This window comes from Balaenoptera acutorostrata, chromosome 4 (genome assembly GCF_949987535.1).
Source record: "Balaenoptera acutorostrata chromosome 4, mBalAcu1.1, whole genome shotgun sequence".
Lineage (NCBI taxonomy): Eukaryota > Metazoa > Chordata > Mammalia > Artiodactyla > Balaenopteridae > Balaenoptera > Balaenoptera acutorostrata.
Window position 1 is genome coordinate 31,429,000 of NC_080067.1, and position 72,089 is coordinate 31,501,088.

A 72,089-nucleotide genomic window follows, 5' to 3' on the forward strand; every position below is an offset into this window, starting at 1 on the left:
TAAATGACTCTTTCTTTACTCTGAAAGACCCAAGAGAAAAGCATACAGTTAAAAATATTACTCTTTGGGCTAAGTGACTATTGTAATATGTTCAACAGGCCAGGACTCAAGTATGTCAACAAATTGGAGAAAGCAACTTACTTGAAGGAGGGTAATTTTATTAACAGAGGTTGTATTCCCTGAGGAAGCATAAAAGAGGGTGAAATAGTAATAGTGCCAGCATCACTTGAAGAAATTACTTTTTAAATGTGAGGTATTTTTCCAAGGCTTTGTCAAAGATGTCTGTACCAGTTTCAATTCAATATTTATTTAGTGCATCTCTGTTAGGATACATAAGCAGAATTCTTAAAATCTGAAATCTATAAACTGGTTGGGAAGATGAAGTCTACAAATACAAAATAATAAGGAACATTAGAAAATAATATATTTTCAAGTGTTAATTGAGGTGAGGAGATATATAATGCTATAATAAGTCCATACTGGAATGAGTCATTGTTATCTGGAAATATTAGTTCATTGAATACATTAAAACAAGACTTAAATTCTTATTGTCAATCATCTACACAGGGGCTTCCCTGGTGGCGCAGTGGTTGAGAATCTGCCTGCTAATGCAGGGGACACGGGTTCGAGCCCTGGTCTGGGAAGATCCCACATGCCGCGGAGCAACTAGGCCCGTGAGCCACAACTACTGAGCCTGCGTGTCTGGAGCCTGTGCTCCGCAACAAGAGAGGCCACGATAGTGAGAGGCCCGTGCACCGCGATGAAGAGTGGCCCCCGCTTGCCACAACTAGAGAAAGCCCTCGCACAGAAACAAAGACCCAACACAGCCAAAAATAAATAAATAAATAAGTAAATTAAAAAAAAAAATAGGTATCACCTCAGAATGGCCTTATTAAAAAAAAAAAATCATCTACACAAACTGATCTCTACATTATCCCTGCCAAGATTACATCTATCTTGAAAAAACGAATTTCAGTGTGTATCAGGGAATTCACAAACCATTATGGACTAGCTCAGAAGATTCTTAGACTGAGTTGAAATCTGCTTCCCCATGGCTCTCAGCCGTATATACAGTCAAACAGAAAATAGTATATAATCTTGCTTTTTTTTAAAAAATTATTTTTAAATGTTTATTTTTTATTATAATTTTTACATTGAACACTTCAGGAAAGAAAATAATTACAATAATTCAAATGCATGAATGATGCAAATTCAAAATGCAATCCCTGGATTCAATAATTATCCTTTATAATTATGCCCAATCAATATTAGAAATGTATGTAGGCACTAAGTCAGCTAACAAAATAAGTAAAATAACTATATAAAGTATAAATCTCAGGACTGGGGAACATACATGATCAGTTAAGTCACTTGGCCACTGTCGGTGTTTTTTTAAAAAACATAATTCACATCTGCTTCAATCACATACACATTCATTGCAAGTGTTTGTTTTTTTTTTTTCTGGCCGCACTGTATGGTATGTGGGATCTTGGTTCCCTGACCAGGGATCGAACCCATGCCCCCTGCATTGGAAGCACAGAGTCTTAACCATTGGACCACCAGGGAAGTCCTGCAAGTGTTAAATTAGACCATTGATGCTAACAACTTAAAATCATGATCTTAAAAGAAAATTCAGTTTAATACAAAGAAACTCAAGAGGAAAATTTCAGGACCCTTGATCAGAAGCTTTTGATGCCTGTCATACTACTCTGGTGTACACAAAGGTTCAAGTAAGGCTGATAAAGAAGAGTTGTTTCCTTTTCCCTTTGAAGACATGATCCAAGAAATAGGGGAACTGCACATTCTATAGCAACTAGCCATCCATCCATACACTGCCAATAAAGGACTCCTTACGTTAGTAACTAACCACATTTTAAAAGCCTTGGCCAATGTTACAAAAACAAAACATTTAGAGTAATATTTACAAATACAAGCATAATTGTTTTTTTGCCTTCTATAAATAATAATCTTTGAAATGTTAAAAGTGAGTTCCAGCTGTGGTTCTTTTCTGGTGTGGGAAGCTGCAGGTGCACATGGGATGGTCTACTGATTTACCTTCTCAAAGTATTCTTTGGAAGCAGTCGGATGGGGCTTGATTGTAGGAGAATCTGGTGTCCAGTTGGCTGGGCAGACTTCTCCATGGGTTTCTACAAACTGGAATGCCTTCACCAAGCGGAGGGTCTCTTCCACGCTTCGGCCCACTGGGAGATCATTGACGCTCAAATGCTTGATGACTCCGTTGGGGTCAATTATGAAGAGACCTCGTAGTGCAAGGCCGGGACCTTCTAACAGCACACCGTAGTCTCGGGAAATCTGTTTAGTCAAATCTGACAAGAGTGTGATGTGCATGTGGCCCAAACCACCATTCTTCCTTGGTGTGTTTATCCAGGCCAGGTGGGTGAAGTGGGAATCCACTGACACTGCAACGACTTCACAGTTCACATCGTGAAATTCATTGGCTTTGTCACTGAAAGCAATAATTTCTGTAGGACACACAAAGGTGAAATCCAAAGGATAGAAGAAGAGCACCAAATATTTCCCCTTAAAGTCATCAAGGCTTATTTCTTTGAACTCTCCGTTGACAACAGCTGTACCCTTAAAATAGGGCGTATGCTGGGTGAGGGCAGGGGCATGGCATGAGGAACTGGTGCTAAAGGCGAATTTTGCTTGAGCAGAACCAGACCACAATGCATTTGTCAAGCACGTTCTTCGAGAAGCAGCAGGCCTAAGGGCTGCAGAGGCAGAAATGCCCCAAGGAATGGCACTCACATGTCGGACAAGTGAAGTCCAGAGCAACCTTCCCGCCACGGCCGCCATCTTCAGGGTGCACGGCACCCACGGGGCAGATGGAGAAGCAGAGTATAATCTTGCTTTTTATATGATAGTCTTCAAATGCTTGAAGACTTCCTACCCCAAGAGTCTTCTAATCTCCAGGATAAACATTTGGTCTGTAACCATGTGATCTTGATTTGCATTCCCTCTTCACCTAGTCACTCTCCTTTCCTAGTGTTTTAAGTCTTTCTGTACCTGACCATGTTGGGATTCCTTTTGTTGTAATAAATAGAAGGAAACCTAAGTTTTATAACCAAAGATTATTTATGGGGGGAGGGGAGAGTAGTTAGAAGAATGCAAGGGAATCATATTGATGCCACGGTGGGGAATTCATCTTATCCACAGATTAGAAGGAGGACCAGAAGCCATCATGAGCCAGGGCTCTCCACCTCTCATGTCACTTTACCCCTGTGTATCAATTTTCTTCTTCCTCATTCTCCTCCTTTTTAAAATCTTTGCTCGCTAATTTGTTCTGTTGCCTAATTTTAATGTTAGAATAGAGATTCTCACAGCTCCAAGTCTCGATATTATGGATCCAGCCCCACAGGACTTTTTCATGTAGTCTTCCCTGAAAAGGTTTCTGATACGGTACAGTTTGGATGTGAGGGGCAACCTCTTTTCTCCTAATCCAGAACTCTGGTTCTAAGGGTTGGGGGCTGGGGAGGTGGATTTGTGTTGTTCAAAATGGCTGCTTAAAGGCCCAACCTGGGACTTGGGTACAAGTAAGAGAATCATGACAAGTTGGGCAGATGGCTTGAAAGGTGAAACTCACAGCTAAAACATAAAACTCCAGGACTGATCTAGTCAACATCACAATGGCGTAACGTCATGTCAGACATGAAATTACTGTAATTCATCTTCCAAATTAAGAAACTGAGATAAAGAGAAATTGAGTCTTAAAGTTGTGTAGTTAGTTTTGTGGCTGAATAAGGATGGCAATACATTTCTTCTGAATCCCACTATATCCCTCCTGAAGGGTCTTCATAGAGAGATTTCTCTAACAAAATATTTCTCCCACTAAAATCTGAGAAAAGAATGGCTATTAGACCTAATGACGTAAAGGAAGGCAAGAGAAAATAGTCAAAATCCTCGTATGAATATTATTTCATAGCGAAATATTACTGCAAGGACTCCTATTTGCATATAAAATGTCAGGAACATAAAAACTTGCCTAACATAAACACAGACAAATTCTAAATTATTTTAATATTTAGAATTAGGTAATTTACCTTCTTTGTTATAGGCATCCTAAATAAGTTACCTAAGTGAGAACATCCAATAATTTTCAAAAGATACAAGGTTAAAATGGTTTTAACCCATTATTCTCTATTTCACTTTTGAATCTGATTTTCAATCTTGTACTGTCTATATTCTTATTTTCTGTATTCCTGACGCTCTGGAATTTGGGGCCTAGATTTTGGAGGGACTGCCCCTCCTAGAGCTACCTGATTCTCAGAGATAGCAAACTACTCCCCTGTGTGTATGTCTTTGATATACCAACCAACCAATCTAGAGCTCACATCCTCAATTATCTCCTTTATCAAACCCTCCCACACCAAGCCAGTATTCCCCTTGCCTTAAATCACCCCAGGGCAGGTACTAGACAACTAAGGACTACCTCTATAGCATCCACTGAAATTATTCAAACTAGCCAATCCTGAACTTAGCATACCTAGCTTGATTCATCCATTCCTTCTTGCAAAACTTCAATAAAGGCTCTGGGCTATGTTTTCCCTCCCTCTTTTCCACCTCCTGACCCTGGTCCTTCCCTGTGTGAACCCCTGTGGCATGGTGTTTCTCCTGTTTCTTGGAATCTGTGAAAATAAACTTCTTCCTTCATGACAATTATTTCTATATCTTCTGTTGTACCATAACTGATTGAAATAAATCCCAGGCATGTTTTAGAAAACCTCTTAACCTTAAAGATTCGGAATGAAGAAATGGTAAAACCAAAGTATTCAAAAATGGTAGATATTGATCTGAAAATATATTTTTTTCTGGCTTACAATTGAAAAACTCCCAAACACATTTTTTAAAATTCTATTCAAGTTCCTAGGATCTCTAGAAAAGAAATTGCAACTCCTTTCAATGTATTTTGAGTTTATTGACCCCTCTCTCAGGCAGTGCACATTTACAGTTATTCTAAATCCTTCAATCTTCTACTTAAGATCTGTGTGATTGGTTTTATCATCTCCTTCAGGCTAGAAGGAGTTAGTTTTCACCATGAGTTCTCTGATGGGGAGGAAAAAAAGAGAAGCCATAACCTTCCCCTCTTTTGTTCTCCTGAGGAGTTAGTTTGAGGCTTGTGCTTTAGGGAGACTGAGTTCCTGGATGCTGATAAAAGAATCCAGCTACTCTTTCAAACAAATCATCTGAGTCCTTCGCTTCCATTACGTAAAGGCCAGCATGGCCAGTGTGTGCAGTTCTACCTAGAAATTGTGACAGGGAACAGCTGTTCTTCTCTCACTCTAACACCTGGACACATCAGAGACGTGTCAGTAGGATGTGTCACTTGAGTGTTTACTTGTCTAATAGAGCTACAACACAATTCCAGTTAAACGTGAAGAGAAAGATAATCACACAGATTATGACAGATTATTCCACTCTAGTAAAATCATATTTGCTCTATAAGATGTGCTTTGACCACCCATTTGATATTTAATGTTTCACTTTTACATTTTGAGAATTTTAATTTTTATGCATGCTTTAAATAATTAGAAGGAACATTTAAAGTTACTTTTAGTTATTTAATTTTTTAATTAAAATGTAATTTAGGTATATTTAAGAAATAGTGTAGTAATTTTTCTGAGCTGAAGGCTTCCTGAAAATGCGTGTAAAATTACTTTTGTTATTCTAATATCAAGCTATGAGCGTCACCCTCATAGAGTGTCCAATCCAGTAAGTGATGTGGCAAGGTATGTGCAGGGTGCCGTAGCAACACACAGTAGTGGTACTTAACCCAATCTAGGAGGGGCCAGGGAAGACTTTGCTAAGAAATGGCATTGAAGCTGAGATCTGAACACTGAATATCTATTGGCATGGGGATGAGAAAATAGAGGAAAAAGATATAGGCATAGCGAAAGGCCAAGAAGCAAAAGAGAATGAGTGGCAGATGATTGTACTAATAATTCCAATTTTTCAAGTCTTTCCATAGCCATATCCTTTGATATTGCCCTTCCACTCTGACCTTGGACTTGGCCATGTGACTTACGTTGGCCAATGGGATAGCAACAAACTAGGTGCAAGCAAAAAAAAAACATGTGTGCATTTTTGCTTTCTTTCTTGAATTCCTGTGATCACCATAAGAGCAGGTTCAGGTTATCCTGTTGGAAGATGAGGCATGTGGAGTCAGACAAAGTCATCTTAAATGAGTCAATAGCATGAAAATTGCCCGACTTGTGAGTGAATCCCAACCAACACCAGAACTACTCAGCCTGGCCAGTATTCACAGGCAGAATTGCCCAGTTGTCCAGGAGACTTGGAGAACTAATACATACTTGATTTCTTAAATTACTAGGTTTTGAGTAGTTCGTTATAAAAATTATTGAGACAATAGGTACATAATAGAAAAGATAACACAGATTGGCAGGCTAAAAAAAAAATAGCATTTCATATTCTTTATGTTTAATTAACATTCTGCAGAGGCTGAGTCCTCTTTCAAATGGTAATCCCAATTATGTTGCCTCTTTGGGGATGCACCTCTTTGTGTTCTTCATTTTGTTTTTCTTTGCTTCTTCATTTGTTAACATGTATTTGCCCCACCCCATTTCTTTGAAACTAAATAGTCCTCTTGAGAGTCTTGCTAAAGTAGATTGGGTACCTAGAGCTACTGTCATGGTTCCATACTCTAGAGCTATCTTGCTCTGGCTTTTCTCCCACGTATATGACCTTTTGCTGTTACTTTTTATAGTTTAATGACCTTCCCCAAGTTTGAGCCTCTTCTGTGCTCCCTTCATTTTATCTTCCCGGAAACCTACACTTTCCAGGAAGGAACATAATCACTGCCGACTCCCTTGCCTCCACAAAGCCCATTTGGCCAATCTCCCTTTCAGACTCCTCAGTCCCCTTAACCATTTTTTAATCATATTTTAATTTGGTTTATACTTATGTTGATGTCAGGAAAAAAGTTCATAACTTAATCAATCTTCTTTGAGTTCGAAGGGTTTTTTCCCCCAAGGTTTTAAGCTTAGAAAGCCCAATGTTAATAGACGGTATCATTCACTTTTCATACAAAAGTAAAATTTCTAATTTTTAAAATAATTTTGGGCTCAGTAATACTGCTGCTGGTGATTTGGTGGTTGAATGCCAAAACTTTGGCTAATCTATAAATAACCTAAATGTCCATTTTTTTTTTAAACTTTTGGGGATTTATTTATTTATTTATTTATTTATTTATGGCTGTGTTGGGTCTTCGTTTCTGTGCGAGGGCTTTCTCTAGTTGCGGCAAGTGGGGGCCACTCCTCACCGCGGTGCGCAGGCCTCTCACTATCGCGGCCTCTCCTGTTGCGGAGCACAGGCTCCAGAGGCGCATGCTCAGTAGTTGTGGCTCACGGGCCTAGTTGCTCCGCGGCATGTGGGATCTTCCCGGACCAGGGCTCGAACCCATGTCCCCTACATTGGCAGGCAGACTCTCAACCACTGCACCACCAGGGAAGCCCCTAAATGTCCATTTTTAAGTCAGTATTTCAACAAATTACGTTGTATGTGACAAAAAGCTACTATGCAGCTTATCAAAATATGATATGGATCATCATTCACTGTTAGGAAATAATCACTATATTAGAAGTACAGACAATATGAGTACAATGACTTCATGAATATAAAAAATACACATAGTATGCGATTATTTATATAACATATAATTACCTTTCATACATATTTTGTTACATGTTTATGTTTTTCAAGAGGGCTTCAGAAAAAAAATAACAGTAGCGACCTTCAGAGAAAGCCATTTGAGAGGGATAGAAGTGGGAAAAGGAGGGGGCGTTTGTGTTTACTAATTATTTTGTACTTTCTTGTGAAGACTGAATTTTGTACTAACGACATGTAATTTTTTTTATTATTTTTAAATTGGATTTTAAAAGTCTTTCTATTTTGCAGACATTTTATATTTACTTTTGTTTTCTTCCAGGTTATTTACAAAGCTTGATTCCTTCTTTCAATGTAAAGTGTTGCATTTAGGATTCCCAAGTAGAAAATAAAAAGTAACATCACAACTTACTAAAATCTACAAAAACACATAATTTAAAAATATTTTTAAGACGATTCCAAAATTTAAATAACATTTTCAATAACATAGTAACAGATCACTTAACCAAATTAAGGCTAGGTCTAATCAGGAGATTATGACAAAATAAAATGGAGCCCACAGACTTCTTACTTCATTCCTTCTAGACACTGGCATCCTGAGAAGTCCTGGACTCTAATCTGACTGGTAAATCTTTCCCATCAGATTCTTCCTCACACTGTCACATACACACCTATCCTCCCCACATACACAGACAAAAGCAAAACAATTATCAACTTGTGAGACTAGTGTTTTGTTGAAAACAGTTTGGAGAAGCTGCATTAAAGTCTCTGCGTGAACTTTTCTAAAAGAAGAATCAAAGGTTGTAAATAGTGCTGTAATGAAAGCAACATAAATGTCCATTGACAGAGGCATGGATAAAAAAGATGTGGTACATATACACAATGGAATATTACTCAGCCATAAAAAAGAACAAAATAATGTCATTTGCAGCAACATGCATGGGCCTAGAGATTGTCATACTGAGTGAAGCAAGCCAGACAGAGAAAGACAAATATATGATATCGCTTATATGAGGAATCAAAAAGATGGTACAAATGAACTTATTTACAAAAGGAATAATGTCACAGATGTAGAAAACAAAGTTATGGTTACTGGGGGGAATGGGGGAGAAGAGGGATAATTTGGGAGACTGGGATTGAGATATACACATTACTATATATAAAATAGATAACTAATAAGGACTTACTGTATAGCACATGGAACTCTACTCAATACTCTATAATGACCAATATGGAAAAATAATCTAAAAAAGAGTAGATATATGTATATGTATAACTGATTCACTTTGCTGTATACCTTAAATTAACACAACATTGTAAATCAACTACACTCCAATAAAAAGTTCTTTAAAAAAAGAGAAGAATCAAAAATTAGTTCTAGAAGCCAATCATGATAACTCCTGACTCTTTCTTAAGCCTAGGTATCAGATTTCACCTCAGCTCCTCCAAGCCCACACCATAGCTCTAAAGCATAGCCAGTGAGCTGAAGAAATGTTTATCTGCTTCCAGCTAGAGCCTAACCTCAATTTGCTGAGGCTAAATCATTTGCCTGATATTCTTTACCTGGTGGCCCTCCCTTTCCAAAGCTATCATGGAGTGAGACCTAACCTCACCAGCAAGTTGTTCTCTGTTCTCTTCCCCAATGCTCTGTCCATTCTTGATCTATCTTTCTAGGTAACATACAAATCTGCAGAAGAACCCGATGGTTAAGAAAATAGACTTTGGATCTGGATTGGCTCGATTTGATTCCTTACTACCACTTACTACCTTGATCAATTCACCAAATTTCTCTATAGTCTCACTGTCTTCATTTTTAAAACAGGGTGAGGGGACTTCCCTGGTGGTGCAGTGGTTAAGAATCCGCCTGCCAATGCAGGGGACATGGATTCGATCCCTGGTCTGAGAAGATCCCACGTGCCGCGGAGCACCTAAACCCATGCACCACAACTACTGAGCCTGTGCTCTAGAGCCCGCAAGCCACAACTACTGAGCCCACGTGCTGTAACTACTGAAGCCCACATGCTTAGAACCCGTGCTCTGCAACAAGAGAAGCCACCGCAGCGAGAAGCCCGTGCACGGCAACAAAGAGTAGCCCCCGCTCGCCGCAACTAAAGAAGACCTGTGCACAGCAACGAAGACCCAACGCAGCCAAAAATAAATAAATAAAATAAATAAATTTTTAAAAATTTAAAAATACAAAAATAAAAAACAGGGTGAAATCTCCAAAACATGGTTTCTGAAATATCTAAATGAGATAATATATGTAAAGAATTATTTAGGGTCCTGTTCCCGTCAGAGTAGACCCAGTGAATATTGACATCTGCCTGAGTTGAATTTGACACAAACTGTCTAGAGATGGAATTTGAATTTTGAACTTGGAAGATAGAGAAGGGGACAGGGGCACCATGTATCCTCAAGGCTCATTTACTCTCCTCAGCCACAGATTCACACAGAGTGGCCAGTTACAGATTTTTTCCAAATTGCTCCTCCACATCACCAGTGGAAATGTTAGCATACCTCTGAACTAGTCACTCTTAGTTAAAATCAACAGTAATATACTTGACCATTTGAATTTTGCCAGGGTTTTGACATATCAATTTAGAAGTAAACAAACCTTTATTTGATGATAACCGCTGTGCCAAACTTGTTACTTACAGCAACCTTCTGAGTTCTGGATTATTACTGATATTTTACAGGTGAAGAAACCAAGATTTAAAGACGTTTCTAAAACTAAATAAGGTCAGAGAATAAGTGAGTATTAGGAATTAGCAAAGGCTTGCCAGATTTGAAAGTTTGAAACATTTCTTTTCCTATTAACATCATGCTGAATTCCTAAGTGGGAAAAGAAAAAGACTTGCTGTTCACAGTGGGAAAAGCAACAGTCCTAACCAACTGCTTGGGCTCTGAAAATTTAAGGCACTTCCACTCCCTGAGCCATAGCAGCGGACGTGGAAACCACAGAAACCCTCAGACAGAAAGACCCATCAAATTGGTTCAGTCTCCTTTATCCCCTGGTAAATGCAGAATCAAGCACTTCTCAGATATTACACACCTCACAGTCATCTGCAAAGGGTGGGATTCTCCATCAATTCGACTAGTCCTCAATCTCTAGAGCTGGCAAAACACATTTAGTGGTGGGACTCAGAGCAGAGATGCTGTCCTGACATATTTTATTTCTTCTCCCAGGACAGAAGAAGTAACCATATGAGACATATCATCACAGCCATTTGTTATTTTTGTTGTTTTAAATACTTAGGCTTACAATTGTACATGTTTCTTCCTAATTTTATCAAAACATAACAAGCAAGTAAGCATTAGTTTTGAACAACAGAAATTTTAGAAAGTAATTTGGATATATTAAATATTTTTCTTCCTTAATGCAAAATGTGGTCCATCTCTAAGGAAGTGCAAGAGAATTTACCTAATAATAGTAGAAAGTGTTAGTTTCATTTAAAAATATTTCCTCAAGAAGGAATAGCAATACAATGTCAGGAGATCTTGAGCTCCATCTACAGGATATTCAAGAATGTCTTCTGAAAAAAGAGGGAAGAGTCAGAAACACTATCAAAAGCGAGTGGAGGGAAAGAAAGGATTCTGGGAAGATGGCAGAGTAGGAAATACCAGGAATCTGTCTTCCCACTTAGATAACAATTGCACTGGCAGAATCTGTCTGATGGAACTATTTTGGAACTCTGGAGTTTATTGAACGTTTGCAACTTCCAGGGAAGGTTTGGACAGTAAATTGTGGTTAATTTCAGTCAATCTAATCTCTTAGCACAGTAGAAGCTACTCAGTCCCCTTCTTCCCAGCCCTGTGGCAGGTGGTTCTGCACTTGTTCCTGGAACAGCCTGCATACAACAGAAGGAAGCCAAGGTGGGCAAAAAGCACCCAGTCTTTCAAATACCGGGGACGTGTGCTCTGATCGCTGATCGCTGTTTCTGGTCAGGGAGGTGCAAAGAGGTGGGTAGACACCCCACAGTGTTGGATGCGCTGCCCCCTCTGGTTAATGACTTCCTAGGGCTTTAAAGAGATGGCATCCTTTTATGCCCCCACTTAATTTTTCTTTTTCTCCTTTTGTAGATGAGACATTAAAAACTAGGACATTGAAAAAGCAACTGCAAATATGGAGAAAAGTAGACAGTGACTGTGTATGCCCAGAGAAAAACTCAGGCTCAAAAAAGACCTGAGGAGACATGAAGTTTACACCTCAGGCTGACCCTGGGCACAGAAACAACCTAAAACTATCAAAACAAATAAAAGAAAAACAATAGCAAATCAACTAAAACAAAACAATTTTTAAAAATTGAAATCTTGATAGAATTTGGATTATATCGGTGTATGCATTTGTCAAAACTCAGCAAGTGTCATGTCATTGTTATATAAGTTTTACCTCAAAAGAAAAATCTATCAAATATTGAACTCTCATTAGTGATATGCATGCTGAATTATAAAGAGAGAAACATACTAATGTCTGCAATTACTTTCAAATGAATAAAAAAAAATTAAGGTGACTTGATGGATGGATAGAGGAATGCATAGATTCATAGATATGTGATAAAGCAAATACCTCGTATGACACAATGTTAATAGGAGAATCTAGGCTTTGGGTATATAGGTGTTTACTGTAAAATTCTTTCAACTTTGCTGTATGTTTGAAAGTTCTATTAAAAATTTAGGAAAAAACAGAATAAAAAAAAGGCAAATGGAGGCATTCAAACATTTTAGCAGTTTGTAGCAATTTAGTTTGGGAGTAAATAACTCTTCACATTATAATAGTTCCTGAAGTTGTGTTTGTAACAGAGTACACTCATCAATTTCATAATCGGGAGCCATTTCATAATGATGGGTAAGGGGTTTCCTATTTAAGAAGTCATAAAAGAGCATGATCTATTTGGGAAATACTGCCATCCGTAATAAAAATTAAAGTGTTGGCCTCCTAAATAGAAAGTTTCAGTTATTAAAGAAAATTCTATTTTGGTGAAACAGTTTCTTCCCTGTTTATTTCCAAATAAGAAGCCTTTGGATGTTAAGCAAATCATACACATAGCTTAGTTTATTTCCTTGTTTAACAGGACTTACATTTCCTTACTCCGTTTAAATATATAATAAATTAAATGGTCAACTTGTTTGTTTCTGTTCTTTTGAAAAGGTGCACAAAATTTTAAGGTAGTAATATATTTCAATATCATTATGAACTACTTCAATTTTAGATTAAATCAGTTATGAAAAATAAGTATCGATGTCTAATTTGGTATCTTACAGAAATAAGGATAGACTTAAAAGTAATCTTGCAGTGGATCTAAAGAATTCTGGTAATGGAAATAATAGAAACATAATATATTTAGCTAGTCCTCTTATATATCATTTGTTGGCCTTTTTAAAATGAAATTTGTTTGTGTGTGAAGCTGCTCTGTGTAGACAGCTATGTGTGTCCTTTTTAACCTTGTGAGGAAAGAATAAAAGGAGACGAGTAAAAGCAATCAGAAAATAAGAACTGATGAATGTGGGTAGAAGTGAGGCTAATTTTACAAACCAAATCCTGTGTTTACAGATAGAATGCTTTCAGGTGATTTGCAAAGCTAACTAAAGATTTTCTTACTCTCATTTTCTCAGTGCTCTGCAGTTAAATGCCCTATTAACATGCTGCAGTATTTTTTAAATGCAGTTTTTCTTTCCACTAGAAGCAAAAGGATGTGCGTGAGTTTACACTTATTTGAACTTCTTCCCATGATGTTAAAAGAAAAAAAAAAAAGCAGACCTTCTGCTTATTGGCTGTGTGATTAGTAAGGCATTTCATTTATCTGAGACTCAGTTTTCCCATCTGTAAAATAGATAAAATAATTCCTACCTCATCAGATAATTTTGAGAATTTAATGAAAAAATACATACACAGATGCGTGCAAACTCAAGAATATACAAATGTGAACTCATGCTATTATCACGGGCTTTTCACATAGCTGAAAAATTTATTTTGATTGACTTATAAACAGAATAAATCCATATGTAAACACACCTACATGCACAGCTGAGCCAAGGACTGCACAAAGGATACAGGCAGTAGAAATCAAGACTCCTGATAACAAGTAGCTTATATTCTTCAGTCTCTGTAACAAGGTATCGAAATCAAATGCCTTTGGCTCCAGAAAGGGAGCACATAGGATTAATGCCCAGATGTGTAACGATAGGGTATGGGTGAGAGCTGCAGGAAAGGGAGAGAAGTTGTGTTCCTCTCAAAGGCACTCAAATTCAATTTCAAAATTATTGTGTTTGCAAACGCACAGTTCTGGCCTTGCCAGAGTATGCCCCATATGGTTAAAAAGATGAAATTAAAAGACATGAAATGATCAGAAAACAAGGAAAAGTTCAACTCAGTAGCTGACAAAAATTCAGTGGAAGCTGAGAGCAAGCTGGAGTATTCAGAACTCAGGTGGAAAAGAGGGGGCTAGGAAGTTACCCTGAGGATTGAGTAATATCCAGATAGATGGACACGAGGAAGAGAGGGAGCACCTTCTGAGAATTTATGCACAGAGCCTCGAATGAATGTTTTCCTTAAGATCCATCGTTCCTTGTAAGACTGAAAGATTGCTTAGGAAAAGCAAGAGATAAAGTTGGAAGATACAGCACAAATGTAAAGCAGATTAAAATCAACTGTGAACAGAATGTTCTAGGGTATAGGGTCCCATTGCATAGCTGAGAAAAGATATATGCAAATGCAATTTCCGTACTAAAACCTTTTAGTAAGAAAATTGTTACAATAAAAATGTAACCAAATAAGAAGTACTGAGGGCTGAAAAAACCAAAAGGGGGTTAAATCTTTCAACACAGAAATGTATTTCAAATGAGTAATGAGTAATTTATCATTGATCAATTTTCTGATTTTGATTAAATTGTGAAAGATGTTGAAATGACAACATTTCAACATCTTATTGTAGGGTTTGTTATGGTGTCTACAACACCCTTGGTCTTATCCTAGTCTGTAGTGATCTGCAACTTTTATATCTATTTAAAAACTTACTTTCAGCATTGCTCATTGCTTAAAGAGACATATGGGCTCTTTATAGTCTCCTTTGAATCAGTTAATAGTTTACTCTTTCCCTATGCATTGGTGTTTTTTTAGAGCTGCTGCAATGAAGTACCATAATCTTGATAGCTTAAATCAACAGAAATTTATTCTCTCACATTTTAGAAGGTAGAAGTTTGAAATCAAGGTGTCAGCAGGGCCATGCTCTCTCTGAAGGCTCTGGGGGTGTCTCTTCCTTACCTCTTCCGAGCTTCTGGTGGAGGCTGGCAATACTTGGCCTTCCTTACCTTGCAGCTGCACCACTCCAACTCTGTCCTGCATAGTTACGTGGCCTTTTCCACAGGGTCCCTATGTTCCTATGTCTTCACATGGCCTGCTTTTAAAGAGACCAGTCATTTGATTAAAGGCCCACTCTAATCCAGGATGACCTCCTCTTAATTCAATTATATCAGCCAAGACCCTATTTCCAAATAAGGTCACATTCACAGTTACAGGGGGTTAGGACTTCAACATCTTTTTGGAGGGCACCACTCAGTCCATAACACCTCATTAATTAACGAAGTAAGTAAAACCTCCAACAGTTGTTCCTTTTATATTTTGTAAGAGTCACGGTTTTGCCTTTAAAAAATTATATTTAAACAAAATTAACATTTTACGAAAGAAACACACTGCTCCCATTATATATTTTCAACAGCTAAAATCTAAACTGTGGGGCCTTCTGAGGACAGTTTCAATGTCTTTCATTGTTTCACCCTCAGCATATAATATAATGTTAAGTACAACAGTATATACTTGATAGAGGTTTGTTGGATTTAAATCAAAATACGGGTATTTTAGTTCATCTCTGTTTACTTTGTGACTGTGGGGAAGGAGACATTTTCCCTCTTTCCCTTCTTAGTTCTTTTGACTGACAATTAAAATAACATAAGACAGATTAACAGGATAAAATAAGATGGGGAATACACATAAGTATAAAGAATTCCAAAGACAGCAAGGCAAGTTGAGGTATTATATTATTCTGGGCTCAGGAAAAGGAGGTAGGGGTCTGAGGCTTCAAAAGGAAGTAAGGTAATTCACAAGAAGATAAAAAGAGTCAATGTTTGGTAAACAAATGTTTCCTGGGCCTGAAACCCAGTCCCCCTAAAACCAAGTTTCCCTGCCAAGTTTATAATTAACCTCTCTATCTACAACTTTATTCCCTTTCTTGTCCCACCCCTGTTTCCCTCAGGACTGAGGAGTATGAAAGAAAGCGGGGGACTGAAACCCAGCAGGACCTTGGCCAGGCGGGAGGCGTGGAGGAGGGGCTGGATATAAAAGCCCCTTTGTGTCCCTGCCTCTTGTTTGTAGAAAAAGCTTTAGTCTCCTAGGCCTCCCTGAGTTCCAAAGAACAGACTCAAACAGTTAATCATTTAAGAAGGAGCAGAAATGGGAGTAAAGAAGAGGCAATCAAACCAAGAAGGAGAGAATTACTTAAGCAATAAGTCAAACTGTGAGATGGAGTCCTTGAGAAAAACAGATAACAATGTCTGATACACATTCTTAAGTTGTTTTTACAGAAACCAGAACCTCACCAGGTGAAAACTGCTGACCTCAAACACATAGACCTTAGGTTGGAGTCAGAAGATTGATGGTTGAGTTTCCTGAAACACCACCCTGCTACGTCACCACCAACCAATCAGAAAATCATCCACGCGTTGGTCACGCATCTTACAACCCTCTCCCCTAACATAGTCTTTAAAAGCCCCTGCCTGAAAGCCATCAGGGAGTTTGGGTCTTCTGAGCACTAGGTGCCCATTCTCGTTGCTTGGCACCCTGCAATAAATGCTGTAATTTCCTTCAACACAACCTAGTGTAGTAGATTGTTTTTGCTGAACAGCAGGAGCGGGGACCTGAGTCCTGTTCAGTAACAGGCCATTCAAAAGCAATGGGACAGAGAGAGGAATTTGATCAAAGGGGCCTTGCTAGGTTTCTCCCTATCTCTACCACACCTAGTCCATACTTTAACAAGTTATCTCTGGTGATAGCTCCTTCCTAGGACAGGTCTCCTATATTAAATTATTTTAGGCAATAAGGGGGAATTTCAATAGTTCTTGCTGAGAATTTGGGGCCTTGATTTTTCTCAGCTCAAAATAATATGCATGCTAGAGTGTCACATCTTGGGGCAGCCATACACTGAACTCAATTGTGAACAATCCATCCTGCTCTATGAAGAATCCATTAACAATTTTTCTTTCTTTATAACAATTCAACTTAAGGAGAATGGGTTGTTCAGGCCATAAGGAGGTTGCTTTAGTGCTCCAGCTGTGAAATGGTAGGGCCTGGATCAAAGCAAAATGGAAGAGAAAGAGCAAAACTGAATAAAACATCAGAGGAAGGAAATTCAGAATTTGGTGATAAATGCTAAGAAAAGTGAAAGAAGAATCTAACATGGCACCAAAGTCTAGGAAAATTAAATCAAAAACAAAACCAAAAAGCCTATATCACTTAAATGTTCTGTGAGGTTAATCTTCTAATAATGAAGGAGGTGGGCATTTTGAGGGAGGCTGACTAAAGACTCGTAACCTTTCAAAACCAGAGGTTCTTAGAGTCAAGCTTCTTCACTTTGTGGAGTGTTAATTGATTTTTCAAAAAGTTAGGTAGCCAACTTATATATCCAGTAAGTGAGAAAACAGGGTATCTTAACTCTCAGTACAATGGTCTTCTTGCCAAACCATGCCTTCTCCCCAGGAACATATCTTTGAGTTTTGTGCTACTAACAGGATCTCCTTCATAGCAACCTCTCCCATCTACTCCCAAATAATAAAGAGAACACCAGGAGCAGTTAGCCCATACCCAGATAGTCACACTGTGTGTGTTAAGAGCATATTTTTCCTGACTAGAATGGCTGTATCAGAGGTGGTGTCATTCACTGCCCTCCTTCTGCATTAGTCAAGCTTGCTTTCACCCATCATCTCTCTATTGGCCTGGGTCAATGGAAAGACCTGTGATTCTTAACATCTGAGATTACAGTGGTCATTCTCTCCTTATCCTCCCAGATCCATTCTCCACCCTCTTTCTGTCTTGCTGTGTGCCTCAAGCAGTGGACCCTTATGAAGTATATTTCCCAGGTTTCTTGTTATCTGACTTCTAGTGGGTTTGGCCAAAGGAAGCATGAACAAGAGATCAAAGACTGTGAGGAGAAAGTTTGGGATATTGGGGTGATTTTTTTCCTATTTCTTTTTCCTATAACCACACTCCCAAACCCCACTGTCCCATACATATACCAGGTCTATATTTTCTGGCATTGCCCGTATCCCTTCTTGACTGTGGCCCCTAAGAAGTAGCCCTTTATCCATGGCTTTCCTTGCAAAGCTTTATTTCCAGTACAGATTTTACTTTACCAGTACATTACTCCCTCCCTTTGTCTCTTCAGGTCTAAGGGTAGTAACCGCTTCCTATTGTTGATTATCTTTGGTTGTCTCCATCTCACCTTTTGGTCCCTTGTGCCTGCCCACAACTCTGTAAGCAGTTTTTTCATTAAAGTCTTCAGCTGAACTATTTGAATGGAATTCTGTTCCACACTGGGGTGCTGACTGGTAGAGTGATTGTTCAACATTAGTCAACCCTGAATTTAGATATAACTTAAATACATATACACATAATAATAAGCCACTTAAAACCAGCTATTTATGGAATAAAAGGTTAAATAAAAGGTTAAAAGTCTAAAAGTCTAACTCAATGTTTTCCAATGGATTTAATCACAAAATCCTGAGGTCTCCTTCTTAGTCCATTCATATATATATATATATATATATATATATATATATATATATATATATATTCTTTCCATGTTCACCACATTCTTTTTTGCTTTCTAAAATCTTCTTTCATCTTTTGTATGACATTTTGATGAATCATAGATCTGTCATTATTATAGAGAACCTCAGTGTACTAGGTTTAAAAATAGCATATGGGGTAATACAAAATTATATAATAAGCTGTGTCTTTCAGGAGCATACAGTCACATACATCAGTTCACGTAAGTGGTCAGTGGTCAGTCTGGTGGTCACCCAGACTTCCAATTTCTCAAGTAATAGTAGCTTTTTAGCAAACTACCTGCATATATACAATATGCATCTCTGGAAGTAATATTAGGTAAAAGCATCTATAAAATATTTAGACATGAAAAATCATTTTTCACAACTGATCCTTCTGATATATGAGCCCATGGGGTCTTTGGTCAGTTAATTAGAAAATTAACAGACTTACTTCTGTTATATTCATTTACTTTTTCTTTTTTTTCCCCCAATGGAACAAGATTTGTTTCCCAATTTTCAATGTGAATTTAATGCTAAAGTTAGAAAAAAATATGCCTCATGGGGATTTTAATGAGAAGAAATAATTTAAATAACATAAGGGATCCAAAAACATTTTTGTCCAGACTTTTTCCACCCCCTTTTTTTATACCTACTCAGACAAGGGGTAGAGGACATTATCCCACAACTGGAATAAGAAACCAGAATTTTCATCCTGAGTTTCTCCTTCACTGTACCAATGTATAAGAAACAATTCTCTGAGCTGGTATTTTCTGAGACAGATTAGAAATTCATTAAGATCTCTTTAGGCTTTTGGATTCTGCATTCTGCCTATAAACTGAAATTTTTCTTTTTACCATCCCAGGAGGGTAGCCTAAGGGATTCTTAGTTTCACAGAAAGGAACTGCCTGGGGACAAACCTGGGAGGGGTTGACTGACAGAAAGGCGGCTTTAAACTCTTAGTACTCCAAATAACTATCCTCACTCCTTGAGCAGTTACACCCTTCATTCAAAGAGCTATGGTGGCCACATGTCAAGATGAGAGAACATGAAGGATCTATAGCTTTAGTGTTGTTGTGAAGATCTTCTTCAGACTAGTTCTGTTCCCTCTGCCTTCTGATCATGATGAGGCAAGTCTCTCTCTGTCCTTTACCTTATGGAACTCTTTGACAAAATGCCCACAAGTGTCTTTAGACTGGTACCTGGACCTCTTTATAATCTCCAAGGGGGGTTATGTCCTCATAAAATATGTAATTACTTAACCACCCTCTAAATTTTAGTCCCTCTAACATCTGGTAAATTTTCTCTCAAAATAGCTACTTTTGTTGGGTTTTCAGCCACTACTTTGACTAAATTTAGTCATCTGGGAGCTTTCATTTTTATAGTGCTTCTGAAACTGAGCAGGACACTGTGGAGCTCTCCCAGGTGCAAAAGCCTTTCCATGCTCCCCATTTCCTGTTTGTAGGAAAAAGGCTTCAGCCTCCTAGACCTTCCCTGAGTTCCCAAGGGCAGATTCAAGCAGTTTCTAATTAAGAAAGTGAAGGAATGCAGAAACAAAGGAAAATCACTCAAGAAACAATAGTACAGGGATTCCCTGGTGGTGCAGTGGTTAAGAATCCGCCTGCCAATGCAGGGGACGCAGGTTCGAGCCCTAGTCCAGGAAGATCCCACATGCCCTGGAGCAACTAAGCCTGGGCACCACAACTACTGAGCCTGCACTCTAGAGCCCACGAATCACAACTACTGAGCCCACATGCCACAACTACTGAAGCCCATATGCCTAGAGCCCATGCTCCACAACAAGAGAAGCCACTGCAATAAGAAGCCCCTGCACTGCAACAAAGAGTAGCCCCTGCTCACCGCAACTAGAGAAAGCCCACGTGCAGCAATGAAGACCCAACGCAACCAAAAATAAATAAATTAAATTAATTAATTAAAAAAAAAAAAAAGAAAAGAAACAATAGTACAGTGATGGGGCAGGGTCCTGGCTGCTCCTCAAGGGATAAACATAACAATATCTTTGAGTTCTTCTTCAGGAACTGAGGCCTCCCACCCAGGTGGAGGATGGTAACTTCAAGCTGAGCACAAGATTCCTAGAGCACTGCCCTTTTACCTCACCACCAACCAATCTGAAGAAAGTCGCACGCCCTGCAGCCCTCACCCCAAATTTTGCCTATAAAAACTCTTCCTCAAAAGCCATTGGGGAGTTCAAAGGTTTTGAACCTGAGCCACCTATTCTTCTTTCTTGGCCCTGCAATAAAACTTTCCCTGCTCCAAACTCTGATTGTTCAGTTTGTTTGGTCTCACTGTGCATCAGGCACATGAACTTGTCTTGGACAACACTTCTAACTATTCCCTGCTGGCCATCCTTTCCACTGCTTTGGCTGCCATTGTAAGCAGATAGGTTAGGGGGTCCCCAGAGAAAGAGAATAAGGAATGGCTTTCTTGACATAAGAGAAACCATTTTGGCCTAAGCCGTTTTGTGTTCTACGCCTGGCCACAATGCTTGCCCTTGAACAGGTCTCAGTAATTAATGATCTTAAGGGAAAAAAGGAATGCAAGAACAGAGAAGAGGCAGTCAAACAATAGAACAGTGACAAAGCAGAATCTTAGTTCCTCCTCAAGGGATATAAAAACATACCTTTGGGTTCTGTAGGAACTAAGGTCCCCACCCAGGTGGAGGATGGAATGATGATGTTGACCCTCCTGATTTCAATCAACTAAAGCTTCGACTCTGTCAACCTTTGACCCAATTCTATGCTGAATTCTCCTCTGCTCACACCCCTTCATGAATATGCATGTACCCTTAGCTTAAAATTTCCCCAATTTTGCTGTTTGGGGATACACTGCTTCGGGAAAGATTCGCATTGTTCTCCTTACTTGCTGCAAGTAATAAATCCTTCTTTCTTCTGTGCCTTGTCTTGGTTGTGTCTTTTGGCTCAGCACCCACCAAGAGGTGAACTCAGGTTTCAGGTAACATCATCAGTAGTTTGTGTGTCAGGGGCCTCCTTTTTAATCTTGCAAAGATAGTCTTTGCCATTGGGGAATTCAAGAAGGTCTAGCTCACAGCCTCTCATGCCTGTTGGGTTAGGAAATCAAAGATGACTGTCTAGACTGGGGAGCAGGAAGGGGAATGACACACAGCCCTATCTTCACTGAAATCCTTATAAGATGATCAGGGCACAAGTTACCATCACTTTTCCTAAGGGCATTCTGCCTCACTAGTTTCCCCATATCAAACACATCCCTAAAATACAATAAGGGTATGAGGAGAATCTGTGGCCTTCACAGAACAGTAGAACATAGTGATGCCAAATACTCAGCCTCTGTGCACTGGTGCGGAATCAAATCTTGGACACAGAGTTTTGGGTGAAGTAGAAAAGGGGAACACAGCAGGCTCCTGCCCTCAAAGACTGTGTGTCTCAACCCAGAAGGATTTGAGGAGCAGTTTTACAGCAACGTTACAGCAATGGTTCAAGGGTGGGGTTGCTGACAAGATCAGGGTATGCGCAGGGCCTGCACTCCTCTAATCTGGTCTCAGGTAATCTTGATGAGCTTCTCTGGTTCCTTTAATGTCTTTCTCTGGGAGGAAGAATGCTGACATCTTAAAGAGCCTAAAGACATTGTTATGTATATCCCTTGAGGTGGAACCAGGACCCCGGGACCAGTGCCCCAAAGCTGCACTCTTGTTTCCTGGCTGCCCCTTCCTTGTCTTTACATCCCTTCCCTTCCTGGCTTAGGAACTATTCTGAATCTGCCCTTTGGAACTCAGGGAAGGTCATGGAGGCTAGAGTCAAGAAACGGGGGACAGAAAATCTTCTGTGCCCAGGACCCACAGGGTCCTATTGGGTTTATAAGAAGCACCAGGAATTTTAACATTAACTTAATTTTTCCTCATGAACCACAGAAAGGTTGGTTGTACACCTTGGCTATAGACTCCTGAAGAGAGCTTCTCTCCCTCTCTCTCTCTCTCTCTCTCTCTCTCTCTTCCTCTCTCCCTTCCTCCCTCCCCCTCACTCAATTTCTCTCTTTACTTCCCTTCTTTTTCCTTCCTCCTCTTCTTCCCCTTTCTGCCTACTACTGATCTTCCCAAGCCCTTTCCTTGGGAAACTTCCAAAGTTTTGTCTTCTTTTTTGTCTTACAAACTCAAGCTCCTGCTCTTTCTTGGATGCTAATGAAGCTCACTTGAAAAAGAGATTTGCTCCTGTTACCATTTAAGCCACTACCCTAGATGAAATGATCTCTTTCTTCCAGCCATCAGGAGTGGTGAGGGATCCAACTGGGGTCTTCTCACTCCCAATCTCATACCTACTAACATGCAGGTGTGGAGGTTTTCAACTGATCCTGTGACATACAACCTCCTTTATTACTGTTCTCCTACAACACACACAAACATAGTGGAGACCAATATTCCAGATTTTTCAAAAACAAACATAGGTCCTGCTAAGAGAATAAAGCACTTCTTTGATGATAATGGAATTTTCATTAAATTCATATTTAACTCTGTAACACTTATGACTTTTATGACTTTCTGACTTTTATGATCACACAAGTAAAAAGATTTTACTAAAGTAAAACATAAAAGATGTTTTACACATCTCAGATTATTACTAATAAGACATTAAAATTCATTTCTATTTACTATCACTTTGGTCACTAGATGATAGCTTTAGATTTCTCTCACAAAAACCTTCAGCAAGATTTTTTTAGCTTTTTTAGCTTTTTGTTGCAAAAAATATATATACTTAGAAGTGTTTGTATTTTCCAGGACCTGAGTTTCCATCCAAATATTAACAGCTATTTTATATATGATTTAGAGTTTTGATTTCCTCTAACGTCTCCCCATTATCCTGGAAATGGATAATAATTTATTTGAGATGGGAAATTCAGGAGTATCTTTATTTAATACACTCAGCTATGCTAAAAGGGTAAGTTTTCAACAGCTCTCCTCAACACATGGTTATAGAATCTTAGCTCAGCCAAGAATGACTTTAGACCAAAAGTTTGTTTATAGTCTGTTTTCCACAGAATATCCTAAATTCAATTTTTCTAATAATCTTGGGAGTGCAGATCTGACACTCTGGCTGACCTTTACAGCTCCCAAACTTTATTGCAAGATCCTATATTCTTATTCTTTTGTCTCTTTTATTTCCCTTTTCTATTTCTAGTTTCTCTCTTTTCCTTATTATTCCCCAATAGAAATGAGTCATGATTTGGTGGAACCAAAATTCTCTCAGCCATGGAAAAGTAAATACTGGAATAAATGTTTCTGCTGAGTGGAGTTAGGCAACTGCCATTCCAGTCCCAAGAATTCCTGTGCAGGGACAAGGGGGTAAGGATTTAGCAGAAGGTTGAGAGAGGAGTTTTAACATTCGTTTTTATAAAGGGACCCAAGGGAGAAAGAACTAATAGAAAGAAACAAAAGATTATTGTAGACCATCTATTCCTTGCCCAATCACTTGGACTAGATTTAAGCTCTTTATGAAAAATGGCAAAGGACCAGAAGAGAGGTTGCTATTTATTGGAGACTCTGGGCAGAAATATTGCTATTTCTGAACAGGGGTGACACAGGGCAATGCAGAGTTGGAGAGAGGGTAGTTCCTCCTTGACTGCACAGAACTCAGCACATCTCCAGCCCTACAAGGATGGGCAGCTCTGGATGCATACCTGGACAGTACCCTTGGTGTGTACATTGATGTCCTTGTAATGTTCTCAATGTGTGCTTTGTCACCACCCACATTGGTGCTACACTTCTACAGTTTCACAGAGGAGGCAGAAAAGGAAGGAAAGTATCTAATGGATGCCATCTGGTACTGCAGATGATTGACAGGTGTGTGAATTCCTATAATGCATCCCTGTGGGTCCACAGAAATACCTGGGGGAGGTATATGGAATTTCTGCATGTGCAGTTGGAAATAAGACTAGAAATTTGGGTTATTAAGATTAATGTGATTTCTTTCATGTTCATATATAAGTAAGGATTGGAGATAATTAGGTAATAATTACCTACTAACAAAGAGGGCTCCAAGTTGGCAGTGGTTACTCTATTTAGGATGTTTCAATGCGAAAATTATTTGGAGTCTTTAAAAACTTCTCATAAATGTATTTATCACCAGTTCCAATTTAAGTAGTTTACTGCAAAAAAATTAATTGACAAAACCTCAGGATTTTAGTTTTTGAACAAGCAATCTGAAAAAATTGTCATATTTTTAGTAACCACTGAAAAAGAAGGAAGTAAAGATGGAGACGTACTGTTGAGACAATTCTCTATTTGGAAAGGTCTGCTCAAGGGAAAAGAATTTCAGAAGGAAAGTGGAACTCCAGAAGAATATGTTATATTAGAAGAACATTGCTTCAGATTGCCTATTTTGCAAACTAAAAAGAAAGTTTTAATTATTGACAACTTCATGATCAGAGACCCCCCTGACAAGGCATCTCTCAACAGAGTTAAATACAGAAAGGAATAATGAATCTGATATTATCATTTGACAATGTTTAAACACCAGAAAAAAATAAAAGGGAATTTGTTATATCCTGTTAGAAAGGGCATTACAGTGTTTGTAAATCTTTGCTGCTGTTAACAGGGCATAATGTTAAAGAGCCCATTTTCTGGTAAGAGACTGCCTGCATTTAAATCTTATCTCCATCAGTTTCTAGTTGGGTATCCTTGGTTTCTTTATCTGTAAACCAGAGGTAGTAATAGCATCAACCCCACAAGTTTGTCCTGATGTTTAAATTAATTAATACTTGTAGAAATCATGAGATGTAGCCTGCATGAAGCATCCAAACAAACAATCATTTCTTTAAAGAAATTAACAATTAGGATTTTTAAAAGTAGATAAATATATTTTAGATTTTAAAAAGGGGGTTTTCTATTGCCAGCCCTAAAACATCATCTTTACTACAGTCTTTTCATATTATCTGATAAGAAAGGAAGGACCTAACAATCCCACTTTAATCAGACTTGCTTAACTCAGATACACTGAAAAGCCTGGGACATCCTTAAATGTTTCTGGCCCAATGAATAAAGTTTATAGCCAAGATATCTGCAGTATGTTGAATGATATCATGTCTTAAAGCACTTGCTCATTGGCCATTACTTGGGAACAGTAGCATATGGCAGGCAAGAACTTGAAACCTTCACATGGCTGTGGGTATGAGCCAGGAAAGGGGGAATTAAACAGAATCAGAAAAGCAGATGTTGGATCTAAGTCAGGAGTCAGTACAAGACCTCACAGAAAGATAGAATGACTCATAATTCTGTGCCTCCAAGAACAAAGTCCAATGTGACTAACATGTCACTATGTTAAATTCCTGCTCCACGACAGTCAGAAAGATGGTCTTAGACTTTCTAGTGGACATTTCAATAAGCCAGATTGAGGTAAGGCAGAAAGATCCAGGAAGACAGAAAAAGGTCTATAAGGCTTCCTCCTTTAGATTTATATGTCTTTTGATTTTCTCCTGTGCCCTGGAATATAGCTGGTGTCAAGCAAATGAAGGAGAACTCCTGCTCTAAAATACTATATAGTTAGCTAGTTGGGTACCAAGCAAGAGATATATAGAAAGATAGATAGATAGATGATTGATAGCTAGCTAGTTAGCTAGATATAAAATGATATATATCCTTTAATATTCTTAGAGGTTATCAATTAAAGCATTAAATTCAATGAAGAGTAACCCTACCTTACTAATTTTCCATATAATGGTCTCACAATATGGGGAAAAACTCACCTATGATCTGCCTTCAGTCTTAAAAAAAAAATGCTGAAGTTAATTGAGTGATCATGTCATGCCAATCACGATGCTCGGAGACATGTATGCATTGCCAAAAAATTTGTGTGTATACCACAAACCCATAGTTAAGTATTTTTATTATCACCATTGTATACATGGGGAAAACTGATTCTCAGGAAGAAAAAGTCAGTTCCTGCAAATCACAAAGTTCACACGTGTGGGTTTATAACTTCAAACCCAGGTCAGCCTGACTCCATCATAAGTGTTTCGGCTTTACCACGACACTGCCCTCAAGTCAAGCCCTGAATTTTTGCCGTGGTTGCCACCTAGCAGCTTTTATAAGTCCTAATGCCCAGGCCATTCCTGGCACCAATTCAGAAAGAAGCTCTGGGTTAGGACCCAGGCATTCATAAGTTTTTAAAATTCCCCAGGTGAGTCCAATGTGTAGCCAAAGTTAAGAGCAACACTCATGTATGTATTCCACTCAAACAAAATTTCATAATTTTGAATTTTGTTCATTCCATAAAATTGCCAAAGAGGATCTCACACAGTCTCCTATTTTCATACATGAAAATACATTTTACTGAAAATTTATGTCTAACTATTCTCAAGATTCAGAAATGCTCCTAGAAAGACTTCAACCAAGTGTTTCCTACAACCATTGTTTCCTAGTTCATTATTTTTTATTTCATGGGTTAGAATACTTCAATACTAAGTAAATTTAAAATTCTCCATAGCATGACAGTTTGGGATTGGGGATTTGGAGCTGGAGTGTATAGGTTTGAATCCTGGCTCCATCATTAATCTTGGGCAAATTATTTAACCTCTTTGTGCCTCGGTTTTATCATGTTTAAAACGGAATCAATAATAGTACTTAACTGTGTCAGAATTAAGTTGTGTGGAAAGAAATCCCAGAATAATACCTGTCACAGTAAAAAACTCAATACATTTTAGTTATTATCATTGTTATTTTGTATGTAAAAAGAGAATGTGTTTTCCCCTGTCATGTACACATTCACTGATGAAATAAGGATCTAATTTTCAATATATCTCATATCATATTCAAAAACACTCCCCAAATTTGAAATGTAATTTTCCTCATCAAAACTAGTCATGTCATAACCTGCTTTTAATTGCTAGAAAACTTGCTGCAAGCTTCTTTTACCTTTGCCATTGAATGTAAGTCTCAAAAAACTGGTCTGGAAGAACAAAGAAAACCCAAAGTCAGTAGAAGGAAAGAAATCATAAAGATCAAAGCAGAAATAAATGAAATAGAAATGAAGAAAACAATAGCAAAGATCAACAAAACTAAAAGCTGCTTCTTTGGGAAGATAAACAAAACTGATAAACCCTTAGCCGGACTCATCAAGAAAAAAAGGGAGAAGATGCAAATCAATAAAATTAGAAATGAAAAAGGAGAAATCACAACTGACACCGCAGAAATACAAAGGTTTATAAGAGGCTACTACAAACAGCTATATGCCAATAAAATGGACAACCACGAAGAAAAGGACAAATTCTTGGAAAGGTACAATTTTCCAAGACTGAACCAGGAAGAATAAGAAAATATAAACAGACCTATCACAAGTAATGAAATTGAAACTGTAATTTAAAATCTTTCAACAAAAAAAGTTCAGGACCAGATGGCTTCACAGGTGAATTCTATCAAACATTTAGAGAAGAGCTAACACCTATCCTTCTCAAACTCTTCCCAAAAATTGCAGAGGGAGGAACACTCCCAAATTCATTCTATGAGGCCACCATCACCCTGATACCAAAACCAGAAAAAGATATCACAAAAAAAGAAAATTATAGACCATTAGCACTGATGAACATAGATGCAAAATCCTGAACAAAATACTAGCAAACAGAATCCAACAACATATTAAAAGGATCATACACAATGATCAAGTGGGATGTATCCCAGGAATGCTAGGATTCTTCAATATACGTAAATCAATCAATGTGATACACCACATTAACAAATTTAGGAATGAAAACCATATGATTATCTCAATAGATGCAGAAAAAGCTTTTGACAAAATTCAACACCCATTTATGATAAAAACTCTCCAAAAAATGGGCATAGAGGCAACCTACCTCAACATAATAAAGGCCATATATGACAAACCCACAGCAAACATCATATCCAATGGTGAAAAACTGAAAGCATTTCCACTAAGATCAGAAGCAAGACAAGGATTTTCACTCTCACCACTATTATTCAACATAGTTTTGGAAGTTTTAGCCACAGCAATCAGAGAAGAAAAAGAAATAAAAGGAATACAAACTGGAAAATAAGAAGTAAAACTGTCACTGTTTGCAGATGACATGATACTATACACAGAAAATCCTAAATGTGCCACCAGAAAACTATTAGAACTAATCAGTCAGTTTGGTAAGGTTGCAGGATACAAAATTAATGCACAGAAGACTCTGGAATTCCTATACACTAACAAAGAAAAATCAGAAAGAGAAATTAAGGAAGCACTCCCATTTACCATTGCGACAAAAAGAATAAAATACCTAGGAATAAAGCTACCTAAGGAGGTGAAAGGCTTGTACTCAGAAAACTATAAAACACTGTTGAAAGAAATCAAAGATGATATAAACAGATGGAGAAATATACCATGTTCTTGGACTGGAAGAATCAATATTGTGAAAATGACTATACTACCCAAAGCAATCTACAGATTCAGCATAATCCCTAACAAACTGCCAATGGCATTCTTCACAGAATTAGAACAAAAGATTTTACAATTCGTATGGAAACACAAAAGACCCCAAATGGCCAAAGCAATCTTGAGAAAGAAAAATGGAGTTGGAGGAATCAGGCTCCCTGTCTTCAAACTATACTACAAAGCTACAGTAATCAAGACAATATGGTACTGGCACAAAAACAGAAATATAGATCAATGGTACAGGAGAGAAAGCCCAGAGATAAACCCACACACATATGGTCACCTAATTTATGACAAAGTAGGTAAGGAACATACAATGGAGAAAAGACAGCCTCTTCAATAAGTGGTGCTGGGAAAACTGGACAGCTACATGGAAAAGAATGAAAGTAGAACACTCCCTAACACCATACACAAAAATAAACTCCAAATGAATTAAAGACCTAAATGTAAGACCAGACACTATAAAACTCTTAGAGGAAAACATAGGAAGAATGCTCTTTGACATAAACCACAGCAAAATCTTTTCTGACCCACCTCATAGAGTAATGGAAATAAAAACAAAAATTTAAAAATGGGACTTAATTAAACTTCAAAGCTTTTGCACAGCAAAGGAAACCATAAAGAAGATGAAAAGACAACCCTCAGAATGGGAGAAAATATTTGCAAACGAATCAACTGACAAAGGATTAATCTCCAAAATATATAAACAGCTCAAGGAGCTCAATATCAAAAAAACAAACAATTCAATTAAAAATGGGCAGAAGACCTAAATAGACATTTCACCAAAGAAGACATACAGATGACCAAGAGGCACATGAAAAGATTCTCAACATCACTAAATATTAGAGAAATGCAAATCAAAACTACAATGAGGTATCACCTCACACCAGTCAGAATGGCCATTATCAAAAAATCTAGAAACAATAAATGTTGGAAAGGGTGTGGTGAAAAAGGAACCCTCCTGCACTGTTGGTGGGAATGTAAATTGATACAGCCACTATGGAAATCAGTATGGAGGTTCCTTAAAAAACTAAACATAGAATTACCATATGACCCGGCAATCCCACTACTAGGCATATACCCTGAGAAAACCATAATTCAAAAAGAGTCATGTACCACAGTGTTCATTGCAGCACTATTTACAATAGCCAGGACATGGAAGCAACCTAAGTGTCCATTGCCAGATGAATGGATAAAGAAGATGTGGCACATATATACAATGGAATATTACTCAGCCATAAAAAGAAATGAAATTGATTTATTTGTAGTGAGGTGAATGGACATAGAGTCTGTCATACAGAGAGAAGTAAGTCAGAAAGAGAAAAACAAATACCGTATGCTAACACAGATATATGGAATCTAAAAAAAAAAAAAAAAGGTTCTGATGAACCTCAGGGCAGGACAGCAGTAAAGATGCAGACATAGAGAATGGACTTGAGGACACAGGGAGGGGGAAGGGTAAGCTGGGACGAAGTGAGAGTGGCATCGACATATATAAACTACCGAATGTAAAATAGATAGCTAGTGGGAAGCAGCCGCATAGCACAGGGAGATCAGCTAGGTACTTTGTGACCACCTAGAGGGGTGAGATAGGGAGGGTGGGAGGGAGGCTCAAGAGGGTGGGGATATGGGGATATATGTATGCATATGGCTGATCCACGTTGTTGTACAACAGAAACTAACACAGTACTGTGAAACAATTATACTCCAATAAAGATCTATTTAAAAAAATAGAAAATAAAATAAAATAATACAACTGCAAAAAAAAAAAAAAAAAAAACTTGGTCTGAATCAATTCTTCTGACCTGAGATTATGACTGTCCACCTATTTTGTTGTCTTCACACAGCACTTCACACAATTCTGCTCCACTTCTGAGTAGACACTATAGCAATAATTAAGGCAAGTTCCAGGTCTGGTGTAGCACATGGAGCTTAAGTCTGTTTCTGCCTAAGTCATTTTTTCAGCTGCCTCCAACAAGGATCAGAATTCAGGGAGTGACCTTAGCAAGACTCCTCTCAGCTTGCTGATAAGAGGGACCTTGCTGGGAATACAGTGGTGAGGCTTCCAGCTTTCTGTAGTAGACACTCAACAAAACTTTCCTTCTCAGATGACACAGTAACATCTATATCATAATTTACAAGCGTTTTTAGTTTTATTTATTTATTTTTTAAATAGATCTTTATTGGAGTATAATTGCTTCATGGTACTGTGTTAGTTTCTTTTGTTCACCAAAGTGAATCAGCCATACGCATACATATGTCCCCATATTCCCTCCCTCTTGAGCAGCCCTCCCATCCTCCCTATCCCACCCCTCTAGGTCATCACAAAGCCGAGCTGGTCTCCCTGTGCTATGCTGCTGCTTCCCACTAGCTATTTTACATTCGGTAGTGTATATATATCAGTGCTACTCTCACTTCACCCCAGTGCACTACTAAATAACTAAGAGATCACTGAAGAAATCAAAGAAAAATATTTAAAATACATGGAAACAAATGCCAATGAAAACATGATGACCTAAAACCTATGGGACACAGCAAAAACAGTTCTAAGAGGGAAGTTTATAGCAATTCATTCTCAATTCAAGAAACAAGAAAAATCTCAAATAAACAATCAAACCCTACACTTAAAACAACTAGAGAAAGAAGAACAAAGAAAATCCAAAATCAGAAGAAGGAAAGGAATCATAAAAATCAGAGCAGAAATAAATTGTATAGAAACGAAGAAAACAATAGCAAAGATCAGCAAAACTAAAAGCTGCTTCTTTGAGAAGATAAACAAAATTGATAAACCCTTAGCCAGACTCATCAGGAAAAAAAGGGAGGGGATGCAAATCAATAAAATTAGAAATTAAAAAGGAGAAAACACAACTGACACCGCAGAAACACAAAGGGTTATAAGAGACTACTACAAACAACTATATGCCAGTAAAATGGACAACCACAAAGAAATGGACAAATTCTTGGAAAGGTACAATTTCCCAAGACTGAACCAGGAAGAATTAAAAATATAAACAGACCTATCACAAGTAATGAAGTTGAAACCGTAATTTAAAATCTTTCAACAAACAAAAGTCCAGGACCAGATGGCTTCACAGGCGAATTCTATCAAACATTTAGAGAAAAGCTAACACTGATCCTTCTCAGACTCTTCCAAAAAATTTCAGAGGGAGCAACACTCCCAAATTCATTCTATGAAGCCACCACAAGGGTTTTTAATTTAGTGATGAACACTGTAACATATATTTGCAACTAGACTCTCTTTTTTTTTTTTTCTGCTTTTCTTTTTCTCTATAGATCTCAGCCTAAAATCTGTAGAATTTTATTTAATGAATGACAGACTGTTTTCCATACATCTTATCTCTATGCTACAGTATATTTTGCTTAAGCCATTTATTTTCTTCCTTTCTCTATTTCTATCAAGAAATCTTACTCCATTTCACTGCTGAGAGGTATATCTTTTAAAGATGACTAAGAAGTTTAAAAGAGAATGTAGGGACTTTCCTGGCAGTCAAGTGGTTAAGACTTCACGCTTCTAATGCAAGGGGTGTGGATTTGATCCTTGGCTGGGGAACTAAGATCTGACATGCTGTGCAGTGCGGCCAAAAAAATAAGTAAACAAAAGTAAAAATAGGGCTTCCCTGGTGGCGCAGTGGTTGAGAATCTGCCTGCCAATGCAGGGGACACGGGTTCAAGCCCTGGTCTGGGAAGATCCCACATGCCGCGGAGCACCTGGGCCCGTGAGCCACAATTACTGAGCCTGCGTGTCTGGAGCCTGTGCTCTGCTACAAGAGAGGCCGCGATAGTGAGAGGCCCACGCACCGCGATGAAGAGTGGCCCCCGCTTGCCACGACTAGAGAAAGCCCTCACACAGAAATGAAGACCCAACACAGCCATAAAAATAAATAAAAAATAAATAAATTTATAAAAACCCAAAACTTGCTTCCTTGTAAAAATAAAAAGAGAATATAAATTGATTCTCACATACATAAATGACTGGTTGGCTTCATTTTGAAACTTGAGGTCCGTAATCAAAATTCCCACAGAGAAAAAAAAGGAATACTCACAGACGGTCTGGTCAAGTTCTCAAGGCCAAACATACATTCTTGAACAGAAGTGGGTGGATGAACAAAGAAGTCCAGAGTCTATCTAAAAGCAAACAAACAAACCATAGAGCATGATATCAATAGAGGCCATTTAATAGTCAAATGTGTTATATTCTCTCAAGGTTCAGATGGATCTAGTAGCTGAGGGCTTTCTGATGAGGTAACCTCTTTCCAAAAGGTCAAGGCCAAGACCAAGGTGGCCTGCTGAGAGCCATGGCAGAAACACATTGATATCTTGTCAGTCTGGTCCTAGTTAGAGGTTTTTCAAAGCAAGATAGGGACAAAGCTCCCTATTACTGAGAATTCAGACATTTGGCATTGGAAATTTGGCACACATCATAAAACAGTACCAAGGAGTAAGTTGTGCACATTTGGAAAACATCTCAAGCATTAAATGGTGACCCTAAGTGCATTAACATGTCCTGGTAACCTTAAACACTTCATATAACTTCCAAAATTGCTCACATCATACATAGTGAGTAGCTTGACTAGCTTACACATTTAGACAAGAGACTCTTTTCTACTTATATATGAGATGTCCCCTCCATTGATATATTTGCAGTGGCAGTTCTTGTAATTTTACACTCTAGTGTCTATTCTTTGGAAAGACACATTTGTATGATATAACAATAGAAAAGTCTTAAAATCTTATTTTTCCAGTACTCACAGCCAAAATTCCTAATGGAATATATCAGACACTGATATATACTAAACCATAATCTATCGACAGTTTGTACTGCATGTAATGGGATCCAATACTTTTACATTTCAGGACAAGGATGGATACAGTGGCATTTTATACCAGGACAGAGCTGAGCTTTTACTACTAAGCTTATTATCTTACAATGCAAGAAAATTAGGCTTATGTCAGAGCTGGGGAAAAAAAAATCCCACAAACTCAATGGTCTTCAAACATTGTGCGTGGTGTGACCTGTTTAAAGGAACCACGAGGACCCCAGTTTCCTAATTTCTACATGGAATACTATCAAACCCCTTTCCCTCAGAGAATTGCTGTGAGGTTAAAATAACATAAGTAAACATATTTTATAAAGTGTATAGAGATACATAACAGTACATTCTTATTTCTGGTTCTAGTAGTACAAATAGCTCTCTGATATTTTCATGAATTTTTTTCTCTAACTTCATTAAAAAAATTTAAAGCCATAATTATCTAAATATTATAATCATTATAATATTTTATAAAACTGCTTTTTGTGTAAAGTTTGCCTATTTTATAGATGTCAATTTGCCAGTTGATTTCTTACATGGTGTGCTCAGAAATCAGATAGTCATACGTTTTTCAGTCCTTCAATCCTAAGCATGAACTAAGATTTCTAAAAAATTTCCTACTAAGAAAACATGGTTTCCACATGGAAATTTGATCTTAACAATTAGAACTTTATAATCTTCCTGTATCTTCTTTTGAAGGTATTATCATACCAAATTTAGCTGAGGAAGGAACTTGATAGAGAATGGGGACTAGTACCAAATTTCTCCTGTTTCTAATTCAGTTCCTTTCCAAAGCTCCTCAGGGCCTCTCAGATCCATTGCTTCTTTCTTCTTTGGTTTTTAGTATTTGTCATTCCATTATTTAAGGTTATCAATTAGCCCAGACAAAATTCTTCCTTCGTAGCCCAATAAATGATAAATGGATAAGTAGTCTTTAATTATTAACAGAGGCTAATAAAACAATGTCAATTTTTCATCAGTGGTTTAAAATATTGAGAAGTCTCTTTCCAGAGATGCATGATCCACATTTTCTCAATTCTTAGCATTATGTTGCTCTCTTTGTGCCAAATAGCCAAGCAGGAAGTGAGGAATTACTAATGCTCTCTATGACTAGTGTTCTACCCAACTGAGTGAGCAGAGTGTTACAAGTTCTCTTCTGTGTCACTGACTTTACTTATGCAAATCCAGGTTACTATCCTCGGTGTCCTCCCATGGATACACTGGGGAGGGATTCCTTCAAAACAATTCTAAAGACCTCCCAATTTATAAATCCATGTATCCATTCCAATGGACAAATTTGAGAACTTGCCAAACAAAAATGGTCTCTCTTCATAAATTTCACTGATTACTCAAGCTATAGGAAAAAAAAAAAAAAAAAGGTAAAGGTTTAAGACTTTCATTAATTGATTTTAATTTTATTCATTCATTCATGTATTCATTCATTCAATTTGGACACCAGCTGCCATAAAGTGATTTGATTTTCACTTCTCACTCCATGGCACTTTATTATTATTGGCCTGTGAATATCTATCTGTTCATGTTTCTGCATTTTCCCTTCATCCTCCTTCCAAATATTATCCCTCATCCTTCATAAGCACCCACACTGACATAATTAAGGTATGGCCTTCAAAGCTATTTTCTGGAAATTATTTTACCCATATGTATATCTGTGAAACTTGTGTAGTTTGAGGTTTATAATTTACATAAAATGATTGCTCTGTTTTTTTTCTTAACATAGTATTTTCGAGGTCTATTTATATTATAATATACAGATTTATATCATGCCTTCTGACCACTGAACAGTATTACAATTAGATTGTAGTCATCCCACCTTTCATTACCTATTACTCTGATGTGCTTGATGATTTAGGGAGAGTTAAGCTGTGACTACACTACAACAGATATATTGAATATGCTTGGCTTCCCAGTGGGGATTAGGAATTGGACAGCAGTTGATGAAAGCTAAGAGTACAGAAACTATTCCTTTTTACCAGGGGAAGAAAGGGGAAGGCAAGCAGCGTCCATCAAGGCTGCTCCAGCTGAAATGGAGTTAGAGGACACAACATTTTCCAAGATTAACTATAGTTAATCTACTTCTCTGTAATTTGTGTGAGCGCTGCCTGGCCTTGCCTAGGCCTTGCCCTACCCTATCTAGTCAGGCCAAAAAGCTAACATTTAAGAGGACTAAAACCTTATTGACTTTATTCACTGAATATTTCTTCCTCAACCATCTCTCATTTTCCATTTTCCAACCTGTTTGGTATTCCATGCCCCATGTTTCCAACCTTGTCTTCTATCTACAGCTTCACACATGCACTTTGAATCTGACACCTGATAAAGCTCTGGCAGGGCTCACATAACCTCCCTTTATCTATGATTTGCATTCACCCTTCAGACCGTTGCATTAAGCTGTTCCAAAGAAACAACGCAGATGTCTCAAATTCAAGTTTAAAGGCCATCTCCAGCAATCAATATTTCAGTTGAGTTTGCTTCATTAGAAGGAATAGCAAAATATGGATCAAATGAACGAAATTGATAGTAATCAGCTGTCAAGGCTTGGGAGCTATGAATGGTGAGATGCCATTCTTCTGGCAAAGAAAATCAATGGGTAGTACACTACCTTCCAGATATCTGATTAGCCTACTCTAATTGGACTATCGCAAATCCACAAGAGATTTATTATAATACTCCATATTTCATCTTTAGTGCCCACATTAGACAATCTGATTAATTGTCCTACATTTTCAGTAATCCTTAAAAAATTTCTGAAAATGAACACATTTCATTGTGGTTTTTCACCAAGGATTTTTTTTCAGCAATGAGGCTATACCTGAAAATTGACATAGGATTCATGAATACAAAGAATGTTACATAAAAGGAAATTCTATAACCTTTAAATGAGTTGGGGATGACGAACTTCTCTTACACAATGGACAGCAAACATTCTAGTTACCGAGTCACATATATGGTGATAACCCAGTGCGACCTGATCAGGTCGTCAACTCAATGTTTTTATTCACTTTTCCTAGAAATTTCAAGCCAAATTTTAAGATTTGTAGAGTATGATTATAATGCAGTTTTTAGTATTGGATAGATGCTATGCAATTTATTACCGTTATTAATTATCAAATCACAATTATTGTGATAAAATACAATTATACAAAAAGACATACACATATCTTTAAGTGCACACATGGAATATGCAGAAGAAAGGAAGATAATAAAAATGTATGAAACAAAAAGGGGAACTAGGAAAAGTTTTTACGTGGCTATTGATATCCACCCATCTGTCACTGACTAAAACGTCAATATTTTGTGGTTCAGAAAAATAAAATAAAAATTTAAAGCATATTATATTCTTATCCTCTTGGTTTTTTCCTATTCATTTTAAGTAAGGATAAAGAACTAAATCTGAGTCCTCACTATTTCACTGCCTGGCTCAATTTGTGCTCTGATCTGCATATCTTTTTACCATACCCTCAGATTATAAATCAGGAAAGTGCCTCAGTCCTTAGAGGACAAAGCTAATTCCTTAGCAAACTCATCTAAACTGGGATGCAAGCTTATCTGTTCAGACCCATGTCCTCTCACTCCCCAGCATATGCCCTTCTCTACAAATGCACAGGTTACTTAGATTTCTGTAAGCAAGTCATACACTTTTTTTTTTTCTTGAACTTTTACTCCATCTTATTACCTCTGTCTACAAAGTCCTTTCCCCCTTCTCTGCCTGGCAAAATCTTATCCATCAAAGCTTACTCCAAATGCTACCCCCTCTGTCTGACAGTCTTAGAAATTTCCCCACTTCCCCCTCCTACAAATAGAGTTAATCACCTTCCTTTTGCATGTACTTGTCAGTAGATAGGTAGTTAGGTACCTATAAGAATTAGTGTCAGTAACTATATAGTCCCTTGTAACTACATCTACCTTCCTCCTATAGCAGAAGACTATGTAATGCACACTATACAATACTGTATAATAAATACAATAAATACTGAGCTTTGAATGGCTGTGACGAAAGAAAAGACTATGACAATCATATACCTTTTTTCCTAATAAGAAACAGGATACAAGTTTCCAAGTGGAGAAATTATGCACCTTATCAAATTGTTGAGAAAATCTACTCATCACTTTTACCACCGTAGATATAGGAAATATCCAGGGGCTACAACTAACTGGTGCAATTATTAGTTACCCCTGAATCTTGCTCGAAATGTTTATCATAAGGCAATACAGGCCCAGCCAGTGCATATTTCAAAAAGTCCTAACTCCCCTCAATATGGGAGATACTGTTTTGAAAATTCTAGATACGCTACATCCTTTATCAAAACTCATGTGCCAAAATCCATGTCAAATTACAAACAGATTAATAAGTTGGGATTTGGTTATATTTGCTTTCTCAAAAACATTGGACACCTGGTTGGACATATGGGTCACAGTTATAGTAATACACGAAATCCATACTGAGAGAGCCTAAAATAATTCCTAATGCCAGAATTTACCCTATACCTATGAGAACTGGTGACAGAATGTGTTCACTCCCTTAAATATGAGGGGGCCTCAAGGGCAATAGTGGATGAGCCAGCTGGGGCCTAGGAACTAGCATCCAAGGGAGAGTTTCCTTTACCAGGAAGAAAGATGCTGCCCTCCTCTTCATCTTCCTCTGTGTCCTCCTCTCCCCTTCCTCCTTCTAAATAATCATATTCAACTTATCACCTTTGCTAAAAGATATCAGCATAGCAACTCATCTGGAAATAGTAATAGTGCTGACTACTACTGTGCTTTCCGAAAACTTCAACCATTCTCTCATTCTGTGTGTGTCTGTGTGTGTGTGTGTGTGTGTGTGTGTGTGTATGCTACATTATATAAAATGCCTTTGATATCTGGGAAGTTGTACCTATGAGGAGAAAGAGAGCCACAGGGACAAATGGCAGCTCTTGGTATCATTTATCAAGAAACTATGGTACTGGGACATCAATCCTCTCACAGTAGCTATAGAAGTGTAAAGGACTCGGTTTTAACAAGTTAGAGTTTGGAGAAAAATTGGTGCACTTTGTTCTCCTTGCCATGGTAGGTGTTCTAGCAGAGGGCAGAGCTGTGATCTGAATGAAGATATTTTTACTTAAAAATTCCAGTGCTGGAGTAAGCTTGACAGAACATGAATATCCCCAGGTTCTAACCCAGATCCACACACTAAGACAGAAACTCGCCCAAATATAGCATGTTAGTATGACAGCATTAGCTACCACTGCTTAACAAAGCACATGAAACTTGGCTTAAAACAACCACCATCTATTTAGCCACAATTCCCTAGTTCAGCAATTTAGGCTGAGATTGCCTGGGCAATTCTTCCTGACTTGGCTGGGCTCCCTCTCTCATGCATCAGCTATCATCTGGGAGCGTGGCTTTGATATTGTCTATGCTCTTCCACTTGTCTTTGCCCTCTGCTGGGAAAACGGGACTAACATTACTCTGGCTGAGGCAGTCTCTCTCATCCACAGCATGCTTGCCTGCTCTTGTCCACAGAGCAGAGGCAGGGTCCCAGGAAGTAAGTGGAAGCATGAAAAGACTTCTTAAGACTTGGTCTCAGAACTGGCACACAGTTCTACCAAATTTTATTGCCCAGTACAAGTCATACTGCCCACCCACATTCAAGGGGAAGGGAAATAGACTCCAGCTCTTGCTAAGAGATGCTGCAAAATTATATGCAAAGGGATGGGAATTCAGAAAAGGGTGCAGGATTGTGGTCATGTTTACAAAGTACCCCTGTGTGTTAGAGAAGGTTCATTGCTTCTTACCCTTGGGGAATCGCTGATATCCTAAAGATGTTTCATCTGGTGTGTTACAGCTCGTCCTTAATGAGCTAGTGCTGGTGTCATGAGTTCTTTTTAGTATCATCATGCCACACATTGATGGAGTGCTGTGAACCCTGACATTGGCTATCAGCTTTTAACAAAGAAGGTTTAAGAAAAAAATTTCACTTGTTGCTTGCTACAGAGAGGACAAGCTTGATGCTGCTCATGAGGGGCCAAAGAATTTATATAGATATTTACTGGGTTGTCAAACACAAATACTTGAACTTTGATGATAATGTAGCTACAGTTGTTCCAGGAAGGAGATGACGTATGATGCTTACATACGCTGATCTGCTGAAACCTAGCAGAGATGTTGGTCAGCATTATATACACTTCAGAAAATAATCAGTGGCCACACACATTTACCTTCCTAACAGACTCTAGCAGAGATATCATCAAGATTCCCAGAATATCGAGGCAGGAGTATGCCAAATGATCTGGAAAAGTCTCTGTACTAAAACCCTTGGGACACAGTGGGCTTAGATAGGGGTGCATGACACTGGAGATTTGTTCAAGAGTGTAATGACTTATGATATGGAGCACGCTTCTTAAGGCTCCTGAGGTCCAGGAGTTCCCTGGTGGCTAGTGGTTAGGATTCAGGGCTTTCACTGCCGTGGCCTGGGTTCACTCCTTGGTTGGGGAACTGAGATCCCGCAAGCCGCGTGGCATGGCCAAAAAAAAAAAAAAAAGGCATCTGAGCTCAAATGAGAAATTTTACCCAAACATACGCATATGCAAAACATGCAGTTGTGGAAATAACAAGATTAAAAATAAGATCATCAGCTGTGCGAAGCATGACCTGCGATATGAGGAAGATTCCTAAACCCATGCCTATGGTATATCCGGGATTGTCAGGCTCTGCAGGACTTCTGATCCTGAATGTAATGTTCTTATTGAGCTACGTGGGGAAGGACTATAAACTGGCCAAGAATGAATAGAAACACAGGCCACCTTTCTGAGTTAGAGAACAGAGGTTCTATTATGGAATGGTCATCTTCCCTTTTCTTAGGGGATTTGAACTTGGGGTGCTTTCAAATATATTGATGCCTGGGTCCCACCCCTAGAGATTCTGACTTAATTCATCTGAAGTGAGATATGGGCATGTAGAGCTTTAAAATCGCTTAGATGATTCTAATATGGATTCATTCCTCACTCAAGTGGGGAAGAGGAATTAGAGAAATTCCTGGAAGGGTGAAGACAGAGATTTCCTTGAGAAGTACAAATGTTCCAGAGATGCTTGCTTCAAGTTATAAGCTGTCGGCCGTCCAGGGAGTAACAGGCTATACAAAGATTGACACTACTTTCTGGCTCTCAAATCTGTCACAGTAGACTATTTCTTGAAGTGCCATTCCTGGCTATAGAGGCGATGCCCCTGTTGGGGCCGTACTCTCTTGTCTGTCATGAACAGACACAGAAAGAAATAGCTTCAAGATCTCAGGCTTATATTGTTGAGAATTATCTGATTATAAAAGAATATTGGGGCAGGAATGCTGTCCAGGATTTGAATATTTAATATTTTGACCATAATTCAACAGTGTTTTGTGTGCTTTAATATACACCCAGAAATGTAATAAAGGGAAAGGGTTTCTGTTGATTTTTATGTTGCTGACACTGTATTTGTGGTATTTATGTCATCATGGGTTGCCTATAACAGTTTCTAGTAAGCTGCTTTGAAGTGTATGGCTGAGCATAAGTTGATAGGAAAAATAAAATAGGGATAGATTTGGGGCTCAGATTCTACATGACAATAGGTTAAGAGGACCCAACCATGGGGATAGAAGAGGACCCAGATCTTTTTACCACATTCCCACTGTGGTCCCTAAGAGGGGACTTTTGCCAGTAATTCCACATTCTAGGGAAGAAATGTCATCCTATTACTCACTCCTCTCCAAGGGAATAACAACTGGGTGCCGTTAGCAGTGAGTTCTGCAGAAGCAATGCTGACTGGCCTCAGCCCTTTTGCTCGTGGCCTTCAGACCCCAGGTGTAGTGGAACTTGCTCTCTCAGTCCCCGTGCACGCGGAAGACAACATGCACCTCCCTCAAGGAGTCAGCTCCGTCTCACCATCTCTGTCTGGCCCTCCAAGAAGAGCAGGGACAGCCCAGGTGGTGGGCTTGTTGTCTCAAAAGAGGAGGAGGCCCTGTTTTGGTCTCAGGTCACCCATTACACTCTATAATCCAACTCTTCCAGCGAGAAAGCTGATACAATAATTTGCCTCATTTCACTCCTTGGGTCAATTTTTCAATTTGGTACAACCAAGAAAGATGGGCAAGTGAACAGTCCGTATCAGGAGCCACACAACTTTGCTAAAAGTAATTAAATGAAAGTAGCAAATAATATAATTCCAATGTACTCATCACTAAACGTTCAAGTGCCTGCACTACTGTGATCTGCTTTGAAGGATCCATATGTGTGTGTGTGTGTGTGTGTGTGTGTAGAGAGAAACAGACAGAGACAGAGAGACAGATGAAGAGAAAGGCAGGGAAGGAGAGCACTCTCAAAGCAGGTAATAAATATATAGCTTTATATATATATTATATCCACATATATTAAATATTTACATATATACATATACCATATATATGTAAACTATATATGTTTATAATGCATGTAAATGTGTATACATGTGTGTATGTATATTAAGCCAGATTATCAGTTAAGCTTATTAATTATTTAAATACAAGCTTCTTCAGTTTGGAAATATTTTTTATAAACCCTAGGAATCCCTACGATTTATATCATTTTTCAAGAGCAAACGAATTTTAGTGAAAAAAGCAAGGGAAAATAACCCAACTCCACAATTTACTCACCATATAATCTGAATCATGTCACTTGAGGTATTTTTCATTTGCTTAATCAATATAAAGAAATAATATTAACAGATGTCCCACCAAAAAATTACAGCAAAGCTTAAATGAATTAAGAAGAATTAAATCCTTACATAAAAATTCAAAAGACCATGCAATTGTTATTATATTTACTTTCATTGAAAATAAATAAGGGCTTAGAATAAAGACCAGACTCTTCTCCCCAGCTGTTCATGATTTTATCAACCATTGAGAAATTAGAATGCAATTTAATAAACTATCTAGAAAATTACAGGCTGTTAACAAAAGTTATATTCTCACCAAAACTGTAGTAACATCTGCAAACGTTATTAACCCATTACTGGATAAATTACCTTACATGTGCTCACATTAGCACATGGAGACCCCGGGGAGGTTAGCAGTTCAGAACATAGGCTCTGCGGCTGGAGAACCTCCAAAGCCCTTCTTACTTCTGTGACTTGACTGATTTCCTTAACCCTCTGTGACTCAGTTTACTCATCTATAAAATAAAATCTATCTCATAGGGTCATTTGAAGGATTAAATGTGGTGATAAGTGCATATTAACTTAATGTAGAACTTAGCACACAGCACTCAGCTCTTATTATTAATAAAACAGTGTTCACTATTTTATTTTTTATTTATGCTGCTTTTTATTTATTCCAAAATGTATAAATATGCTTAAAAATGCTAATGTCTCTGTAACTTTGCTGCAGTCTTCCTTGACAATTTTTGTCAAACCTAAGCTCAAGTCATAATCAGGCAATGAAAAACATATAATAGCTCAAAAAATATGACCAAAATGTAAAAAGAAAATATAAAACAACCATCCAACTCACCAAAATTCTCTTGCTCTTTATGTCACCAAGTAGCATAACTGACATTTTTCACTAAATTGTCATCTTTAAACTTATACAAGTACATTACATAGCTCTTTTGGCAACTTAGAGACAATTCCTTAGATATTGCTGTGAATGGCCAAATCACAAGTCTATATATCAGTCCACTTGTATCTTTATTTTAATTACATACATAGATGTATGATCCTTTTAATGCCAAATAAGCATTTCTGAAAGTCCTCAGAGAAGATCCAAGCATCTATCTACTCTAAAAATAATCACATTAGCACACTGATGAATAGTAAAGGACTTCAGCCAAATTAACAGTATTATATGGCAGAGAGACAGACAGACAGATCCTATCAAGCCCCTAAGAAGAATATTGTTTTATCACAATTCATTGTGGATATACCTAATTCACTGTGCAGACTTTTCCAATACAATTCCACCCAATGAGATAATGTATATTATTGCAATAGAGCCAAGATCTACAAAACGATTACATAGTTTCCAAATTTATTCTTAGAAAGCTAGAACTAGCTTCGGGTACTTCATCACCATTTGCAAGGTTCAAAGCTTGGAAATAGGAAATGGTGGATGAGTTTATTAACATTTTACCTTGCAACTCAGGTTCAGTGATAAATGACTAGAGGGCAGCCATGCTTGAAATCCACTATACCTTTGGGTTCAACTCAAATAATCTAATTGGAGTTACAAAACAGGTCTAAATTAATAAAAATTTGAAAACCAAGTCAGATAAATGCAGTACTAGAATGCTGATTGTACCTGTAATAGTCTGCTAGGGCTGCCATAACAAAATACCACAGACTGGGTGGCTGAACCAACAGAAATTTATTTTCTCACTGTTCCAGAGGCTGTAAGTTCAACATCAAGGTGTTGGCAGGTTTGGTTTCTCCCAGGAGAGAAAGGCCACCTTCTTACTGTGTCCTCACCTGGCCTTTCCTTTGTTCACAGGCATTCCTGGTGTCTCTTCCTCTTCTTATAGGGACACCAGTCCTACTGAATCAGGATCCTACCCTTATGACTTAATTTATCCTTCATTACCTCTTTAAAGCCTAATCTCCAAATATAGTCACACTGGGGTTTAGGGCTTCAACATACGAAATTTGGGGAGATACAATTCAGTCCATACCAGTACCTCTTCTGTAAAGTAAAATGTCAGCAGATTTATTAACACTGAGCTCATTTTATTTGCTCCCAAGTTCCAAGCTTGAAAATATCAATGTTGATTTATAGTATCCATGATGAAAGTCATAAACTCACGATGTGTTAAGAATAGCAACAGAGAGGAGTAAAAATGTCAAACCAGAAAAGAAATTTCTACTTAATCAACCAATATTTTTGTCTGATTATATAAAAGAACCATAGAGTTAAAACATGACAACAAAAAAATACATGTTTATCATTAATCCAATGTTCCAGGTTATTAACATATGAATGTATAATTAGTATTATGGAAGTAGCTATATCAAGGGAGATAAAAAATTGGCATAAACTCAGAGTACTTCACCTTAATTATAGGAACACTAAGTGTGGAGCACTCCAGATGGAAAGACTTTAATCCACGTGCACGGTCCCCCCCAAAATAAAGTCTTGCACATATATGTACAAAGTGTTTTTCAATCATATATGTAGATTCTCTTAAAGTTCACAATATTCAATCTCATTTGAATCTATTAGTGAATTAGTAGCAAGTATTCACCTTTGTGATTTTTTTCAAACAAGTGATATCCAAAATACAACTAACAACAAGTGGCAGTTTATGAGCCTTATAGATATGCACAATAAAAATAAATAAATAAATGAAATAAAGATTTGGAAACATTGTAAACAATAAAACTATTTGGAGTTCAAAGGCAAGATAAAACATCACAGACTAGGATGCCCAAGGAAAGTGTTTTGGAAATTGTGGGACTTGAATAGGTTGTTGAGGGATGGATGGGAAGATTCATAACAATTTTATAAAAGAGAAGAAGATATTAGACATGAAGGCAGTGGCATAATGAAAGCATTCATCTAATTGATAAGGAGGCTACTTGTAAGACTGGTAACTGGACCAAAGTTTGAAGAAGTAAAAAAAGATCAGAGCCTTGAATACTCAGTTACAGAAGTCAAATTGTATCCTGAAGGAAGGATATGTTGAAAGAATTTTAGTGGGAAAATATCCACAAGAAACATTTTCCTGAAGATCATGTATCCATCCCCTCTATTTTAAAGACCAATAGCTGAAGTTTCCCTCAAAAACTGCCCTTTCTGGACTCTTAGTCCACGGGTCCACGACAAATGTGGAATTCATTTCATCCTCCAGGCTCCATGCATGGACATTGGTCCCAGGACTGATGTATTACAACCCCTTGGCCAGGGCTGAAGTCTTGAGACAGGCAAGACCAGTATGACAGTTCAGGGAAATTTGTTGGAACGGTTGAAAAGAGAAAGTCTCATTCTGCTAGTTTTTCTGGGCTGTAAGGATATAAGCGGAGAGATGCTTGGAATCGCGAACAGAACCTTGAGAATGAAGACGACACAGAGGAGAGAAGAACCAAGAGATGGGAAGAAATCGTTTGCAGGTAACAGATTTTTTTGAGTGTCTTGATATATCTGCCTGAATACAATTTTGTTCCCGAGGCATTCAATTATATCAGCTAATAAATTCCCTTTTTGGTTTAAGCCAGCTTTCAGAATGTTCCCTGGTTCTTGCAACCAAAAGAGGTCTTATTAACTCACTAATAGAATGAATGTGTAGGGTTATGTCAAAAAAATCAAGGTCTGTAACTATGGAAAAGGAACACCCTGGGTTACAAAGTGAGTGTTGCTCCAGTGATTTACCACTGAAAAAGGAAAACACGTCCCCAGGATGGCACTTTCCTCAGAGAGAATGATGGTGGAGTTGGAAAACCATGGAATAGGGAATTAGTGTAACAGACAGAATTGGAAAGCAAAATAACTGACCCCATAAAACTACAGCTAAAGATGGGTCCTGAGCCATGATCCAGGGAAAGTGGTCTGCCATAAATTTATGGTGGAAACATACAGTTTACTGTTAAGAATACAGCTTTTGAATGAAGCAAATATGAGTAGAGTCTAAATGAGACCAAAGAAACAAACATCTTGAAAAAATCTAAGTGCTTGGGAAGCAATGTAGATTTTTGCACACTTTAAAACAAAAAAGCATGAAATGTATAGTTCAGAGCATGAAAGTGGATGAAATGGCTTCATAGGAACTGATTAAATATGTAAAACTAGTATTTTAAATCAAACATTTTTTGTTATCTATTCTATAAACTAATTATGTAAGATTCACTCTAACTCAATTTTTAAAAGGAAACTTTAAATGATAAATTTAAATTGTAATATTATTTCCAAGAGAACTTTGGGGGGGGGAATAGTACTACCATCCACTTAAATAGATTTCATGTAAGAATTTAATATATAACAGTTTAACAAATTATCTTCCATTGTGCTGCTGAAAACTTGTTATTTTGTCTAACACTAATAAAGTAGTTAAGAATAACCCAGTTTGGCAAAGGAAAAATCTTAATGAGTTAGAAGGAAAGAGCTTACAAACCAACAGAAGGACAAAAATGTAAATGCCACTGAGTCTGGAGATAATTTGGTCTAGTGTCAAAACAGGACTAAAAGTATTTATATATCTTAAACCTCTGGCTTAATTTAATTAAGACAAGAAAGAAAGGGAGAGAAGGAGGGAGGAAGGGAGGGAAGAAAAAGGGAGAGAGAGAGAGATGGACAAAGAGAGCAAGGGAGAGAAAGAAGGAAGGAAGGGAAGGAAAGGAAGGAAGGAAGGAAGGAGGAAGGAGGGAGGGAGGGAGGGAAGATGGAAGGGAGGGAAGGAAAGGGAGGAAACTACAATCTTTGGTTTAAAAAGCTAAAAAACCAAACATGTTTTTTCACTTGGAACATCTCTGAATGAGGTGAATGAGCTAGGTTGAAAGGTCATTGCCTCTTTCAGGACGCTACTCTTCCATTAAACATGGTGGAAAGATAATTGCTAAGTGAATTTTCTCATTGACGTCCACAGAACCTGATTTCACAGACCTCATAAAAGTATATAAAGGCATTAACAGAAATGGTCTCTAGAAACTTCTTTAAATAAGTGTAGCTCCCTTTAGAGCTCAACACAATCCTAGCTTCATCCCTCAGTGATGACATAAATTAGATGCACATTATCTCACTCATTCCCAAATTCCTATCTTACAAAGAACATTCATTTTTTGACACTCTTCCTTATGTGATGTTATCTAGCCCAACACTCATATTTTTCATGTGAAGAAATTGAGGCTTGAAGAGAGTGCATCATCTGACCAGCTCACATAATCGGTGATTGACCTGGGCCGTGTCCACGTGACTCTTAACTATATACTCTTTCCATAGACAGTCACATTTCACACTCCAAATATCTGGCCAAATATTTAGTTTCCAGAAAGTGGATGGTGATTGCCAATAAAAGTATAAAAGCATAAGTTTTATTCTCCTGTGAAGGTAAAGTAAATATACAGGGAAGTTGTCAAGATTCTGCAAACGTTTGAATCTAAATTCGCAGTTTGGCTGCATCAGTCTGATGAACTGGCGGGTTGTAGCCCCACCTTCCCGGCTCCAGGTGTCTCTATATGAGTTTATATGCATAGGAATAATGCAGCTTGTCAGGAGTAAGGTTACTGTGGGGGGTTTGTTTGGTTTGGTTTTTGTGTTCTGTTTTGTTTGTTTTTAACATTTGCCTTAGCTTTTGCTTTACACCAGCCAAATGAGGCAATGAGTCAGGGATGAGAGGAACAAGATGATGAAAAGAGAGCCTTCTCTAGGCCAATCCCATGGATTCAGTTTTGAGCACTAGGATAGATGACAGTCTTTTAAAAGAAATTGACAAAGCTTGGTCCAATTGAGACTTTACGAGACAGATTGAGGAGGAAGTGGAGCTACTTTGGATGAAGTCAACTGCAGAATTAGGTAGAGCGTTCCTTCCAGTTTTTGCAAGGGACATAACTTGACTTCAACAAAGTGATTATGTAAAAGAATGCACTTCTATATGTAACCTCAAAGTTTTTGTGCTGCAGAAGCTTCAAAAAAACCTGAAACTTCCAGAGAGAAGGACCATTCTTAGAGGGAAAAGAAGTTCCAGTGACAGGGATGGGTCACACCTTCCACCCAAAACAGTTTCTAGACAGCAGAAAAGGAGGTCAGACTGAAAGCATGAAGAGGACCCTACCTCATCACACTCCATGGTAGAAACCCCCAGAAAAAATGGACCAGGCTTTAAATGAAGACCCTACAAGAATGTAGATGGGAACAGCATAGCAGCAAAATGTGGATATTAGTGAGATTGTCCAAAGCTAGTGAGTCCCAGGCAAATTCTAATTAATTTTTATTAGCCTTTGGTTAACTAATTACAATCAAATGTGCAGTCACAGTTTCCATAGGAAGAGAAAATTAGTGATGGAATCAGACATTTCACACAAAGATTTGAACAACTAAGAAGCAATTAGAATGTACTGGGAAACAAGCATTCCTTTTAGTAATAGGTTATACATTAATATACACAAACAGGTTATTTATCTATTGTCAGTAACAGGAAACCACAACCCATGTTTGTTTAACATATCTTTGGTAGATAGAAATTTTACTTCCTTGACAGTATTGCATTTAGAAAAATTGTGGTTTGATTCAAAAATGCTGACACTCTCTCAACCATCAGACAATACATCTTCTGAAGATAGTCATATCACAGACATAAATATAAATGCAGGCAAAAATAAAATGCCAACTCAGACATGTCCTGAGTTTTTTAGGATCTTTCTCATGTCTTTCAATATGTTTATCGTCAAAGTGAATCTCCTTTTCATATTTCAACCTTCATGGTTAAAGTCAAGTTTCCCAAAATATTGGGCTTGTGAAACAATTGACACTAAATGTGAATCATTTCTTGAGAAACTTGGTTTAAACCAGGAAATAACATTCTGGGTTAAAATAGAAACCTAAGCCCACATAGTTGACTCTCTCCTTCTTCCAAAGGCAATAGTCAGTCTAAGATTTTTCTTGTGTTGTCAAGTCTGGCCAGTAATACAGATAAAGACATTAGTAAGTAGCCTGGGGCCCTTTGAGCTTCAGAACTATTTTGCATGTACTCTAAAACTGACCCATACAACAAGCTGGATTAGATCACTGGGGAAAAGGACTACGGGATATCCTTATGCCTCTGAATTATTAGAGCACTAGCCTCTAAATTCCCTTTCCTAATTTTAGTCCAGATGTCAAATATATAGTATATCTTATATTTAATTGATATGGTATTTCTATTAGAATTTGAGGTATTTTGGGTCAAAAGCATTAAAACATCTCCTATTAAGTAATAAATAATAGCTGACATTTTATTTTTACTTTCAGCAAAACTGTAAAGAAGGGTAACCAACATGGTCGAAGGACAGATAAATAGGTTACAGAGAAAGAACAAAAATATTCCTTGGAAACCAGGCCGGAGTAAGAGAAGAGGCTGTAGTTTTTAACGGATTATGTGCCAAAAACTTATAAAGTACCCATATATTTCTCTAAAAATTGTCTTGGAGAATTCGTTCCAACTAAATTGAAAAACCATCAGCAATTGTTCTATTTTCAGAAAATGGGCTAGAAATTTTGAAAAACATGCCTGAGAATAACTAGACAATATGAAAAAAAGTATTTAAAAACATGTTTGAGTGTATCAAAGAGCTAGCAACAGAAAGAGTTAAGATCAAGAGAAAAAGGTAAACTAGCACAATGAATCCAGATTTGGGGCTAATTCTCCCATAACGGCATCTGGCAATTCTAGCAGAGACAGTTGAGAAGCTGAGCAGAACTTTCAAGCAGGTCATGTGGCTGGGAAAACAAGAACTGGATGTGAAGGCAGGCTCATGTGGGAGAAAGCCAGGTCAAACTCACAGATTTTGGATTGGGACAGCAAAGGTTTATGCCTAGGAATAAGGTGTAAACATAAGAAATAAACAGATCCTGGGAAGGACTGAAGACCGCTTTAAATGACTTCATTAATGAGATATGGGAGGCCCTAGCTGCCTTTGGGAGAAGGAAAGAATCAAATGAATGAATTTTGTTCACTACTTCTGGGACTTAAATTATAGGTATGTCAGCCCTGTTCACTTCATTCCTATGTTTCTTTGGTTTCCTTCTGTACTTGCCATTCTTTGATCTCTCAGTATTTCATCTTATATATGTCTCTAATCTGCTATTAATCCATCCTTAATTTCAGTTATTATATTTTTCAAATCTTGAAACTAATGTCTTTAAATAGTTTTCAACCCTCTTTCAAACTTCCCAATCTTGTCATATATTTTTAAACAGGTTAACATTGTTATTTGAATATCTTTGAATATCTTTGAATATCCACTATCTGGATATTCTATTCATTTGTTTATAGGGTTTTTTTTGATTTTCAAATATTACAAACAAAAATTATGGAGATAATTTAAGGTATGGGGTAGGCAAAACCATTATCAAGCCAAAGATTTAATAACCACTACGAGCTACAAGCATGACAAGTGCAATGTAGACAGTTTATAGAGCAAGACCACTGAAAGCTAATGACAATAAAAATTTTAAAGTCAGACAGACAAAAAAGAAAGGTATAACATTATTAACCTTGTATGAACCTAATAATATAATCCGTTATGAAGCAAAGAGTTTACAGGACTAAAAGAGCAGGAAATTTTAGCACACTTCTCTCATTCCCTCATAAAGCCAATAGACATAAAAATCAGTAAGATGTAGAAGATTTGAATAACATGGTGAAACAGTCATATCTAATGATCATTATTTTGCACCATAACTCACTGAAGCAGGTCCTATTATTTACACCTTTTTTATATAGATGAACAAAAAAGAAGTGACTTCAAGAAGCTAATGCATTAGATTGCTCAGCTACCTATGAGTAATTAGTCCATGAATAAGCAGGGGAGCCAATAAGAAGCCTCTCTGAGTTTCGTTTGTTTGTTTGTTTGTTGTTGTTGTTGTTTTCGTTTTTGCTGGAGCAATTGCTAAAGGTGCTGTCTTCCTCTGGAGTTAGAGGCTGTAGAGACACTTAAGCTAGTGCACCTTGCAGCCATCTTCCCAGCCAGACGAAGAAAGCCTTCTGCACTAGGTAAGAATGAGGCCAATGAAGAAGGAAAAGCATGGCCCAAAGAAGGCGAGAGAGGGGCCTAAAGTGAAGCTTTAAGTCCCTAAATTCAGCCATTAAGTAGAAAGTCCTACCCTGGCTACGTTTGTGACACCACCTTGCAAATATATAATAGGCATATTATTTCTCTAGTATACAGACAAGGCTTGATGTGCTTGCAGACTTGTGGCCTCCTTGAAATAAAAGTATTTCCTTCCTGGCATCAGGATTCTGTGGGTTGGAAATCAAGCTCCAGGCACTAGAAAGAACTACTGCTATTAGAACAGGAAGCTAGCAGAATTATAGGACAAGGATAGATAAAATGGCTAGCTTTAATTTCTGAGGCCAATGAAAATTTCAGTAAAATAACTATGGTCCTTTTTATGTAAATTCAGTATTACTTGACTTCATTTCTTTCCTCTCAATTTTTTTCTAAAAGATATTTATATATTTAACATATCTGTTGGCATAGAGTTATAAAAAATATTTAACATTGTTTCCAATTAATTTATCATGTCAAAAAGGACTGAATTAAACTGAATAGACATATTAATACAAATATTTTCAGTATGTTTAAATTGAAGAAGCACCTTCAATTTTTTTTTTTTAAAGCTGAAATCTATAGAAATTTAGTTGTAATACACCCAGGCCCTTGCAACATCATTTGTTTGCAAATCCATTGTTTCTCCTCCTTAAGTAAGTGTAACTCTTTTTTAATTCAAAATTAACACTCTGTGAAATTATTTGTTTTGAGAATCAAAAGTCAGCCTTTGTCAGATGCTTGGTTTCTGAGGAAATGAGAAGCTCGAGTTTTTTGACATTGCCGCTTTTAATTTTCTAAAGTGCAACAGACGATTCTCTGGATATAATAGATGTGTGTTTACATGTAGCCTTCCTTTCTAAATCAAACTTCCAGAAGTATCTGTCTTCATGTGGGAAAAAACAAAAAAACAAAACCAGATCAGTCTTTCCATAACTCTTCTGTGTAAGCACTATGATGAAACTTGCACGACAGGACATTTGTTTAAATAAAGGTTTAGTTTAGGTGGTTGTTACTGTTGATGTTGTTTCTGTTATGGTTACTTGGAGCCTATTGCTCCAAATAATCATTATTATATCAAAGAGGTGATGCTCAGTGTTCTACATGATTTATAAGAAGCCCTTGAAGGCAATAGGCAAGGTGGCAAAACACACAAGATCAAGTCTCTGAGGGACCTGCTTCTTCAGATATATCTATTTTCTCACCAAGTGCTGTCAGGTTTTTTTTGTTTTTTTTTTTTTGACGCCATTCACAATGCCCCTTTCATTTTTTCGCTCCCTGTCTGATTTTCCTGCCACCCCTATAGGTTGTCAGACCTCTTCCCTTTCCCTGTCACCACTGCCACTGCATCCTCCTTACTCTCCCTGCTTCTCTTCTTAACTTGATGCAGTTGTCCTGACTCCTGCAGTTGGATTCATCTTCCCTAAATACTGTATTAATTGAGTAAACTTTTGCCACCACATGCTATATTTCTAAAAATATTAAATATAGCTCATTTACAAAGCCTGGCACAATGCTTTCAAAATTCTCCCCTTACCTCCTTATTTGAAGTCTTCCTTTAAGACATGTCCGTTTGTCACCTCTAAAAGATACTTGTCCTTTTCCAGTGTTTTCTCCTTCCTTATTCTCTCCTTCTGCCTCTCATCTGCTGTCCGCATTTTATATACCCACTCATCCGTCAGAGTTTATAAAAGTGCTAATTTTCTGCAAGGCACTGAATCTCACTTTCCAGTTCGTATTGTCCATAGCTTTCTCATTACAGACATATTTATATTTTATAAATATTTGTGTAAATATCTCTTATTACATGGTAAGATTTTGAATAACTTATTATAATTCCCATCGTGCTATCATGTGTTTTATAAATATATTGAAGTTTTGAAAGAGGTAAAAATAAATAGATGATCTTTTAATCTCTGTATTAAATTGGTGGGGAAAAGAAATATAAAGTTTCCAAGCTAAATGTCATAATTTGAATCCCAGTTATCTTGACTATTTTGCTTTCAATAATTTCCAGAGTGTACATGTGTAATTTACCTTTTTAACTAAGACAGATATCTGGTGTTTTCTTCATGGAACAACCTACACCACCCATCCCATGGACAGTTTCTTTAACTGTGAACAGAAAAAAAGAGAATCAGAATAAATAGGTTTTGGCAGATATTCCAGACAAAATACTTTTGACGGTCATGGCCACATGTAACGTTTTTGGATATTTTATTCCATTTATACATCCCTACTTCAGCTCTATAACTCAAAGAATTTGTTTAATCTGTTTGATATTTCTTTCACGTCTTTTAATTCAGATATAAGTTACCAGATACTTTACAAGGGCCTAATAGTATTATCCAGATATTGTAAAATGGGAAAGGTGAATTTCACATTCAAAATACCACAGTTTAGACCCCAACTCAATTTTAGCTCCACTCACCTCTGTAACTTGGAATTTTAGGTTTCCATTTTTATAAACTCCTTTAGTTTACCCATCACTGCAGAGCTGACATCTGGCTGCAATAAAGGAATATTGACAAAAAATGGCTTTCAACAGCTAATACTAAGGGCATGACAGAAAAGATCTTTTTTAAGTCATCATAAAGCTGTCTTAATCCTCTCGAACAAGGTAGGATATAAACGAAGTCATCTTTTTTCTTTCCTTAGGGAAGGCATATGTGAAGCTCATTTTCTCACAATTTGGAAAGGAAATTTCTTCATTAGTTTTTCACGAAGGGCTTTATCTTTCTTTGCTTACAAAAATAGTTGGCGGTACAACTTTCTCTGTAGCATCCAAAATTTGAAATCCTTCCTGCTTCCTACAAACAGTAATATGTAGCATATGCCCACCATAGCACAAAGATGAAAATACAAGCCATTGAGATGTCAGAGAATGTGAAACTCCCAGAGAGGCGCTAACAGCCTCCAAGAGCCTCAGACTCAACTGACCAAGCCCTCCTTCCAACACCCACCAACTTTTCCTCCAAAATTGATTATGATGGCTCCATGCAGCTCCAGCCCCGACAGTACTCAACCCCCCAAAACTGGATCCAGGCTAGAATGTAGACATTACCTCCTCTTTCCCCAATACAATGTAGAGAAAAATCTGTCTTCCCAATCATTTTCTCAAACCAGAAGAGGTGGAGAAAGACATGTGCCTTGGACTGAGGAAAGACTTCTTCTAAAGGACCTGGAGAGCAACACTATGAAATGAAAACTTAAAAAAAAAATTTAATATTGAGAAATTTTAATAAGGAAGTAGGTTGATATCTAAAACCCATCACCATCATTTAACCTTAGTTAAAACATTTAATACCCTAGGATCCAACAGTCTAACAGGAATATATAACCATTTATTCTTTCAATAAATGCTTATTGAATGCATACAATGCTTCAGGCAATATTCTGTGAATAAAGCAGAAGATAGTATCTGCAAACGCAGAGCTCAGTACTTAGCACGGAAGGTACATATTAATACACCAGCCCCTCCATTTTCTGAACCTCTTCCCCTTATCTCAGATGTTGGCATTTCTCCCTGCCAGACGCCTGGGACCCATTACATACTCTTCCTTTTCTCTCATTCCGACTCCTCTCAGTTATCAACTTTTGCAAATCCTAGCTCTTAAAACTGCTGTCTGTGCAAACAAATGACACTTGGGAAATGCTTCCATCCCAGGTGAGACTGGTGCTGACTGGAACTAAGTTTAAAGACTGAATACATAATCTATTTCTTTAATTCCATGTGCACATTTTTACTTGTGTTCTTGTCAAGGCAGGGCCACTTAGAATGAGTTTCTTTTAACTTTCAGTATACCCCAGCCAATAGTTTTGCATGTTTCTTATTTCCTCCTTCTCAGTTTTAATTAAGGTCTCATTTATTTACTATGAATGCCTCCACATTCTTTCCATTTTCTTCTGATTATAGAAGTCTTCATTTCTCTGCTTTAGCAACCAAACCAGGTAAGACAAAGAAAGGAATGATTTCCACATGGATCATGTTTGGGTCATGTTTGATACTTGTTGCCCAATCACACAGCTTTGGTAACTAAATCTGTCTAATGCCTCTTTCAGTTTTCCTGAACATTTAAAGCTAAAGAAAACAGGCTCAACTCTAAAATGAGCTTGAGCTTGAAAGCCTACCACCTGCCAATTATCATTCTCATATTTCAAGAAGAATTCTACAGAAACACATTACCATTACGCAATCTAGTAAACTTTTAGCCAAAAGTCAACCAAATAGCCTTTTGGTCATTTATTATATCAGAATGAAGGAAAAAAGCCATGGGAATGGTGAAAGATATGCTTTGGAGTGGGAACACTTCTCATTTTCCATTCCAAGGAGAATGGAAGATGTTATCAGAGGAACAATCATTATTTTCCCCAGTTGAGACCTATTTTAATGCATGTAATAACTGATTACAAAGTATTAAGCATATAGTCAATAGCCAAAAATATAATTCATTAAGGTAAAAAACAAGAAGGCCTGAAAATATTCAGAGGTATTAGAGACACAACTTTTACAAATTTAGAAGAAGTGTAATTCCGGAGAGCAGAATGTTGCTCATGAATTCTAAGCTTTAACTTCTTACACGTTTATATGCAAGAAAACGTCAAGAAGAGAAAGTGAAGATTTATGTACATTTCATTTTAGATATCACAAATTTTATCCATTTTTATGAGGTAGGCTTCATAAAGTTTATCTTTTCATAACATTTAAATCTCTCAATATAACTTTTCCTTGACTCATACAGAGATAAGAAAATTATACTTGAAAATATCTCCTCCTCACCTCACTCCAGAAAACCATGGTGGTAAAAGAAAGGAAAGGATTTTACAAAATTTCCAGGAGAGTGTGTCTAAAGTCAAAATGGAAGGGAAACAAAGCTATGTGTCAGTCAGCATTCTTCTAAAAAATCCTAATTATTGAGGTTTCTTATGCACTGTCATTGATAAATGTGACTAACTTCCCAAACGAATGATTCCTAGGTCTTCTGTCATACTCAGATGTTAGACAAAACTATACAGTTACGTGAGCCATGTCAAATGGTAATAATGACACATAGTTCCAAATTGTGACAAATTTAAAGAAATTTTTCTAAAACTGTTATGTATGTATGGTTAATCTGTTCAATGTTCTTACCAGCCCTCCTCTGACACTAGAAGCTCAGAATCTAGCCCTATAAAATAGGACACACTTGGCTGCAAATAACCGAAAACTCAACTGATTGGTTCAAGCAATAAAATCACGAAGTCATGACACATCAAAAATCTGAAGGTATACAGTCCTTTATGTAGTTCAGCAACTTAATGCTCTCCCCAAGAAGTCAGGCTTTTCTATCCTTCTGCTTCACCATCCTCATGCCGTTGGCTTTTGGACCTGGTGGTAGTTTTTTTTTTTTTTTTTTTTTTTGATTTATTTATTTTTGGCTGTGTTGGATCTTTGTTGCTGCGCGGGCTTTCTCTAGTTGCGGCGAGCAGGGGCTACTCTTCATTGTGGTGTGCAGGCTTCTCATTGCAGTGGCTTCTCTTGTTGCGGAGCTTGGGCTCTAGGCGCGTGGGCTTCAGTAGTTGTGTCTCGCGGGCTCTAGAGTCAGTAGTTGTGGCACATGGGCTTTAGTTGCTCTGCAGCATGTGGGATCTTCCCAGACCAGAGATCGAACCCGTGTCCCTGCATTGGCAGGCGGATTCTTAACCACTGTGCCACCAAGGAAATTCCCTGGTGGTACTTCTTACTGTAGAGTCACACTCAACTCTGCAGACAGCTGGGAGACCCCGTGGAGTTGGCACCCATGCCGGTATATCTAACCCTGAGGGTGGGGAGGTGTCTGCCATTGCTGCTAGAGCCAGATCTGCCCACCCCATAGCCAGGACCTGGCCACCTTGTCAACAGAACAACCCGCCCTATAGTTGCTGCTCCCTCCTCCAGAGGGGGATGGGTTTACCTAGCCAGCCCCCGCAATGTTTTATTTCTCACTCATATGAAGTCTGCTTAGGTCCGAGAAATTGTCCAGGGTCTCAGCCCTCTGAACAGATACTCACCATTAGAAGCTGTTTCAAGCTTATGGTACCTCTTATAAGCTCAGGCTTCCAAGATCATGGTGACAGGGAAAGATGACATTGGAGAAATAAATACCAGCGTTTAAACACTTCTTCCTAGAAGTGTTCTAACATTTAATTCATCAAAGCAAATCCCATGGCTTTACCAAATTTCAAGGGAATATGTGCCTAAAAGAAATGGAGAACAGAAAAACCTCATGAACTCTAGCACTATCTAAGACATTTGATGGAAAATATTTTTAAATCACATTCTTGAAATATCTGACTTCTTTTCCATCTGATGTTTTTAAGTTGAACCCATTTCATGCCATATTTGGATGTAAAACTGTGTGCTAATTTAATTCAGTACACACTTATAGAGTACTTCCTAAGGTCCAGACAGTGAAAAATCATATGTAGATTTAGACCTTTGTGAAGTCTTCTTTTCTCATTTTCCTAAATTCCACTCATCCTTCATTTCCCACATACTTGAAGTATGTCAGAGTACAATAATAAAGAGTACAGATTCTGGGATCGGAAAAGCCTAGGTATAAATCCTAGCACTACTTATTAAGTTACTAACGGAATCACCTTTCAAACATTTACATTCACTGGGCCTTAAAGTCCTCATCTATGCAGTGAGTATAATTACTACCTCCCAGGACTGTTCTCAGGATCGAACAATAGAAAACAAAACTTCAGAGATTAGAGTGACTAAATGTGTATTTTCTTCCAGATATTATATACGGGTAATACTATAAGTATTAATGCCTGACGATTGTTAGCTGTGCTTTTCAATAAGATTATTTTGAATAATTTCCACTTTCTCAGCAGCCCTGCCGCTCTTGACTATGAACCACAACTTCTCTCTCCTTTACTGTCAGCATGCCATAAATCTGAAATCTGGGGAAAAACAAAAGGACTTCAAGAGATTTTGTTCCCACAAATTTTGTCATTCATAAATGAAGATATTGCTTTGAGTTTAAACTGAAGGTTGTAAAGCTCTTGTGGCATATCCAACGTTAATCAGGTAATAAATGTTTGTGTGTAAATGTACGGTGGGACTTCGTCCACTCCACAATAGTATCAATATTCCTTTAGACACCTATTCATCAACCATCTGGTGTTGTTTCCAAATTTTCTCCAGTTTTATAACATCACGTCTAAAGTTTAGATAAAGTTACTAAAAGATGAGAACGATGTGTTGTTTATTATGTCTTTCATCATCGTAGAGTAGTACACAGATATTTGACAAAGGCTTTAGTCCATGTTCAGGTCAACAGTGGACTTTTCAGGACTACTCTCTCAGAATGGCCTGCCTACAATTAGGCTGTGCTGGTTATGCAAAATCCTTAAAATCGATATTTCATGAAGTTTAATAAAATAAGCGATCTAGATTCCAGCCAATGTCAGGGCTCAACAGAAAAGAGTTCTGTGCCCCCAGAAATGGGAATAATGGATGTTATCTCCACACATACACCCCCAAGCTCAAGGACATGGCTGAACTGAACAGGACTGACAATTTTTACAGTATTAAAAATATTCTACACCATTTAGTGGAATATAATAAATTATACCTAACAGAAATCAGAATATTTTATTGGTTAAGTTCACCAGGAAGTGATTAATTTGATTTAGGAAATCAGTACTGTTCTAGTATTTATATACAGGTTACCTAAAGTAGAAGGAATATATTTCTTAACCATATTCAGAATAATCTCTTTATCAGTTAGGGATCTTTGGACACAAGCAGCAGAAAACAATTCTGGTTCATTAGGCAAAGAGAAATGTATTGGATGCTTATTGAGTTTTGAGATAATCAAGGAGAATCTGAAGAACCAAGGTGAAGGACAATGCAGTTTTGGGGACTGGAAAGCAGGAAGAATCTTCTCCAAGAAGAGTAAAATCACATCTCTTGGAAGAAATGGATCTCCAACTACTTCAGGCTCTTTGTTTCTTAGAGAGGAAGCAGAAGAATGACCTGACATTGGTCGCCTGCACGTGCTGTGGTAAGGGAAAGGGAAACCATAGGTTTGTCCCAATAAACAGTGATCATGAAGAGGTCAACTCTTAAGGGGAAAGGACCAAATGAACGTGAAGCAGCCAAAACCAGGCGATGTCTACCTTTTTGTTTTGATTTTTGTATAGCTATCAAAATAAAAGCATGAAGAAGAATTGCCATTCTAACACTATTGTTTGTGCTACTTTTCAAATCATTTTGCTTTGAACTCTCTGGAGCTTCCATTATAGGTAAAATAAGTATATTTATTTTAATGTCTCTAGCTCACCTGTGCTAAGTCTGTAAACCAAACTGCTTCCGGATGATATTTTTCAGACGCTAAATGCACAGTGAATTATAATCCTATGTAATTTATCTGAATTTGAAATAAACCCTTTTCAGTCAAACTTCTCCTAAAAGCAGGACTAACTCCGTAATTCCAGAAACATTTAAACATTATAGTGAGGAGGATAAGAATTTAAAGATGTGAAGGAAAATGTGCAGGTTCATTCAAATAATTCAGGAATATTCTCAAGCATGTTTTAAACTTAATAGATTTCCTATCCAAACTCAACAAAAACCATTTATGAGTATTGGGCTGAAATCTAACAATATCATTGCTTCCACAAACAAACCCAATCCAATTTAGCAAAGGGGTAGGGGAAGGCTTCCCAGAAAAATTTTAAATAGGTCACCTTTTTTGTAATGATTGGAAAAATACTTAAAGAAATAATCTGCCATTTCCCATTAAACACTAGAGTTACACCTAACCAAAATGTCTTTTATGAAGGACAAAACATTCAGATTCACGTATCTCCTTATACTTCTCCAAGAAATTGGCAAATCTTCAGTATAAACAGAAACAGCAGAAAACATCCAAAGGTGCAATATATGATTTTAACCATCTCCACTAATCACAGATATTTAACTATTCACACTCAAAGCAGTGTAACCAAAGGCATTATTCCATATTTATTTTACACCAAAGATGAACTGTTATAGTGTGTCTGTTCATAAATATTTTTATTAAATACACATACACACTTAATATTTGAGGAAGGTTAGCTTGTCTAGTAACTAAATGTAGTAAACTTAGCAGCGAAAATAACTTATATTATCTATTTTGTAGTTTGTTATATATTTACCTATCTTTGCAATCTAAGTATATCAAAAATTGTTTCATACTTCCTTGAAGATATAGGTTATGAATTATGAACATTGTTATATTGGACTGTCACCCAATATAAAAATTGTGTTAACATGGTACAATCTAGTGCATCACTTATAATGACTTTTAATTCATTTCTCTCCAAATATCTGCATAGAGTTTATACAGCTACCTTACAATTCATATAAATCACATTTCAGCCTTCATATAAAATTAGTTATTGAATCCGTGACTATGTTTCAAAGTTTTCTTCTCTCTCTGGTACCTGAGATTATTACTCACCCCTTTCTTCCTTCAGGTTTTTCTCCCAACTCTCTCTTAATCACTGGGACCCTCTTTGTTCCATCCTCTGTGCTCTTCTCACTCTGTGCAGATTCTATGATAGTTCTGTTTCCCTCAGAATGATGACTCAATCATTCTGATCGCCACACCTAAAGAACGAACTGCCTCTTAGATGTTTCCATTTAGGTGTCCCCCAAATACCTGTCAACCCATCCATGTGAGACATCTCCTTGGCTTTGCCCACCCCACTCCCATCTGCCAACAGCATCACCATCCAATCAGAAACTCAATTCATCTTTTATACCTTCCCTTATTTTATTCCCACATTCAATTTGTCATGAAGTCCACTCAATACTACCTTCTTAATGTCTTTTTATTCCCTCTCCTCTCACCTTCTTCACATGACCCCTCTTTTATCTAGGCATCATCATTTTTCACCTTGAATATTGCCTTTCCCTGATTCAAACCCCTCAGCAACTCCTCGAAGCCTTCAAAACTCATTTGTGTTACTACGGTTGACTCACAACCTTTCCATAAACTAGACACTCCTTGCATTTCTAGCTTCAACTCTAGGCAGCCCACCCCACCTAACCCATCACACTTGCTGATTCCCTAAAAGGTAAGTTCTGTCTTGCCTCTGTGCCTTTGCTCATGCTGTCATCTCTTCAACTGGCTCACTCATCAAAAAAGCAGGTTTGCATTAGGTATCATCCAATTATACATTTGTCTTTTCTGACTAGCATTTTATGTCTTTGCTTTTATTTCTTTATCTACAGCGCTTACCACAGCAGCTGGTATGTGGTAAATATATATTTTTAATACTAAAAACTTCTACCTAAATGGGCAAACTAATCTCTTCTTGGACAAATTGGGCAAATTATTTAATCCTGGCATCAGTTCCTCACTGGCAAAATAAAGACGTATAATGTCTACTTTATAGTGTATATGGGAGGATGAAATTGAGTTAATATATATAAAGCATTTATAACCATACTTGGTATGTAATAAGTTCTAAATAATTATTAGATATTATCATCAGTACTAGTTATTATTATCATTCCTTTTCTAGTCCTTTTCAGCCACCTCTTCTGGAATTGTTCATGGAACATTTTAAGCATTGTTATCCTGAAGCACCTCTGACATACTCACCTATGTGGCTTTCCTCTTTATAGCAACACTAAACACGCTTAGCTTTCAGCAGTTTTCAGAACATCTCCCTTTCCAGAATCAGTTACCATTTTCAACTTCCTTTCACTGTCAACACACCATTCATTTAAATAAACACTCTGGCACTATAGCATAGGTATTAGGAAAGCAGCTTCTACAACCAAACAGCTTGGATTTAAATCCTGGCTCCTTCATTAACAACTGGCTGCTGCAGGGAAAAGTATTTAGTTTCTCTCTGCCTCGATTTCCTTATCCATCAAATAAGGCTGAGAATAGTACTCACCTTATAAGATCATGGTAAAATTAAGCCAATTAATAGTTTTAGCATACTTAGAATATTAGATGGGAATAGTATGCACTTAATAAATGTCAGTAGGAAGACATCCATTCAAGTGGCACAGCGCACTCTATTAGGAAACATCAGTGCCTAAAGTACGTTTAGAATATGGTCACTTATGCCAAACTAGGCTTTCAAAACCACAAGCAAAAATAGAATATATATTTTTTGTCAGAACTCAAGACCTGGAAAGGACCTTAAAAATAGTACTTCCAAAGCCCTTGTTTGATAAATGAGGAAATAAAGACCCTTATACATTGGGTGGTTTGTCTTCTTCAACTGGGCTAGTTCATAAGCTTCTGCGTCAACCCCCAATATCCAATATTTGGCTAGTGTTGTCAACAGAACAGAGAACACAATCTTGCACACAGAGAGAGCAAGGACCATCATGATACAGAGGAAAATGGCCCAACTATTATAACACACAGGTAAATGATACCCTTCCACTGCACTGAACCAAAACAGCACACAGAGAGAAAGGCAGAATAGAAGGCAGTAGTTAAAAGCATAGAGCCTGGGGCTGACTACCTGGGTTCAAATCCATGTTCTGCCACTTAGTAGCCATCTGACCATGGGCAACTAAGTACTCTGTGCCCCCATTTCTTCATATATAAAATAGGGGATATTAGAAGTGCTAAACCAATAGTTCATTCAAAGTTAAAATGAATTAACATATACATACACAAAACTTAGAACAGCATTCTGCGGGTAGTAGCAATATATAAGTTTTACGGGTTATTGTTGCAAATACACAGCTACAAGAACATTGCTAAAATTTATTTGTTGTTACTTCGAAGTCACCACTGTGTATCTTGTGCTAAAATTCAACACACTTCTTATCATTCTCCCAAGTACCGTAGGCTACTGGGAACTAATGACTTTTTTGTTGTTGTTGTTTTACATAAATCTTATATTCATGGTTTATTAAAATAAAGCTTAGTTTTTACCTAAGTAGTTCACTTGGCTTAAGATTCTGTAAGGCAGTAAGTCATTTTCCCAGGTGGTGGTACCAGAAGTAGAATTACCTCAAAGCCAGTGAAGATTCCGTTTCAGAGCCCCTCAGTTTCACTGGCTCCTCCAAGACTGTAGGAGGGTCAAAGAATGTGTTCACCAAGTAAATATTTTAATGTTCAAAAGTTGTATATGTTTATGTATTTTTTAAAAGAAGAGACCCCAAATTGCATAAGCTTCACGTTGCCCCAAACCTGGATTCACCCTTGGCTAGTGTTGACATCATTGGCATATCTGTATGTAAGTGGGACAGAAATACTATCGCATGGCAGTAGTCCCTTCTACCCTGGGCACCTGGGAAGATTTCCATGCTTTCATTTGAGGCCACAGGAAATTGCAGGAAATTCCTGTCTCAAGACCTCAGACCAAGCCCCATCTTCCCTGACATAGTCACAAGCTTTGGGTTTTGTGCGTTGTTTTCCTGCAACCCACAGATTTGGTGTATCATTTGGATACGTGCTATATGTCAAATGTATTGCAATTCTTGTATCCACCCTGCCACCAATAGCCTACAATAGCTGCTGTTTGATTACCTTCTTTTCACAGTGACTTTGGAACCCTCAGGTATGTTCCTGTCCCTGGTAGGATTTTCACAAAGCAGTACTGACACTAAAACCAAGAATTATGTTATACACAGCATGTACAGGCATACGCTCACAGATGCACAGAATTCACTGCATTTTCTATCACCTTCCTTTGAATTCTTTGTACTCTATAGAAAAATATTCATCTACCCAAGATAGTTCTATTGCTGCTTCTGACACTGACACCACAGTCTCTGAGCTGTAGAATTAGACACCCGCCACAAAACATTCTATGTATTTGCAATGGAAAATAAGAATTCTTAGTCCACAAGCTGTTATGTATTAAATTGGAGCTACACCTGTTTTTCTCTTGCTTATACCAGGTTTTGGGGAACTGAGAACCAGATGGAAGCTGCCATTGCATTGTGAAGTATTATTCTCTTCAGGTTATTATTACTCAGATACTGTAGATCACACTGTTGAAACAATCTTGCATCTGCAAAATGTGCTCCAGGGAAACATCAGCAATTCCATTACTGTGAAAGGTACTGGAAGATTGTTTGTGGTTAGCTGCTGGCTCCTATTCAGCTGGTTATGTACTCATTCTATAGGCCTTGCAGAGAGTTTTTACTGCTGAATAAAAAACAAAGAATTTTGTCATAACGTAGGAAACAGAAGAGACGCAAGTTCCTTGAATTACAATTCTGCCATCTCTTTAATGCTAGCCTATTGGCAATGTTATGATATAGAAACGAGCCCTAAAACTTCACCTTGTCCTTATAGAGCAGTTCTTGATGAATGTTCTTTATGGTTTCTCCAAATAGCCACAAGCTAGACAATATATTATCCTCAATGTACCAAGAACTGTCTGTAAACCAATCATTCCTGTGGGTCTGCTTAATCTAAAGAACCAGTCAAAAATTATTTTAAGGACTGAAGTTTTCCCTTATATTAATACACATATTTCAATAATTATCAGACTTTACTAATTCTTTGTAACAAAGGAAGCATTTAGATTTACAATGAGACTAATGGGATAGACTGGCATAACTGATTTTTCTTAACCTCTCTAAGCATCAGTTTACTTATCTGTAAAAGGGAAGTGATATGTTTACTTTGTACATTTGATGTGAGTACATGTTATAATGCCCAGAAGATGACTAACATGCTGCCTTCCCCAAAATAGCTTACATTCATTGAGAATATACTACAATTACTACCACTATTCTATTACTTTGTGTTATTTTTTATTACCTGTCCTAATCTGCCCCCTGGATTATGAACTCCTCGAACATTAGACTTTATTTTCTCCTTGCAGAACTTCTTTTTGTTGTTATTGGGGGGGTTGGGTTTTGTTTTGTTTTTTTGGTTTGTTTTTATTGAAGTATGGTTGATTTACAGTATCATGTATTCCTGAGACTAACATGATACTGTAAATCAACTACACTTCAATTTAAAAAAAGGCGTAACTGATCTTATCTAATCCTTCCTGTATTGCCTCAGGCTGCCTTTTCCAGGTCCAAATATTGAAGCCTCATTGCTATTATATGTGTGCTCCAACATGGTAACCTCTGGGCATTGCTAGGGCTGAGTCTTTGCAAACTCATAAATATGCCTATATGGAACTATGAGGATACACAGGTTCTAAATTGTTTCTGAATCACAGTGGCTAGGAGTCCTTTGCATATTAAAACACATAACATAGTTAACTGACTTTTAAATATTTACTGAGGTTTTTTTCCCCTCTCATTTGAAGAACGTTTTCAGGATAAAAAAACAATGCCCAGGCTTTACCCAAATCAATTAGAGAATGAAGGTGAGGGGTAGGGGGAAGGATTGATAATAATATGTGCAGCCAGGCTGAAACTCTTTATCAATATTTGTGGCCAACACGTGACCTGGGAAGGCTACCAGTTTCTTTGCACAGTATGATTTAATGAGATTTAGTAAGATTATAATACACTTTTATTTTGTCCTCCCCCCGCCAAAAGCCCTGCTAGGCTTTTCAAAGAGCCATACTTTGAATTTTACATGTTTATTATATGGTAACCAAGCATCCGTTCATGGTTGTGTTTATTTTGATAGAAAAATAGGATAAAATTAAAATGTGTATCGATTCTAGCACATGTTAAATATACATGCATTAGTAAATTCTACAGCTCAGTCATCAAGGTTTCTTTCCCTAAACTTAATATCTGCTAATGCTCTTAAAGTAGCCCTGCCACGATTCTTCTAAATAACTTGGCCCTGTGGCTTAGACATTTCCCTCAGACCATGTCACTATGACCCCAAACATGGAAAATCTCATATTGATTTCCCCATCAAAAGAAGGAAAAGCTCTGCTTACTCTGTAAATGCTTAATTAGAGAAGCACTAAGCTGGTCGAAGAAGGTCAGTTTTGTATATCAAACAGCTCTCCTCCCTCTGTCTGTCCTTTTCATTTAGAAAGTAAAGATGCATTAAGATATGCAAATACAGAGAGGTATGCAGGTCATATTTTCTTTTCTTTACCTATGTCATGATGAATTAAAATTTTTTTTAAATGCTAAGAGTAAGCACTCTTCCACTTACTTTTGGCTTTATTCTGCTAGAAGCTTGACCTTATCACAAGCTATTTAACGGTAATATTATTTATTTTTATCTAGGGTTTTTATACTAAAGAGGGGCCTTTGGTGGTTAGCTACTCACACTCACACCAGCCTTTGGAAGAAACCACCACTATGCTCTGTAATAGGTAACCTCACCTTTTTTGATAACAACTGATTGGATGAGGGAGGGGAGGTTGACCACAGGCAGTTATTCATAGGCCATTAACTGGCCTATGACAAGGTGTGCCCAAGAGAAATGCATTGTACTAGATAGAAACAAGACACCCAATCAGAATCCGAGAGGCACTTAGTAAGATCACTTGAACTCTTTCATTGTATTTCTCACTCATTAAACCATCTTCCAATAGGCTGGCCTCCTGCGATTTTCCATACTACAAAGAAATTTGCTTACCCTGATATCCTGATCCACCTCTGTACTCTTGTATTTTTCATTGTGAATTAATAAATTGTCATGCAGCTAGGTAAGCAAGTCTACCTTCTGAGAGATCGATCAAAGCTTCGTGCACCAAAGGAAAGTCAAGTTGCAGAGAATACAACACTTAACACCCATGGACCTCTAGAGCAGTTCTTCTTAAACTTTTAAGTCTACACAGAAATCACCAGATGCTGCCGCTGTTACTCCTCCATAAACCATGTGAGACTCCAGAGACCCTTGCTCTTCAAAGTGTAGTCTTCAGTCCAATAGCATCACATGGGAGCTTGTTAGAAATGCAGAATCTTAGGCCTTGCTTCACAATGACTGATCAGAATCTTTATTTTGACTTCAGTGATCTTATGTGCAGTAATAATTGAGGGGCAATTAATAAGGCCAGTAGTTGTCAAAAGACCAGCAGCATTGGCATCATCTGGGAATTTATTAGAAATGCAAATTCTCACACTCCAGCCCAGAACTATTGAATCAAAGTCTCTGGGACTGGCACCCAGTAATCTGTGTTTTAACAAGGCTTTCAGATGATTCTGATGCAGGGGAAACTTTATAAAACACTGCTCTAGACCAGTAGCTCCCAAACCTTGCTGCACATCAGAATCTCCAGGAGAACTTTGAAAATTCCTGATATCCATATTACATCTTGCAAATTAAATCAGAATGCCTGGGAATGAGAGACAAATGTCAGTATTTTATAAAGATCACAGATAAGTCCAATGGATAGTAAAGTTTCAGAACCAATGTTTATACTGTAATAAATTCACCAAGAGAAATGGCAACTCTAGCAAAGGTTTTCTATTTTAGATCCACATTGCGATCATCTAGTCGATGCCAAGATCCCATTCCCAGAGGTGCTGAGTCAACTGTCTGGAAATCAGGATTATTTTTTCCTTTTAATTTTGCAATTTTAATTTACAAAGAGAAAACCTCACTATTTGTGGTATACTCTTCCATGGGTATTCACAAATGCATACAATCACACTTCCACCACCAGAGTCATTGATACAGAACAGTTTCATCGTCCACAAAACTTCCTCTTACTGTCCTTTTCTGGTCAACCTCTCCCCCAGTCTTCAGCACCTGCAATGACTGATTTTTTTTGTATGTTTCAATTAGGGTGATTTCTGTTGGCTTAACCTCATGTTAATTGATTCCTTCTTCATCTGTGTTGAGTCTACTGATGAGCCAGTCAAAGACACTCTCCATCTCTTGAGTGTCTCATAGCTATCATTGCTGGGTTTTTTATCATCTCTCTGCTGTAAGTTTACATCGAAACTTGCTTGCTGTTCAACTTTCCATTAGAGCTTTTACAATGACACACATTATGATTTTAGATTCTCTGTCAGATAGTTTCGATATCTATGTCATACTTAACAATAGGTATGTTGATTGTTTTGTTTCTTGGCAATGTTTTTTCTTCTTGCCCTTTTTATGCATCACAATTTTTTGTTAAAAAATGGCCAGCTGTGAAAGATAATACAGGCTGAGGTAAATAGGTTTCATGCTTGGAAATGAGCACTGCTTTCCTTACACTAGGTTTGATTTAATCAAGTCAGAGGTTAGTCTGGATTTAATGTTTGTTGTAGCTTTGGTTACCCTCCGTGACCCATGTTGCTTTAAATGTCTCTAGTGATAGCTTGAGGTTGGGAGCTGGTCTGCCAGAAGGTTTTTCAGTATCTTCTCCACCATCAACTTTGTCTTCTTTTTACATTACGCCTTAGAGTGGGTCTATCTTCATGTTCTTGCAACACTTCCAGCAGTATTCCAGTCTTACTTGTTACTTGACCTTGTTGATCTGGGGGTGGAGGGCATGGAGGGGGTGTTCTATTTTCTTCTAGTTTATACTCAGCCTCAGGAAGCCACTGTGTCCCTGGGTCTATGGGGTGTGGACTTCCCAATGCTCCTGCTTCTCTCCCAGCTATTCTTGCCCCTTCTCCCAGTGATAGCATTTTTTTTTCCATTCTCCTCCTCTATTTGCAATGTGTTTTCACCAATAACTTAAAACAAAGGCTCTTTTTCCATAAGAGATATAGGAGAGAAGAATCCAGGTACAATTTTGCATCATCATACAGTAGCTGTCACCCTCCACCTCCCCCAGACTTGCACCATCAGAAATGCTTTATCAGAATTCTCACCAATCATTTTGGACCTGTTGGGATCTATGGAGAAGAATATGCAAGGCAGTGAGATCATCCCCTATATCTGGCTCCACAATGTCTTGCCAGCCCACACTCATCCTCCAGCAATTTGTCATACCTTCTAGCTGAGTTCTCCTTCCTTATTCTTCCTTCTTTCTACATCTGCCCCAAGTAAGCAAATGCTCAGGTTCTGTCTATCCCTGCACAAGTCTCTTTTTATATTTTGGGCAGTAAGCTGGGTTCAAGAAAAGCCACGAACTTACAGTTTATTCATCTCTTTTTGTTGTGAGGGTGTGTATGATACTCCTCCCAGCTCTCTACTTTCCAAAGCAGAAACCAGAAGTCTGGCAATTGGAATTTTAAAAGCATCCCAAGTTGTGCATCCAAGGTTGAGGACTACTGCCTTTTAAGAATAATCTTTGATGCCAGCTAGATTCTTCCAGTCAGAACATTCTACCTTGCCCTTTGCTGAGCATGCTGTACCACTCAAAACAGTTACAGGAGAATGCTTTTGAAGCCAAAAGCAGGTTAATTAATGGCACTAAGTTAATCTGCTTTCCCATGTTATGATCCAGTACTCTCCATAAGGCTATTAGCTTGATTTTATAACATACTAGAGTTGTTACCAAACTAAGTAGGTAGATTTCTAGCTTTAAAAAAAAAAGAAAGAAAGAAAAACCAAAGAAAAGGAAAGAGAAGAAGGAAAAGAAGGGGTAATAACTCCACAAATAAACTTACTTACGAATTTTTCAAACCAAAGCATGATCAGGCATGAAAAACCAGTGAACCTAAAGGGAAAAGAGAGACAGGAAAAGAGACACATACAGGAAATAATCAGCCTGGCACATGCTGCAATTGAAGAAGTAATATGTGACCTTTTCAAGTCAAAATATTTGAGGTAGAACTAGAAATGGCTAACTACATAAAATTATACATTTTAACCATGCTGAAAGAAATGTTCAGAGCTAGTCACCATTGTATTATTGGAGGAAAAAAGTCAGAGACCCAAAAGAATAAATGATCACTTAAAACATTTTTAAGGGCTTCCCTGGTGGCGCAGTGATTGGGAATCTGCCTGCTAATGCAGGGAACACGGGTTCGAGCCCTGGTCTGGGAAGATCCCACATGCCGCGGAGTGGCTGGGCCCGTGAGCCACAACTACTGAGCCTGCGCGTCTGGAGCCTGTGCTCCGCAACAAGAGAGGCCGCGATAGTGAGAGGCCCGCGCACCGCGATGAAGAGTGGCCCCCGCTTGCCGCAGCTAGAGAAAGCCCTCGCACAGAAACGAAGACCCAACACAGCCAAAAATAAATAAATAAATAATTTTTTTAAAAAAAGAAACATTCTTAAGCTGTTCTGCACTGTAACTTTCACAGATAGAATTTCCAATATTTGTGTTCCTTCTTTCTTTGAAAATGGAGATCTTTTGTTTTCCATAAAGATACTTTTGGAAAATTACTAAAATCTCCCTTATCTTTCTCCTTTTCAGGATTTATATTACTGTCTTATAGGTACTATTTCCTAATATATTGATATTCTCCAGTTTCAGGAACTTCCCAGGTTCTCCAAGCTTCACATATCTACCTTGAACTCAGAAGAGACAACGCCTACAGGAGTCACTATCCCATAATGTAGGAACGTCTAAAGTACTAAAGAAGAATTACAAAATGAAGGGCATTTGGCCCATTCTGACTTTTTTTTTTTTAATTTATTTATTTATGGCTGTGTTGGGTCTTCGTTTCTGTGCGAGGGCCTTCTCCAGTTGTGGCAAGCAGGGGCCACTCTTCATCACGGTGCACGGGCCTCTCACTATCGCGGCCTCTCTTGTTGCGGAGCACAGGCTCCAGACGCGCAGGCTCAGTAGTTGTGGCTCACGGGCCCAGCCGCTCCGCGGCATGTGGGATCTTCCCAGACCAGGGCTCGAACCCGTGTCCCCTGCATTGGCAGGCAGATTCTCAACCACTGCGCCACCAGGGAAGCCCCCATTCTGACTTTTTAATTCACTTTGCCTCTACTCCTACTTTTCTTAATCCAACACAGAAACACACACACACACACTCACAGACACAACTATACCCACTTAATTACAGGTAACTGACATATATCCCTGGAAACACTCAAAAGTGAAATATAACTTCTAATTTTACATCTAGCGCACTTGCTGACTCCTGGATATTATTCTATTTCACATTCGAGGTATACACCCAATTATGCATATCTATATGCATATTCTGAAATATGTTTTCTTAGTTCCAATTTCAACAACCCCTGCTTTCACCTGGCCATCTAGTCATTTGCTTGCTATTCTAAAATGTAAATTCAGTAATTGCTGCAAAATTTAATCTAGACTGGTTTAATACCAGGAGTCACGGATGTTGTAACAGCTCAAAATAGGCACCCAAATTAAGAAAACATGCTTAAATTACATTTGTTAAAAACAATACTTTTACATTCATGTTTTAACTGATACCAATAATTGCCAGAGAATGTAAGAGTCAATGAATGAAAAAAGGAGCATTACCAATTAGTGCTTTTGCAATCTGTGAGCAATTTAGAAACAGGTTTCCAAAATGTAGATAAGAACATGAAAAACACTCAAGAAACTACTAATGAATAAACCCCAAGGTGTGTAGATTACAGCTGGGGATTTACCACCATTATCTGATAACTCTAGGTCACCTAATCCACCGACGACTGACTTTTCATGTGCAGATACATACATTTTACTTTTGTTGATTAAAATTTCATTGGGTTGTATTAAAGAGGATTTATTAGGCAAGAAAAGATGAAAATACATTTACTCAAAAGATGTGTATATGGACACACATAGTTAGTTCCCTTTCCTCTTGCAATCCAGTCAGTTGTGGCTGGCTAACTACACCCTGGAAATCAGAGTGCATCTAAAGGTTCCCAGGTCTCTGTAGAAGTATAGGTAAAAAGACAGTCCAATTTAATTTCTAGGTGG

General features: G+C 37.8%; 1 protein-coding gene and 1 long non-coding RNA gene across 2 annotated transcripts; both read right to left on the reverse strand.

The window, feature by feature from the left end:
* Nucleotides 1-1,606: 1,606 nt before the first annotated feature.
* LOC102997349 (thioredoxin-dependent peroxide reductase, mitochondrial-like) lies at nt 1,607-2,835 on the reverse strand. Its single transcript, XM_057545497.1, has one exon. The coding sequence runs from the start codon at nt 2,815-2,817 to the stop codon at nt 2,044-2,046; it is 774 nt and encodes a 257-aa protein (XP_057401480.1). The 5' UTR covers nt 2,818-2,835; the 3' UTR covers nt 1,607-2,043.
* A 30,110-nt stretch (nt 2,836-32,945) lies between these two features.
* Nucleotides 32,946-53,941, reverse strand: LOC130708082 (uncharacterized). The gene is made up of 3 exons (XR_009008100.1): nt 53,868-53,941; nt 53,474-53,551; nt 32,946-33,017 (listed from the first exon to the last, which is right to left on the reverse strand). It is a non-coding gene; the product is annotated as an uncharacterized LOC130708082 (long non-coding RNA).
* Between the last annotated feature and the right edge of the window lie 18,148 nt (nt 53,942-72,089).

Excerpts from the sequence above, each read along its gene's own strand:
- LOC102997349 (XM_057545497.1), bottom strand. The coding sequence starts at position 2,817 with ATGGCGGCCGTGGCGGGAAGGTTGCTCTGGACTTCACTTGTCCGACAT.